Here is a 72089-nt window from a genome sequence, read left to right on the forward strand (position 1 = left end):
CATCCAGGATTGATCTCCTTTAGAATGGACTGGTTGGATCTCCTTGCAGTATAAGGGACTCTCAAGAGTCTTCTCCAACACCACAGTTCAAAAGCATCGATTCTTCGGCGATCAGCTTTCTTCACAGTCCAACTCTCACATCCATACATGACCACGGGAAAAACCATTGCCTTGACTAGACGGACCTTGGTTGGCAAAGTAATGTCTCTGCTTTTTAATATACTATCAAGGTTGGTCATAACTTTCCTTCCAAGGAGCAAGCGTCTTTTAATTTCATGGCTGCAATCAGCATCTGCAGTGATTTTGGAGCCCCAAAAAATAAAGTCTGACACTGTTTCCACTGTTTTTCCATCTATTTCCCATGAAGTGATGTAAGAGGTTTATAATACTTTATGCACAAATAATACATAAAAAACTAATAAACACACAAAAAATAAACACTTCAAATCTTACAGTACCCTGTAAAGTGTAGTGGTACTGCCAGTATACCTGGCATACAGGGGCACTTGGCATCTTTCAAAGTTTGTAACTCAAAAGCTCATAGTAGAGGGACGCACTGTAGTTGTGCAGTTTGACACCACTGCTTTGATTTCTGCTAAGGTGCTGGCTTTACACCATCAGTGCAATTCTCAACAAAGTGAAGAAAATCAAGTCTTCATATTGTGAAAATGCCGTTAACCTTAAGGCCCCTCAGGACCTTCCAGGTTCTGCGGATGGCATTTTGGGAATAGCTGCCCCCACTGTGTCTCGTTAGGTTGCAAAGTCTGTGTGGATCTTCTGTAAATGTCCTTAATGTGTTCTTGTCTGTCCAGTACATAACACTCAAATATTAACACCTGCGGAAGGAGCTAAAAAATTAAGTTACAGACGACAATCGCATAGCCTTCATCATACTGCCTCCTTCCTTAATTCCGTCTAAATTTACGTTTCGTAAAATTTTCTAAGTTTTTTTATGAATAGGACGCCGGTCAATTTGTTATTTATATAGGTGGGGAGGAGGAGCTGCGTGAATATAATACTGACACGTTATAGTTCAGCCAAGTATTTATCTGCGATGCTCGAGAGTCATTCCTTCTTAACAGCTTTGTACCAGCAGGCCTCTTGACTTCGCAATCTTAGCTACTGTAAAGACTGGAAAGAGGTGGGTCTCTTGTGTTTACAGGAGCGCAAGAATTTGATGGAGTCGTAACCGGGGAAACCCTCAAGCAAAATCTCGGTGGGGAGGAGTGCAGCAGGACCAACAGCCTTACACACCCGAGAGCCCCAGGCTGCAGACTCGCGAGATCCGCCGGGTTGCCAGGGTGACGCTTCCGGTTGGCGCGCGCAGCCCGGAGAGCAGGGGAGTTGTCAAACGGGCGGCTAGACCTGCCCGTCGCCGTGAATCCGCCAGCGGGGGCGCGCTCGCGGCCGCGCGGTCTCCCCTTTCCCGGCTCCGGCGCTGACGCGTTGTAGACGTTGGGGAGGGAGGCAGCGGCAGCGCGGGTCAGGATGAATAGCGCCGGCGGCTTCGGCTTGGGCTTAGGCTTCGGCCTCACCCCTACGGCGGTGATTCAGGTGACAAATCTGTCCTCTGCGGTGACGAGCGAGCAGATGCGGACGCTTTTTTCCTTCCTAGGAGAAATCGAGGAGCTGCGGCTCTACCCGCCCGAGTAAGTGCTGAAGCTCGGCTGGGGGAGGGGCGCGGGCTCGCGCGGGGCCTCGGGCGCCCAGGCGAGGGGGCGAGTGCGGGCGGCGGCGCGCTGCCCCGTCACGTGACCTCCGGCTTTCCCTCGGTGCCCATGTTTGATTGGGGCAGCGCGGCCCCAGCCCCCGGCTTCTGTTTTCCTTGTTAGTCGGCTTTCGGAGGCTGATCTTTGCACGGAATCCTTACAGAGGATTTCGAGGGGTTGCCTTTTCGTGCCTCCCTGCCAGTGGTCGTCGCCGAGTCCTCGAATTCAGTGCCCGGCTTCCTCCGTTTTTTTCCCCGCTTTTTTCCCTCACTTAAGATGGCCGCAGGTGGGCCCGGAATAGTCCTCATGGCAAGCGCCTGATGGGGCGTTTGCAGTGGAAAATCGCGGAGACTGCGCCTGAGAAACTGTCCGATTCTTAGGCCGATGTTGCTGACAGGGAAGCCTGCGGCTGATGACAAATAGAATTAGGGTTAAAGTTGTTCTTAGACCTGTGTTCACAAATTTAGCATCTTCAGAGGTTAATCTAACCGAGCCCATCCATGTTGTTAACGATTCATGTCTGTTCACCCTTTTGGCATCGGATTAAAAAAATTTCCTCCTAGAAGGTCACACTGCCCTAAACCTTTCACAAAAAACAGTAATCTGTGCAGGATTGTTCCTGCTGTATACTTCTAGAAGCCCAGATTTGGAATGGCAGTCGCTGTTCTCAGACACTTCCCAGGTAGTGTACTTTGAAGTAAGATTTCCCTTGTACGGTAGTATCAGCTCACAAAATTTGTAAGAGGTTTCAGGGTTGTTTATTTTCTTACGGGCATGAACTTTTAAAAACTAGTGTCCAGAATATGAAAATTTCTCAGTGTTTTATTCATTTTGTCAAAATCTTTTGAAGAAAGGGATAGTAATTGCCTAAGATTTCTCTTTTTAAAAAGATTGTGTTTGATTTTTTGGGCTATTTCATAGTGATGCATGTAGATCTATTTTCCTTTAGTTTTCTCTAACTATACCGCAATGTTACTGCATAGATAGTGATAAAAGTTGGTGTTTGGGTTTTTAAATTTTACTTAAGTTTTTCTTCTCATTTTTGTTTCGAAGTATTTCATGCATACAGAAATGCTGAAAGAATAACTCCCATGTTCCCTTCATCTGTATTTAGTTAGCCACAGATTTCTATCTCCCTCTCCCCACCTCTACATACACACACACCCCCACACACATCCCTTGACTATTCACTCCTCAACACTTAAATCTCTTATGTATATCTCCTACTTTACCACAGTACTGTTAATATATCCAAGAAATTTGACATTGACAATATATAACATCTAAAGTTTTTCAGGTAGTCTGACAACGCCTTTTCTCCATTTTCTTTTTCTGATACAGAAATAATCAGAGATCAGTCAGTACGTTTGATTATTTTCTTTTATCTAGGACTACTTCCCACTCTGCCCCCTCACACCCCTTTTTTTCCCCAATCATCTTCTTAAAAGCTTTTCATGACATTGATATTTTGTCTTGTAGTTTGTGTTGTAAAATGATTCATCTTGGCTATATAAATTGTTTCCACATGAATAGATTCGGTAATACAGTTTTGCCAAAAATAGTTCATAAGTGGGTGCACATACATCTTTATTGACTCCTCATCACATATATAGCTTTGGCTGTCTTAGAAAATTTTGAAAGTGCTTTAAGCTTTCTCTTCGTTTAGACGCTCAGAACATTTTGGAATAATTGAGAACTGTTTGGAGGGTTGCTGTATTCTGAACGAATTGGAATCAAATAGTAAAATATTTTGTACTAAACCTTTGTAAACTCACCTTGTTTTCAAGGTTGTGATAATGTATCTTATGGGCAGAAGAAATATATCACAGAATATTCTTCATTGGGAACATAACACCACTCACGTGGTTGGAAAATGCTTTTGGGTGGCAATATGCTGCCAGTTATCTGACATTTAGTAAAATGGGCTATTTTTTGAAATCAGATGTTAGTTGCTTGGAGTTTAAAAGTGTAAGAGAATAAAAAAGCTGGTTATTTAAACAGTGCATTGAAACAGAGTTACTGTGTCACCAACTGTAATGCATTTTGCAAAATTGTAACATAAATGTAGTACATCTAGGCCAGGAAAAATCTTTGACCAGTTATTCTATATTTGCAGTTCCTATTCCTGTTTTTCACAAGTATTAGCATGATTTTCTAGTGGTGTGTTTTCTGTTTGCTCTGAAGTTGTCATAAGCTGGTCCTTACATTCTGTTTGCAAATTTGGCCTGAAATATATAAATATGCAACAGTAGTAGGTGTTTTGAAGACAGAATTCTTTTTTCAGTGTTGTGGAAATGGTATTTTATGATTAATCTTTGGAAACTGAGTAGAAATTGATTTGTTTTAAATTTGGAACTATATTTCTTCAATAGAATGTGAGAATAGATTCTCATTTACATTTTAAGGATGCAGTTGCTAATACGAAAATTCAGATTTTAAATTAAATTTTAATTTTTTTGGCATGAGGCCATAATTTCTATTTAAACATTTAAGAATTGGAGTAGACATTCATTGTAAATATTAAAAATTCTTATTTGTGCTGCTAGATGACAAATATCCAGACTTTTTATTTTAGTACAATTTAGTACTGTTTAGTACAAATGAATCTCATACATCTTGAAAACCTATTTACAATGGTAAGAAATTTTTGTCTTTTTTTCAGTAAGCTTTTTATAGAGGTATAACGTGTAGAAATGGAGAAGGCAATGGCACCCCACTCCAGTACTCTTGCCTGGAAAATCCCATGGACGGAGGAGCCTGGTAGGCTGCAGTCCATGGGGTTGAGAAGAGTCGGACACGACTGGAGCGACTTAGCAGCAGCAATGTGTAGAAAAGTGCATGGATAAGGGTATACAGCTTGATGAGTTTTCACACAGTGAACACATCCAGCACGTGGCTAGGATTCTCTGCGCCCTAGAAGTTCTCCTAAAGGGTAACCTGGCCTCATTTCTACCATCAACCCCATGTTGATTTTTTTTTTTTTTTTTGGCTTGCGGGTTTTCTTTGCTTTTCTAGTCTTCAAAAGCACTCATAAGGTAAAAGCTGTCAACCAGGTAAAAGTATAGCCTGTATAGTCACATTATGAAAAATAGAGACAATGGAACATTGCCAGTGACCCTAGGTCTCTATCAAAGCCTTTCTTCATTTCCATCTGTTTCTCTTCAGTCCTTTTTATATGTATTTATCTTAACATGAATGAGATGAGTGAAAGTCACTCAGTCTTGTCTGACTCTTTGTGACCCCGTGGACTATACAGTCCCAGTCCATGGAATTCTCCAGGCCAGAATACTGGAGTGGGTAGCTTTTCTCTTTGCTAGGGGATCTTCACAACCCAGGGATCGAACCCAGGTTTCCCGCGTTGCAGGTGGATTCTTTACCAGCTGAGCCACCAGGGAAGCCCAGGAAGACTGGAGTGGGTAGCCTACCCCTTCTCCAGCGGATCTTCCTGACCCAGGAATTGAACTGGGGTCTCTGGCATTGCAGGTGGATTCTTTACCAACTGAGCTATCGGGGAATCCCTTATGTTAATCTAGTTTAGTCAAAAGAATATATATGCACTGTTACTGTCAACTTTTTTTACTCAGCCCATAGTAAGCATTTTTCAGTATTGCTGAGTTTTATTTATTGTAATAATATTTAAAGTCTCAAGTGTGTATGTGTGTGTTTGAAATTCTGTCATTGGGTTTAAGCTAGAAGTATTTGAAAATGTGCATTTTTGATTGTCCACAGTGATTGGAGGGCCTCTAGCATTTAGTGGGTGTCAATAAATCAGAAGGGAGTCTTATAGAAAGGAGAATTGTGTCATCCAAAGTATCACTGGAGACCTGTTGAGAAATTGTTATGTATCAGTTAATATTTTCATACATAAAACTACAAGCTTTGCGTTATATCTTTTTGATAGACTCTCAGAGAACATCTAGCGTTACATCTTTTTGATAGACTCTCAGAGAACATCTAGAAATACAATAAAGTGTTGGAAAGTCATAGTGTTACCGCATTGAGTTTTTTTTAAAGCTTGTACAGTGCCATCACCATGTTTAATGAAAAATTAGATAACCAGTTATGTGTGTGCATGCTTGGTCATGTCCGAATCTTTGCCATCCTATGGACTGTTACCCCACCTCTGTCCGTGAAATTTTCCAGGCAGGAATACTGGAGTGTGTTGCCATTTCCTGTTCCACGGGATATTCTTGACCCAGGGATTGAACCTGAGTCTCCTGCGGCTCCTGCATTGGCAAGCAGATTTTTTACCACTGTGCCACCTGGGAAACCCAGATAACCAGTTAGGGTCCAAGAAATTTAACTGATGCTCAGAAAGTTGGTTCTGTGATTTTTGCATTAAACTCTCAGTGAAAATTTCTGATTTTTTTTGAAAAGTAATTGTAGAAGGTTTTTATTTAAAAAAGCAAGACTTGATTTAACAAATAAGGTCAATATAAATTGCTATATTTGAGTACTGTTACTTTCTTAAGAGAATTATGTTTAGACCAGTAACATATATAACCCCTTTTAAAAATTAAAACTGTAGTTCAGGATTACATTTGAAATGATAATTGTATTTAATTTTTAAAAAAGTAAACCTTACTTAACAGCATAGATATACTAGAGAGAAAGATCTAAATATAAGATTTGGAAATATGCTGCTGCTGCTAAGTCGCTTCAGTCGTGTCCGACTCTATGCGACCCCATAGACGGCAGCCCACCAGGCTCCCCTGTCCCTAGGATTCTCCAGGCAAGAACACTGGAGTGGGTTGCCATTTCCTTCTCCATTGCATGAAAGTGAAAAGTGAAAGTGAAGTCGCTCAGTTGTGTCCGACTCTTTGGTTGACCCCATGGACTGCAGCCCACCAGGCTCCTCCGTCCATGGGATTTTCCAGGCAAGAGTACTGGAGTGGGTGGCCAATGCCTTCTCCGTTTGGAAATATGTTCATTTATAAATATAAATACAAAGTTGATTGCTGAGATATCTGTATTTGGGCTTGCCACTGTATCATTTTTTGGCTTCCCAGGTGGCTCAGTGGGTAAAGAATTTGCCTGCAATGCAGGTGACACAGAAGACTCAGGTTTGTTCCCTGGGTTCAGGAAGATCCGTGGAGGAGTGCATGGCAACCCACTCCAGTATTCTTGCTTGGAGAATCCCATGGACAGAGGAGGCTGGTGAGCTATGGTCCATAGGGTCACAGAGTCAGACATGACTCAAATGATTGAGCATGTACACACACTGTATCTTTTTAGCTTATAATATTCAAAATAAAGTAGTGTTACTACTTCTTCTGAAAAGCTTGTATGTATACATTTTTATTAAGTAGATACTGTGTTGATCTTACTCTCCATTTAAGGAAGGTAATTGAAGATGGTGAAGAAAATTGCTTTTAGCACTAGGATCCATTCTTTTACAGTGATGCTGTTCAGAACAGACTGGCGTATTTTAACCAGGTTTTGGGCTTCTGAAATCTCCATAGCATATGGTTTATTAACCAGTCCCACATTTCTTATTCCCGTGGGTGTTTTAAATTTGAAATGATGTGATTTTCAAGTAGGGGTATTGGGAAATGTTTGTAGTTTACAACAGTGATGATTTAGGTTTCCATTCTTTAAAGAAGCTTCTGTCAATTTAGGAAATACAGTTTCAGTGGTAGCTTGTTAGTTTCAAGTGCTAAAAGAGAGTATACTTGTTGTAATTGCTAGGGACTTCATAGCTCCTTGTAATAATAGATTTTTTTTGGGGGGGGGATGGCTGCCAAGGACAGAAGGTGTTACTAATCTAGCTCAGGAAGTGACATTGTTAAAAAGATGATTTCCCTAAGTAGTAAAATACAGATTAGGCCTCATGGAAACTGGGACTGGGAACCAGGAAGGTATCAGCATCCACAGCAACTATCTGCTTATTCCTGTCAGGATGTAGTGTCAGTTTGGTTGTATCTGCTCAGTTTCTCTGCAGACCTGTACTCACTCATCTGGCATCTGGCCCAAACCCTCACTCTAAATGACTTTCCAGCCCCAGAGAGAGAATCTGATTGTTCAAATTCATTTGGTCAGGCCTCCCAAATTACAGGTTTTGGGTTAACCAGTGAAATGGGCCCTTGTGTCACGTGACTAATCAGTTGTGTCTTAAAGCTTGCTAGGTCTGTTTGGGGTTTCACATAAGGGAACTGCTGAAAATATATAGGATGTCTTGGTAGCACATGTAAGAGGGTACTTAGTTACTTTGATATTTTAAAATGACTTTCTGAAGACTTTGAAATTTGAGCCTTGAAGAAAAGTGGAAGGGGGAGTAAGAGCACATCATAGCCAAATGAAACAACATGTACAAAGGTGGCTCTGTTGGTTCAGAATGTGTCCTGGGAACAGCAAGTATTTTTATGCCTGGATTTTTTAAATGATGAGGCGAGAAGGGTGTCTCTGAGGAAATTTAAGCATGACATGAAGAAATTTAGGGTTTTAGAAAGATTATTCTAACACCTTTTGTGGAAGATTATTAAAGAGTTGAGATTGGAGGCAGTGTGATTGGTTAGGAGCCATTACAGTAATCCCAGTGAGAAATGATAAGGACTTGAATGAAGGCATTGATAACGAGGGTAGTGAAAGAATTTGTTGTTTTGTCCCTCAGATGTGTCTGACTCTTTGCAACCCCATGGACTGCAGCACGACAGGCTTCCCTGTCCTTTACTATCTCCCGGAGTTTGCTCAGATTCATGTCTGTTAAGTCTGTGATGCCATCTAACCATCTCATCCTTTGTCGCCCCCCCTTTGTCTCCTGCCCTCAATCTTTCCCAGCATCAGGGTCTTTTCCAATGAGTCGGCTCTTCGCATCAGGTGGCCAGAGTATTGGAACTTCAGCATCAGTCCTTCCAAAGAATATTCAGAGTTAATTTCCTTTAGGATTGACTGGTTTGATCTCCTTGCTGTCCAGGGGACTCTCAAGCATCTTCTCCAGCACCACAGTTCGAAAGCATCAATTCTTCGGCGCTCAGCCTATTTTATGATCCAACTCTCACATCCGTACACGACTACTGGAAAAAACCATAGTTTTGACTAGACGAATGTTTGTCGGCAAAGTGATGTCTCTGCTTTTTGATATGCTGTCTAGGTTTGTCATAGCTTTTCTTCCAGGAAGCAAGTGTTTTTTAATTTCATGGCTGCAGTCACTGTCCACAGTGATTTTGTAGTCCAAGAAAATAGTCTGTCACTGTTTCCATTGTGTCCCCATGTATTTGCCAGAAAGTGATGGGACTGGAAGCCATGATCTTAGTTTTTGGAATGTTCAGTTTTAAGAATTAATGTGACAAATATTTGGGAGGCCATTTTCATAGGATATAAAGACCAATTGGATGAAAAAGAAGGAAGAAGGATCAAGGATGAAAACAACCCATAAATCTCAGTAGTTTAATAAAAACATAAGATTATTTCTTACACTAAATTGATGGGGTTGGTGATGAAGCTGATGTATCAGCCACCCATCTCTTTGATGTTGCTGGTCACTGTGGCAGAGGGACAGAACGGAGCAATGACCCTTAAAGCTCCTGAATAGGAATCAATTTCAGTTCTGCTCATATTTAATTGACCAAATTGCACAGCCATACCTAACTTCAAGGAAAAAAAGAAATAGAATTTTATTATGTAGCCAGAAGGAAATTTAGAAATATTTGGTGAACAGTACTAATGATGGTCACATTAGTAACGCCCAGATTTCTGACTTAGGTGATGTGGTAGTATCCTTAACTGAGATGTGAAATGAGGACAAAGTGCTGGATTGGTATAGAGGAAGATGATGAATTTAAGTTCAGTGGTGGGCCCTGTGACCATCACCATGCAGTATTCCAGCAGGCACTTAGATATAGGAATTTAGAGCTCTTAGAAAGGCCTAAATTGGTGATGTGGCAACACAAAGGTGAGTTAAATCTGGATGCAGATGTATTTGTTGTTGCTGTTTAGTCGCTAAGTCACGTCTGACTCTTCTGTGACCTCATGGGCTGTAGCCCAGCATGTTCCTCTGCCCATGGGATTTCCCAGGCAAAAATACTGGAGTAGGTTGTCGTTTCCTCCGGGTATCTTCCCAACCCAGGGATGCAACCCACATCTCCTGCTTTGGCAGGCAGGTTTTTTACCACTGCACCACCAGGGAAGCCTGCAGATGTGTTTATCTCATGACAGATGCATACAGTGCTTCACTTATGTGTTGAGTAGGGGGAGGTTGAAAAGGACTGGCTTGAAACTTGAATTGGATGGCCTGAGGTAGGAAAGAATTAAATTCAGTTGGGTGAGAAAGAGGTAGAGTTTTATTTTTATTTTAGCTGCTTTAATTAGCCTGATTAAGTTATGTTAATAATAATATATCAACATATAGTTTCAAATTCTAAATGCAGATATATTTTATCTTAGTGTTTGGTTAATATCATAATTTTAAGAAGCGGTGGATATTTATGGAATTACAAATTAGATAGTACATTAAAGTGGCTTTAAAGTTCTTGATTAACTGAATGGTTAAGGTTACATGAGATTTGGAATAGATAATTAGATGTTAAATCTCATCTTTGCCTTTTACTAGGTCTAGATTGTGGTCTACTTCCTTGACCTGTTTGGTCAACTAAAGTAAATTACTGTTATTGCCCAAGTCATATTTGGTATTTTTCAAATGATCTTACTTTTTTAGTGTGACGGATTGAATGTTTTCAAGGATTGTACATTTATGTTAAACATTAGCTATGTATCTAGGTTGTGCCTTTTATCACTTGCTAAAGACAATTACAGATTTTAATTGAACATAGTTATGGGTAGGTTGAGAAAATGATTCTTTATGAGCATATAGTGTATTTTGAACTCTAACATGATGGATGCATATTATGGAAAGATTGCTTTCAACTGTGCTGTGTCTGGCTTCTTTTTAATGTAGTCTTGCCTAGATTAAATCTAGTAGGACTTGTAAGAATCTATTCTCTTTTGCCTATAAAATATTTACATTTTGTTTGTAAAATTGTTTGTCTGGAAAACCACAATGCTGCCTGGTCTGCAGTAGTCTAGTATATGCAAAAGAATTTAATTTTAATTCCAGGTTAGCTGACTGTTTTTAGATGTTTGTCAAGTTTTTAATGATTTAAATGTCAGGAATCATGTTAGGAAGGATTGGAAGTAGTTACAAAATTTGAAGTCTTGAGAGTTGGGGCTTTTTTTATGAAAGAGATTTTGCCGATTGATGTGGATGCACCAATTAAACATCCTTGGGTTAAGTCAGCTATTTTCAAATTTCACTGAAATTAAGAATGTGTTAAGTTTCAGATTTTTAACAAACAGGGCTATAGGCCTGTCTAGATTTCTCTTTAGTCTTTACAGCAAATCACCATCAAAAGACTTAAATTCTGGTGTTTCATGTCTTAGCAACAAAAATTCCTGTCTTGATTATGTAAAGATCTAAAAGGCTACGTTCTGGTATTTCATGCCTTAGCAGCAGAAATTCCTGTCTTGATTATGTGAGATTATGTAAAGATCTAAAAAAGAAATGGTAAATGAAAATGACAAAACCAACCTAATGTTTATTAGTCCAATTGTTTTTCTTTTTATCTTGCAGCAACGCACCTCTTGCTTTTTCTTCCAAAGTATGTTATGTTAAGTTTCGTGATCCATCAAGTGTTGGTGTGGCCCAGCATCTAACTAACACGGTTTTTATTGACAGAGCTCTGATAGTTGTTCCTTGTGCGGAAGGTTGGTATCTTATATGATTTTTTAAGTTATTTTAATCTCTGTCCTGTCCATTACTACCACTGGCTTTCCTAGAAATTGGCAAGTAGATATGGTATGTGTGTGTAAGAATGAAATTTGGATATGGAAAGGATTTTACCTAATAATAAAATATATTAAAATGGTTACTTTATTATGTATATTTGAGATATTATAGCTAGACATTAAACATTTTTTAAATTGCTTGCCTTCTTTGGTTTACTTTGCTCTATTGTATTTGCAAGTTTAAAGCAAGCTTTCTGAAATTAAATTGGTAGAGGAAACTATTTAAAATGTTTAAATAAGTGATCCTTTGCCCTTGTGTATACAATATTAATGAAATTTTATAAATAAAAACAGTGTACACATTTTGCTAAGTGGGGGTTAGGTGGTAATTATGTTGAAGAAAAATATTCATATTTTAAGGTTTACAGTATCTTCTTAAGGTAATTTACCTTTTTAATGAAACCATTATTTCTTATTCACTGTAATTGTTTGCTGTGCAACTGAAATTTATTTTACTGACTTCTTTTGCGGGGGTGGAGGCCAGGGAGCTAGGGTTGGGGGTGGTGATGGCAATTAAAGAAAAACAATGGAAAACAATTTTCCAAAGTGTCCATCAAGGAAATAGTTGTTTGAAGGGGTAACAAGGCCAAAGGCCTTATAGTAATTCATTAGTTTATGACTTAACCTGCTTTAAGAGCTAATTATTATTAATGCAAATTTTTTTAGTAACTGATGTTTACAGAGCCACTAACTGAATTTGAAAGTTCTGGTGTGTAATTAACTTTTATTCAGAGCACTGATTGTGGCATATATACATGGATTTTATAATTGGTTATTATAATTTAAATGTCTTTAAAATATATTTTCACTGGTGGCTTGTGGTAACTGTTTTACAGCATAAAATTTTTACCTGAAGCAGTCTAATGAGTTTTCATATGTAATGTTTTAAAACCAGTTTTAGAAACCAGGCTAACATTAAAATAGTGTATAGTAAACAGTTTGCTGCACTTTTAAGTTTTTTTGCATATTTCAGAATGCCTGTTCTGGGATGTCAAAAACATTACAGTCAGATACACTGATGTTATTTCTGAAGTCCCAGAATAGGACCTTCTGGAGTTTTCAGATAAATTTGAAAGTGTTTTTCCCATGCCTGGGGATTAGAGTGGGGTAGGGAGAATAAAAATGAACTGAAGTTAATTATTTGCTTAAATCTATTCTTATCTACTAATCTGTAAGCGCACAACGACCCTAAAATTGGAGAACAAGGTGAGGAAAGAGCGAGCGGGTAATGGTTTAGTTTGCACACCAAGTGCACACCAAGTAAACTGCATGGGAAAAAAGTAGAAGGTTTATTAATGGGAATATTAAGTGTATCAAAAAATTATGCCACCGGCAGCACAGATCTTGTGTGATTATAGCTTGTTATTGAACTGGAAGGAAGAATTTTGTTAGCATGGCTCTGCTGGAACCTTGCTGTATTCCCATAGAATTTTTCAAATATTTGAAAAGTGACCATTGTTATCAATCTTCAAGATTATGGGCATATAGAGGTTCCTTTTTTTGTCTGTTTTACTTGATAGAATTAACTGCATATTTATTGTAATGACTTGAATATTTTTAGTATCAACATTTTGAGACAAAATTTCACTATTTTTGAACATGAAAATTCATATTTTTATTCCAGTTTAGTTGTATTTTAGAACATGAACCTATAAAATAATTGGTATTGGAAAAACATTCAGATACACATTTCTCATTGAACTAGTACAACAGAGATGAATTCATAGAACCTGAAGAATGTCACAGTGAACTATTAAAAGATCTGATTATGCACTGCAAGCAAAGTAATAATGTATTGTATTAAAAAAGATAGGGAAGTAAATTTGAAGTAAATCAAAGGAAAGAGTTCCAGTGGAGTAAGTTCTGTAAGAGGAGATGTACTGTGGTGCTGTAAGCAGTCTTCCATTTACTTCACTGATTGTATTCTTTCCTTGATGTTATAGAAACAGCATTATGAAAGAAATGAAAGAACCATAGAAAAAAGTTGTAACACTTTTTTATCAGTTTCTTTCATTTTGCTGTTTTTTTTTGTTTTGTTTTTTGTTTTTAATTCAGACGATAGTATTGTGAGAAGATCCTAAGCTGTTTAAGTAATGTTGGATGTGTAATAGTTTCATACATATTAAGTAGCATTAGCTATTGTTAATAAAACATGCCACTTCAAAATAAAATGTTATACTTTCATTATACTCGTCCAGATATGACCTCTTTTTGTTGTTGCGTGCATCTCAGATTTCTTTTTATAAATGTTAACACTTAGAAAAAGATAAGGTCAAAGATAGGGTGTCAACCTAATCATCAGTCATAAGTTTATGTCCACATTTTCTGGTAGATGGATTTTGACTATTAATTTGGTTTTGTATGTTTTCTCTATGTGATATTTGTGCATTATTAGATGACTAGACTGGCCAAGGCAGACCTGTTACACTTGCCTGAGTTAGGCATTGTTTGCCATGCCACTAAACCTGCCGTCAAGTGAAACCTTCATTGGGGAAATGAGATCGGAGTCTGAACCGCAGAAGATGGACGCCCTGTCTCTGTTTTTTATTGTTTTACTTTGATTTCATTTCTTTTTCTTTATTTTGTCCCTTTTTTTTTTTTTTGTTTTGTTTTGTTAAATCTCTCTCACTTTAACTTGTGAGCTGGTTTTCCAGTTCTTTGTAAATGGTATTCCATTAAGAGTTCATAACATTGCATTGCAAATTATATTGGGAGATGATTGGTAGAACTCATCCTTAACATAAGTTTTCACAGTAAATTAGTATACAGTTTCATGAAGCTCAGTGCTAGTTTCAATTGGTGTTTATAAACTGATCGGGTACATTTTATTCCCGAAACACTAAAACAGTGGTGAGATTCTTATTTAGGAGCAGGTTTTTTATCTCAATGTAACATTTTTGCAGTTTTCTCCCAAGTCTGCAACTCTCATAAAGACCAACTGATAACTTCTAATTTTCATCCTTCTCCCTTAGAATTTTAGGCATACACAATCATCGAGGAAAATAAGTAAATTTCTTATAACATTCTGGGGGTAGAGAACAAGAAGAGACTTTTCACCTTTATGATATTTGTTATAGAAAATAACATTGATTTAAAAACAAAACACTTTTAGTTGCCTCTGTGGGGAATGGATACTTGAGAAACTGTTGAATATTTACTTGCGTATGTATTTCTTTGCTTGAATTTTTGGTTGAAAAATGTTCAGAGACTACTTGTTTTTAAATAGATTCTGAGATTAGGATGCCTGAGAGACATTGTTTTCCTCTCAGTTGTCTTTGATGAGTACAGTTTGGGAAAAATGCTAAGTACTTAATTTGCTTTATGCTTTTATATATTCTGATAGTATTTGGAGGATAAATTTGGTAGAATTTTATCTTGGAAATTAAGCAATGGGACTTTTGGATTATCTTTAATAGTAATAAGAATAATACATATTGTGCTTTTAGTTAGACTTAATACTTAAAATAGTTCATTATGTTGTGAGAGGCAGTGAGAGTCAGATATCCTACTGACAACTATTTTTAAGCCAAAAGTGAATGACTTTAAGCAATCAACTTTTGGCCTAGGTTAAATACCCTTTTTTGTTGGTATAGCCTTTCTGGACTGTTTTGTGTGTATAGTTTTGCTTATTCAGTCAACAGGTAATCTTAAATTGGGACATTACTAAATTGAAATTCTTTAGTTTTTTAGGTGCATGAATTAGGGTAGTGAAGCATAGGATTTGTACCTTAGGACCTCAGTTGATTTATCGAGTTTTGTTCAGGTTTTACAAATATTCAAAAAAGAAAGAATACTTACTTTTCACAGATAAAACAGGTTTGATAGCAATGTAAATAGTATAATATATATGTGAGTATACAGATACATGTCTTAATGCTAGTAACTAATAAATACAAAATAAATTATTATTCGATGTCTTCAAGTAAGATCCTCCCACCTTTTAATCTTTATGCATGTTAAAATCTGTGCTTATGCAGAATTTACTGAAATAATAAAATGACTTTGTTTTTGAAATTAGTAAATTAAGGTTATATAGACTTAGAATAAATAGACATTTGCTAAAGCTAAGAAAGTGTAATTTTTCTATTCCTGTGAATAAGGTATAACCACTATTTAAAGCAAATTTTAAAATTCATCTTGAATTTCATCCACGTTTAGAAGTACATTCAAGTTTTTTTTAGAGATTTATCCCTGCACATCTGGTTGTATTAAGTAGAATTTTGCCACTGATACCCAGCGTTGTGCTTTCTTGAAAATTTATTCCATATGCTAGTTGCAATTTGGTGTGACTTTGTACAGTGTTTTAAATTACTTTGAAGAATTCATAATAGAAATGTTTGGTCAAATAACACATAATTATGTATGAGTAGTTCTTCTGAAATTGCTGTGTATAGTCAATTTTTCTTAGAAATTTTCTTTTCAAAGGGTTAAGAGAAAGCAGAAAAAAATGTGTGAAAGTCATAGTCTTTATCAAAACTGATTGATTAGAATTCAGTAATTAAATGTGGCAAATTGATGGACTTAATTCAGAGTAAATTTTCATTTTTTTACTTGTAGGGATTTCTTCTTAGTATCTAGGGTTATTTTAATGTTATTTTTATTATTATTAGGCACTTAAGCTGCTTATTATAAGGAAGACATTTAGGCATTAACCTCCCCTCTTCAGATAAGTATACATAAATTGGTTCTAAAAGTCAGTAATTTAAGAAATTTCCTGAGACTCAGGGAAGTTTTTTTAGTTATTTCCAAAAATGATAGTTTCCCAAGGCGTATATATTCTTTGGAACTGGATTTTTTTGGTCATCTCTGACATTGTTGGTGAGATGCCTTGTTAACTGAATGGGTGTAGGCTTCCTTTTCAATAGAAGCTGGTTACATGCAGTAGCTTTTGTTTTTTTCTGTCTGCTTGAAATTAAATGGAATCTATTGGAAGATTATCAAAATTGTTTGCATCACAAGTAGGTAGTTTAAATTAACAGGATAGGGACACTCGGGAATAAATTTCAATTCGCACATATTTGTTTTTTTCTTTTTCTTTTTTTTGACTAATTTGGTTATTTGCCATTTCTGGGGATTAAACTTTAAAAAATGTTCTTCTTTTCTGTATCTGATGTTCTGTGTGCTATTAGTGATGCAGCCAACACGAACGGTTGTCATGTGTAACACAACTTTCGATCACCGCGAAAACACCGTCCTGGAAAAGCGTCCATGCTTGATATCGTTTGGTTCATGAACATTAAGTTTCCAGTACAGGTGACCCATAGCTCAAAGTGTTAAATAATTGTCTACATTATTCAATTTTTAAAATAATGTTCCATTAATGAGATTGCTAGTCTTTGAAATTTTGCTCACTTTTATTTTTCCTAGTAGAGCAGGGTAAAAGGAAAGACTTAAGTTCTTATTTATTTCTTTATATGGATCTGATAGATTCATTTATTATTATTATTTTTTAAGTGCAAGGGTAATTGTAAAATCATAGTGTAAAGTTGTGTGGTGTTTCTGCTTTCTGTAATGTTTGGAACTTGCCTCTGCAGGTAAAATCCCAGAGGAAGCCAAAGCCCTCTCTTTATTGGCTCCTGCTCCAACCATGACAAGTCTGATGCCTGGTGCAGGCTTGCTTCCCATACCGACTCCAAATCCCTTAACTACAGTAAGTATGAGATGATACACCCTCTTCTAAAAGGGGTGAACATTTAACTGTGTAATCGGCTAAGTAAAGAGCTCAGAAAATTCTTTTTTTTTTTGTAAAGAGCTTAGACAACTATTTCTATTTTATTTTTATTAATTTATTTTTTGGTTGCGTCAGCCAGCATGTGGCGTCTTAGTTCCCCAACCAGGGGCTGAACCTGCACTCCCTGCATTGGGAGCGCAGAGTCTTAACCACTGGACCACCAGGCAAGTTGCTGTTTATATTTTAAATACAGTTTTTTTAATGGAGAGGATTTGATTGAAATGTCTGCCTGATTTTTTCCTCATGTTGTCACTGACCTGAAATGCCTTTTTGCATTGCTTATGAAGTAATTGGGGACTCATTTAAATTTGAGAACTGAAGTATATTATTCATTAGTAAATCAGTTACTGGAACCCAGCATTGTAGATAGCATGAGGAATTGGAGCGTCTAGGTACCTGTATTTCCTAGTTCAGGAGGACTAAATCCTTTTGAAAAATATGAAATAATTTACTACCTTGGTGATGGGAAAAAAACATCTCAGAGAAACTTTTGTCTGATACTGAGAAAATGTAACGTGGTAAAAATAGTTTCTCGTTAACTAAGCATAATTTAATGCCTCCTTTGTGATTTCCAAGTGGTGCTAAAAAAAAGACGTGCTGTTACTGAGTTCTTGGTTTATATAAAAGATTCTGGTCATTTATTTTATAAGAAGAGTCATTTTTTTCTGCAAAAATCCAAGACAAAATGCAAAACTCACTTTAATTGAAAGTTGTATTTAGCTTTGTGGTACTGGCTTATTAAGGAGTGAACCAGTAAACTTTATGATTACAGTTACTTAATTTACCCAGGTTTTATTTTTTTTTATTTTATTTAAAAAAATTTTTTTTAAATTTTTATTGGAGTGTAGTTGCTAAACAGTGTTGTGTTAGTGTCTGCTGTACAGCAAAGTGAATGAGATACACATATTACTTGCTAATCTTATTTCCAGGCCCTTATGCTACATGAGGCAAAAGCACAGTCATTTAATTTCAGGCTTATTTCTCTATCAAAGTTGATTTCCAACTACACTTAGAACAAAATTCAAACTCTTGTAAGGACCTATAAGATCAGGCCACCTGCTTACATCTGCGTGTCTAATCTTCTTTCCTGTCATTCATTCCGTTCAGTCGCTCAGTCGTATCTGACTCTTTGCGACCCCGTGGACTGTAGCCTACCAGGCTTCTCCGTCCATGGGATTCTCCAGGCAAGAATACTGGAGTGGGTTACCATTTCCTTCTCCAGGGGATCTTCCCGACCCAGGGATCGAACCCGGGTCTCCCGCATTGGAGGCAGACGCTTTAACCTCTGAGCCACCAGGGAAGCCCCTATCATTCATTAGCTACTCCAATCTCTCCTTCATCTGCTCCATTCCAGTCACATGAACTTTCTTTCTGCTTCTAGAGAAAGCTAAGTTCATTCCCATCGCCCAGATTTATAACTGCTGTCCTTTCTGCCCAAAATGCTCATCCCGTATGCTGGCTTCTTCTCCAAATATCACCTTTCAGAAGGACTTACTTTAACTTTCATAGGTAAACTAACTTTCCCTTGAACTTTTTTTTTAAAATTTTTATTTAATAAATGGTACAAAGCACAATGCCAAAAACATTAACAGTTAAAATTTCACCAGATGAAAAAATAAAGCTACATTAAGTAATTTTACAACTGCCTCAGGCTGCAAAAAGAAAAAAAAACCCAATGCCATACCTACTAAGTTATCCCTCTCTCAAAATAACGCCATTTATGTGATAAACCATGAGCACCCCGTTAAAAGATGGGAACTGCTTTTGTTAATTCATATATATATATATATGACTGTATCACTTTGCTATACACCGAAACAAACACAACACTGTAAATGAAATATAGTACTACACAGGTTTTAGAAGTGATTTTTGAAACTTGGAAGTGCAAGATTTTAGGATTTTTACATGACATTGTTCTACTGGAGACCTATGTTATGATCCATGGGGGGAAAGTGCTTTTTACTTTAACATCTGATCATTTGAATTGGGCTTTTTAGAAATTTGAGTTTGGTTATGTTTTGGCATTTTTAAGATTCCTGAATCACCATCTTTTTTTCCTCCTCCTCAGAAAATACTGTCTTGCTACTGTGAACATTTTTAGGTTTATTTATCAACAGTGTAAAGTTTTTATTATTTAATTTGTTGCTTTGATGGGAAATGATTCCTTTTAATTCAGCTATAGGTATCTATTATTATATAACTTATTTCATGAAGTTATAAAACGCGGGAAAGGTGGCCCTTTGTGAATTGGCTCCTGGCTACTTCTCTGACCTTTTTTCCCTGCTTGTTTCCCCTCTACTTCAGTCGTATTGGCCTTGTTTTTTGGAGATACCAAATATATTTCTGCCTTGGAATATTTATTTATTCTCTGCCTAGAACATTTCTTTTCTAGACATTAAAAAAGTTCACTCTTTGATAAGAATGAACGAAACTTTTCATAAGGTTTCTACTTAATAGGGAGATTAAGATTAAGTCTATATAATCTTCAGGGAGGCTGAGGTTTCTATGTCAGAAGGCAGAAGTTTTATATTGGGAGTCCAGATCATCTTTATCCCCTCAAAGACCGAAAGGGCACTCTTAAGTATTGGGTTGACCAAATAGTTTGTGTGGGTTTTTCATAACATCTTACGGAAAAACCTGAACGAACTTTTTGGCTAACCCAATATTTAGGTTGTTTGGACCAGGGCCAAAATAGAGACTAATCTAAAGAAGGGTAGTTGTATTGTTACAGAACAGCCATATCCAGTAGATCTTTCTGCTATGATGGAGATGTCTGAATCTATACTATGTAGTATAGAAACCATTAGCAGCATGTGGCTGTTGAACACTTCAAATTTGACTGGTGTGACTGAGGCACTGAATTTTAATTAAAATTCAGATAGCGCTATGTGATTGGTGGTTACCATGTCAAATGGCACAAGTGTTGAAGAATGGTATAGTGCAAAGAAGAGAGAGACAAAAGTTTTCTAAAGAAAAGACTGAATGATCTTTACATTTGAGAAACAAAGTGGTTGGATTAGATGATTTGGAAAAGCCCATTCCAGATCTATAATTCTATATCCCAGTGGAGAAATTTCTAAGACAAAGGGTGGACCGCTAGGAATACCTGGAAAAGTCTGTTTTAAATCCATGCAGAACTAATAAGACTCATATTTGTGATTTAGCTTAGTTGTGTATAATAATTCTCTTGCACAGTAGGAAAAAAATTGAAGGTGTGACTCTCAATCATCTGAATGTTAGACTATCAGAGATGAGATAGGAGAAAAAGGAGTGTCATTAGAGGCAACATGTGGAAAGAGGCTAGATCATTCATGCGTTTTGAACTAAAGATATTTTCTACAATGTTATAATAACTTGATGATAGCAACAAATCTAAGGTCTGTTAGCAGTAAGATACCACAGATTATGTTAATAAAAACTATGAAGGAAGAAATAGTGATACAGTAGACAGGAAATGTGGCTCTCCGTAAGGTCGGGGAAAACTTGGAAAGGATGACTGACCTGATGGTTGAAGAATTCAGCCAGCAGAAGCTCAGGGAAGAGCTTTTTAGGGCAGATGGAATGCCAGGTAAAAAGCCCTAAGTGAGAAAAAATTGTGTGTTCAAGGTACAGAATGGTTTGGTGACGGGGTAGGGGTTTAGGGAGGTTAGGGTAATAGTTGTTTTGAGATTAGAGGGGCAGGTAAGGCACTGATTAAGTAAGGCTCTTTAGGCCACAGAACGAAGTTTGAATTTTATTCTAAAGGATTTTAAGCAGAGATTAAATTTGATTTGATGTTTTAAAAAGATCACACATGGGTTGCTCTGACAAGCCTAAGTGATACTGATTTCATAAAGTAGTAGTTTTGCCTTTAGAAAATATTGTTAAAATTTTAGTAGTTTTGCAACAGTATAACAATATAGTTGGTTATCTTAATTGACTTAAATTGCACAGGTGAAAATGAAAGTAGTAATGTTTTTGTTTCTTAAGAAGTCTTCTCATGATTCTGCAGAATGTTTCATTTTCAGATTCTCAGATCTATCTTTTCAAGTTTAAATTCACACTAAAGCATGTTTCTTAATGTTTGAACTAAAAACTACTGCAAATAGTTAAGAATTGACAGGGTTTCCAGTTCAAGATGGCAGAGTAAAAGAACGTGCATGCATCTGCGAAAGTACCAAAATCGCAACTAGCTATTGGACAACCATCCACTGGAGGACCCTGGAACCCACCAAAAAAAGATACTCCATGTCCAAAGACAGGAAGTCACAATGAAACGGTAGGAGGGGCACAATGACGATAAAATCAAATCCCATACCCACCAGGTGGGCAGCCCACAAACCGGAGAACAGTAATAGCAAAGAAATTCTCCCATTGTTGTGAAGGTTCTGAGTCCCACATAGGGCTTCCCAGCTAGGGGAGCCAACAAAGGGACTAGGAGTCCCCAGGGAATCTGACTTTGAAGGCCAGCGGGATTTGATTATGGGACTTCACAGGACTGGGGGAAACAGAGACTCCACTCTTATCAGAAACAAAATCTTGTGTATGCCAAGACCCAGTGGGACAGAGCAGTGACTCCCACAGGAGACTGAACCAGATCTACCTGCTAGTGTTGGAGGGTCTGCTGTGTGGTGTGGGTTGGCAGTGGCTTGCCGTGGGGATGGGGACACAGGCAGCAGCAGTGCTGGAATGGAAAGGGCCCTTTGGTGTAAGTCCTCTTAGATGGCACAATTAACCCAACCATAGAGCCCGTGTTTGACTGGGTCATCTCAGGCCAAACAACAAACAGAGAAGGAGTGCAAACACCCCCATCAGCAGATAACTGGATTAAAATTTCACTGAGCATGACCCTGCCCACCAGAGCAAGTCCCCGTTTTTCCCGCCACCAGTCCTTCCCATCAGGAAGCTTATACAAGCCTCTTAGCCTCATCCATCAGAGGGCAGACAGAAGAAGCAAGAACACGATACCTCAGTGGCTAGAACCAAAACCACACCATAGAAAGTTAACCAGGATGAAAAAGCAGAGGGTTTTGTCTCACATTAATAGACAGTGTAAAACTCCAGAAAAACAAGCAAATGAAGTGGAGATAGGCAGCCTTCCAGAAAAAGAATTCAGAATGATGATAGTGAAGATGATCCAGGATCTTGGATAAAGAGTGGAAGAAAAGATTGAGAAGATGTAGAAATGTTTCTCAAGGAACTAGAAGGACTAAAGTACACACAGAGAGGAGCAATACACTAGAGGGAATTAATAGGATAACTGATGCAGAAGAATGGATAAGTGACCTGAAAGACAGAATGGTGGAAAGCACTGCCACAGAACAGAATATAGAGAAACAAATGAAAACAAATGAAGACAACCTAGGAGACCTCTGGGACAACATTAAATACACCAACATTCTCATTATAGGGGTCCCAGAAGAAGAAGGAGAGAAAGGACCTGAGAAAATATTTGAAGAAATAATAGCTGAAAAGTTCCCTAAGATGGGAAAGGAAGTGGTCAACCAAGTCCAGGAAGACAGAGAGTCTCAGGCAGGATAAACCCAAGGAGGAACACACCGAAACACATAGTAATCAAAATGATGAAAATTAAAAATGAAGATAAAATAGTAAAGGAAAAATGATAAGATAAAACGGAACTTCCATAGGTTATCAGCTAATTTCTCAACAGAAACCTCTACAAGCTGGAAGGGAATGGTGTGATACATTTAAAGTGATGAAAGAGAAGAACCTGTAACCAAGAGTAGTTTACTTAGCAAGACTCTTGTTCAGATTTGATGGAGAAATGAAAAGCTTTCCAGACAAGCAAAAGTTAAAAGAGAATTCAGCACCACCAAATCAGCTTTACAACAGATAAGGAAATTCTCTAGGCAGGAAACACAAGAGAAAGAAAAGACCTACTAGAATAAATTCAAAACAGTTAAGAAAATGCTAAAAAAAAAAGAAAAATGGTAATAGGATCATTGTTGTTGTTCACTCGCCCAGTCCTGTCCGACTCTTTGTGACCCCGTGGGCTTCAGCACGCCTGGCCTCCCTGTCCCTCACCGTCTCCCAGAGTTTGCCCGAGTTCATGTTCATTGCCTCGGTGATGCTCTCCCGCCATCTCGTCCTCTGACGCCCTCTGCTTCTGCCCTCGATCTTTCCCAGCATCAGGGACTTCTCCAGTGAGTCGTCTGTGTGTGTCATATGAGCAAAATACTGTAGCTTCAGCTTCAGCATGGAGGAGGGAATGACCAGCCATCCAGTATACTTGCCATGAGAACATCTTGAACTGTGTAAAAGGCCAAATAGGATCATACATAGTGATAATTGCCTTACATGTAAATGGATTAAATGCACCAACCAAAAGACAGACTGGCTGGACAGATGAGAACATGTGTGTGTACGCACTTCCAAAGTTGTATGTAATTATTTTATATTGTTAGGTTAATCATGCTTCCGTTATGGCTTGCAGTTGTAATTATCTTTTATTTTTTGTCTGGCTGTTGATTGTGAAAACTGATCTTTTACTATTGTGACTATGTAACTGTTACTCAGTTAATACCATTGTATCATTGGTCAACAAAGAATAGAATTCTCTATCACTAAAACTACCATTTAATAGGAAAAAAATAGTAAGAAGTCACTGTTTGTTATTTTTAATGTTAAGTTTAGAATTAAAATACTCAGATAGTTAAGAAATACATTGTACTTCTTGTTACATTGAAAACCACTGTGACCTTACTCTGAATAATTCAGATGTATACCTGGCTTAAATTTGGAGTCCCTAGTCTCTTCCCAGTCTCACTGAATTGATCAGTATTCTTCAAGATGAGAGACTCGTAATGTATGTTTGTTTGTTTTGTTTTTAAATTAACTTTTATTGGAGTGTAGTTTCTTTATAATGTGTTTCTACTGAACAGTAAAATGAACCAGCTATCTGCATACATATATATCCCCTCTCTGGATTTCTTGACAGTGGTAATTTTTGACACTGACAGAAAATACGTGTTGTGTTTATTTTTTTATAGCTGGGCGTTTCCCTTGGCAGTTTGGGAGCTATACCAGCAGCAGCACTAGACCCCAACATTGCAACCCTTGGAGAGATACCGCAGCCACCACTTATGGGGAATGTGGATCCTTCTAAAATTGATGAAATTAGGAGAACAGTCTATGTTGGCAATTTGAATTCCCAGGTAACTAATATAAGAAGAAATTGAGTGTTGGGACCTTTTATCTTTTTCCCTTTCTTAAAAATCGTATCAGTTGGTAAAGTAATATTTACCAGATTTTCTTTTAAGAAGAATATACTTTATTAAAACTGTTACTTTGTTTTTTCAGACAACCACAGCTGATCAGCTACTTGAATTTTTTAAACAAGTTGGAGAAGTGAAGTTTGTTCGGATGGCAGGTGATGAGACTCAGCCAACTCGGTTTGCTTTTGTGGAATTTGCAGACCAAAATTCTGTACCAAGGGCCCTTGCTTTTAATGGAGTTATGTTTGGAGACAGGCCACTGAAGTAAGAAACACTAAACAAAGAAATTTTAATGATTCTGAAAATTTTTTAAGTGTTTTTTATGTAATTAAGTTTTTTTTTTCTTTTTAATAGTAATTGGCAATTTGTGGAAAGGAAGACTGTGTTAAGTATAAATGAAACACATGAGATATTTACCATTTTAGCTTTTAAATTGAAGTCGCATTTGAAGACATGTTACTTTCTAATTTATAAGGTCTAGTTTAATATTAGCATATTTATACCGTACGTATTGATTGTAGCTCTTTTTCCATAGGCTTTAACAAGTCAGGTTAATTTTGCATTATTATGCTAGACTAATGGGCAGTCTAATATATGGATTGAATTTACAGTAATTTAGAAATAGAATTTTGGTTAATCCAAAATCTCAGAAATGTTTAAAAATTATACATTTTAAGGCTTGCTTGCATTCTTGTTTGCAAAGTGAAAAATTGATAGAGCCTTTTAGATACTCAAGATTATTTCATGTAGATTATTGAGACGACAGTTTTATTTGAATTCTGTAGATAATGATCTTAACTATTCAGTTTGGTCAGGAGTCTGCTATTAGAGGATAAGAAATGATATTCTTAGTGAATGCTTGTCTTCTCACCATGCTAAAGTGAGACACACCAAATTCATTTATGTGCCTCAGAGAAACCACTCTTAGCCATGAAGGGAGAGTTTTTTATAATCTGTAAGAATAGAAATGACTTAATACTGGTGTTACCATTTTAATTTATTTTAATTCTAAGCTGCGTGGTAAACCTGTTGTCCTGGTCTGTTCAGGTTGTCAAAGAAGTTAGCTAGGGTTCAGTTTTTCTTTTTCTTTTTCCCCTTGCTTTTGCCTTTGTTAGCAAGAGATGATGGCAGATGGAAATGAGATGAATCATGGTTTTGAGGTTAGTTTTGGTTATTCTATATTTAGCTATATTATTCTTCATGTGCTTTTGAGATGTCCTCAGATTTGTAAATATGTGTACCTTAAAGCAGTTAATTGTTTCAGGTTTTGTAAAATATGGTGTGTATTTGTGATATGCTAATATTTTTAATTTAGAATAAATCACTCCAACAATGCAATAGTAAAACCCCCTGAGATGACACCTCAGGCTGCAGCTAAGGAGTTAGAAGAAGTAATGAAGCGAGTACGAGAGGCTCAGTCCTTTATCTCAGCAGCTATCGAACCAGGTAAGGCCACAGCGTTGTTACATAGGTCATAGTTGATGATCATAGACTCTTAGAACTGAAAGGAATTTTAGAAATTATCTGTTCAGTCCCTTCATTTTACAATATGAAGAATGAAACTCAAGAAAGTGTAAGTGACTTAACTAACATCAAAGGTTGAAGAACTGTTTAGCACAAATGTCTTTTTCCATGATACTGAATTGAGGTACATTAGCTTGAGTTAAATCAGTTCTGTATATTTTAATAGCAAAATCAGTGCATAGAACTGATTTGCTTAAAGCAAAGTATAAATATTATTTATAGACAAGAATAACTTTATTTTAAATGTTATGATTAAGCAGATTTCATTTTTCCTTCAAAGTTTTAATTTTAAAAATAGACAACAGAGACCACAATTTAGGAAAAATAGAGACTATTTTAGCAAGGTAAAGGAACATCTCTTCAATCTTTTGTGTTGCTAACTATAAAAATCCAACCTAAAAATGTCTAGATGGTTTACATTTGAGCAAATTTTCTAAATTAGCACTCAGAACTTAAACAATTCTAGGAAAATAAATGGGAAAAGGATTTAAAATCACTGTCATAGGAATTACAGACATGTTATAATCGTACATTATGGCAGCAACAAAATACTACGAACAGCTGTTTATAATCATCTGGTTTATATGTACTGCTGCAGGGTGGCTGCACTCAACGAGTTTATGCAATGACTTTCTTGGATGTTTCTGAAGGATAATTGCACAGGAGGAGGATGTGCAGAGAGTAGGCCCCTTGCACTATATGTGGTACATTCCACTTGTGCCTGATTATTAACTGGGATCTTTAATTGTTCTGAGCTTACACTGCAAAGTGGTTTTTTCCTCCCAGAGTCTGGAAAGAGCAATGAAAGAAAAGGCGGTCGATCTCGTTCCCACACTCGTTCAAAATCCAGGTCTAGCTCAAAATCCCGTTCTCGAAGGAAAAGGTCGCAGTCAAAACACAGGTGAGAATTTCTGCTGTCATATTTTGAATGTGTTTTGTTTTTGTATTTACCGTGTTTAAGATTTTCTTGAGTTTTTGTCCAAGTTTCAGAGTTTAGAAATTTCACTGGTGTTCACCAGAAAGTATTGTTACTATTAGATATTGCTTTAATTATAGCACTATACTTAAGAATGAAGTTTTATCTAGTAAGTACATATTTTCAACTAATTTTTACTTTTAGAAGGTGGTTCTTTATCTTAAGGTGTTCTGTTCTTGATTTTTCTAAGAATTAACTAGTATAAAGAATTGGCAGAAATTTTTCTTTCTTCACGTTGGGAAAAGAGAGCATATAGTGCTGAAAGTACTGGTAAAGTTGCATTTTTGTTTTGTTCCCATCAAGGTCTGGGAAGTACTACCCCAGATCTAGATTTCAAATAGTTGCCTTTCTCCAGTACCCTGCATCAAATGAAGTACTTTAAGTCTTTGTACTCGTGGTGATAAGAGCTGCCTCCACCCACTTTGGGACCTGAAACATAGGAGTAACTTGCAGTTTTAATGGCAACTATTTTTAAAATTTATTTTTTACTGAAGTGTAGTTGAATTACAATGTTGTGTTAATAACCTCTGTACAGCTGAAGTGACTCAGTTAAACATATATATACATTCTTTTTCATATGGTTTGTCACAGGATGTTGAATATAGTTTCCTATGCTATACAGTAGGACCTTGTTGTTTATCCATTCTAGACATACCAGTTTGCATCTACTAATCCCAAATTACCACTCTTGCCCTCTCCCACCCGCTTCCCCTTGGCAATCACCCTACTGTTCTCTGTGTCCCTGATTTTATTTCCGTTTTTCATAGATAGGTTCATTTTTATCATATTTTAGATTCCACGTGTGTTATCATATGGTATTTGTTTTTCTCTTTCTGACTTATTTCACTTAGTATGGTAAACTCTAATTGCAGATATTCTTAATTAGACTAGTACTGGTGTATACTTCCCTATTACTATTAGATTGCAAGACTCCTTTTGGGTTATGGTTTTACTCTCCATCCAAGACTGTACAGTAAGGCAAATTCATGTCTAAGAGAAGGAAATTGTTTCATGTACGAGGAAGAAGGCAGTGTAGCAGAAACTGGAATTAGAGGAAGAAGTGTATAGACTCACTGGTACTAGGTTATGGATATTTCTACAGGTCAATAGAGTGGTAAAAGTAAAGGAGGTCAAGAAAGTATAGAAGTGAGTGAAAGAGTAATAACTTTCTGAGGAAGAAAAAGACCAATGACTTGACTCTTAATTTGTGTTAATAGAGCCATACTCCAAATCTGTTAGTGGTATTCTGTAGCTGGAAAAAAGCAGAACTTAATGATTAATATCATTATTTTCTTGATAATTTCTGTGAAGCTTTCTCTGTTGGGACACATAAGAGTTTTTACTCTTATCATTTTAAGTGTATTTGGATATTTCCCCCTTCCAAGGGTTAGTGGAAGGTTAGAAATTTGTTAATTATTTTTATTCATGGGAGTGGTTTCATGGAGGTCTGTCTAATAATATAGAGTGAGAAATTAATTGTTCTTGGCTGGCTCACATGCAGGCATACCTCATTTTGTTGTACTCGGCTTTGTTGTGCTTTCACAGATACTGTTGTTTTTAACAAATTGAAAGTTTGTGGCAGTCCTACATTGTCAGATGATGATCAGCATTTTTTAGCAATTAAATGTTGTTGGCCAAAAGGTACATTCAGGTTTTTCTGTAAGATGTTAGGGAAAGACCTGAAGGAACTTTCTGGCCAACCCATTTTAAATTAAGGTATGTACTTTTTTTGGTAACACAGTGCTGCTGCACACTTAATACACTACACTGTAGAGTTAATATAACTTGTACATGCACTGGGAAGCCAAAAAGTTCCTGGGACTTGCTTTGTTGTGATGTTCCTTTTGTTGCTGTGGTCTGGAACCTGACCCACAATATCTCTCGAGGTATGCCTGTATATCTTTTTTATCAGCACATACTGTTCTTATACAAGAAGCCTTTACTAAAATCTTAAATGCAAAAGAGGATGAATTTTGTTGAAAAAAAGTTCCTCAACCAAAATCATTTGACTTAAGGAACTCCCTCCCCCCTCCACTGTAGGAAATGCCAGACATTTCGCGGTTCCCTCCCCTTCTAGTGGGATTGGGCACCTTCAGCTCTTTCTCTGACCCACTAGGCCTAGCCAAGAGTGGAGGTTGCAGGATCCCCTTTCTCGAAGGCCCATCTTCTACCTTGTTAATGTTCTGATACTTCTAGAACCTTCCCCTGATTTTTTCCCTGTTCCCTCCCTTCTATCTGTAGGAGGGAGTAAGGAGTTATTTGTTATTATCTTGGCTAGAACTGGGAAGATGTGTTTCCACTCTGTCCAAATTTTTATTGTGTTTTTTTCATAGGGACAGGGTTAGAAAAGGTGGGTAGTACCCTATTGTAAAGTTCAGTAACTTTTACAGACCAGCATAGGAACTGTAAGACATTTTATAATATTTTAATGGGAAGCAACTGACTTACAAATGAACTTTGATGCAACATAATGGTAAGTTGCCCTTTATTTACAATTTAACCTGTAAGTGCAATTTTGTACATTTATGCTAAAATGAGAACTACTAATGATGGCTCACATCTTTATCTTTGATTGGAGTAGTTTTGCTCTTGACTTAAAGCTTTTAGCTTTCCTAATCAGAATACTTAAAGGCAACTAGTGGGTGACATAGACATGAAATATTTATTGTCAAAATTAAAATACAATAATTACTCTTGAGCAGTGAGTTTCAAACTCTGAGTAACCACAGTGTAAAGTGGGAAGCCAAGTGGTCGTTGCTTTTTTGTGATTTTTGTTTCTTTGTTTTTTTTGGTGAGTGCTTTTTTATTATTAACTTTTATTTGTTAGGGCTATGTTGGAAAAGACTTTGATGCTGGGAGGGATTGGGGGCGGGAGGAGACGGGGACGACAGAGAATGAGATGGATGGATGGCATCACCGACTCGATGGACCTGAGTTTGAGTGAACTCTAGGAGTTGGTGATGGACAGGGAGGCTTGGCGTGCTGAGATTCATGGGGTTGCAAAGAGTCAGTCATGACTGAGCGACTGAACTGAACTGATGGTTAATTTTTATTAAAAGAGTTTCTTAATTAAGACTGGAAAGCACTATTTGAGGAAAACAAAATTATTGTTTTTTTTTTTAAGCAAGGTTATTAACAGGACTATTAAGTACATAGACACAAAGGCCCTTTAAAACATTATCCTTATGTGGAGGTCTGTAAATGGACTTAAAAATGTAAGTTTTGCAGTTTTTCCCTAGTAGCTACTACTTGACCCTAGTGTCTCATAGGTTATTAGTGATAAAGATTTCAACAAACTAATGATTATTTTCTTAGATTAAAATGTGGTATGAAGATAAATGAGATGGTTAGATAGCATCACTGACTCAACTGACATGAATTTGAGCAAACTTCAGAGACAGTAAAGGACAGGGAAGCCTGGTGTGCTTCCCTGTGTCACGAGGAGTTGGATACGACTTAGGGACTGAATAGCATAACGATAAAAGTTTAATTTTTAAGGCCATGTAATAGATGAATGATCCAGTTGAAAATTAACTGTTGGAAGACAAATTTTAACTAACTGAAAAATGTGTTTAATGAACAAAATTTCATTATTAATTAAGGATTATTTGGAAATTTTTTTGGTTTCATAGCATATGACAAGCATTTAACTATATGTATTTCTTTTATAAACTTTTTTTTTTAATTGTAACAAATTCAATAAAGACTTTATTTTTTTTTTTTATTTTACAATATAAATTCATGAAAATATTACTATCAAGATGAGTTTTAATTATTTAAGGCATACTTATAGAAGTTCATTTTACCTTCTTGGAATAATTTTTCATTTATGTTGATTGTTAATGATGATGATGTAGATATTGAGAGTAGGAGTTCATTCTGCACCAGAAACTGTTAGTCAGTTTTCCATACACCATCTTTTTTAATCCTCATGACGGTCATAAGAGGTGTAGGTATGATTTTTATTCCAGTTTTTAGATGAAGAAACTCAGGCTTAGAGAGGTTAAGTGATTAACCAGAGTTTTCTCAGCTATTGAGTATCAGAGCCAGGCCAGTGAATCTCATCATTTGTTGTATGCATTCAATTTTGTCATATTTTAATGAATAGTTCCTAGGATACCTCAGTATGAAAAATGTCACATTATATATGCTTTTTAGTTGGGAGAAGAGCCTAGAGAATTTTAGAATTAGAACAGTTATTTTTCCTCCAAGAATTCTAATAGTGATGGTTTCTTTTAATAGTTCTGTATATGTAATTATAAAATCAAGGCCTTTGCAGATTCAGTATTTGATTATATTTAGCTTTCACTCATGAGTAAGATGTTTGGCCTCCTGTCACACTAGCACCATCATTAGTACTGTGCTTTCTTACACATTCTTCTTAATATGTGTTATGACAAACAACACATGGCTGTTTATAGAAACCGTTGAACCATATAACCACCACTCCCTGTCAAAATAAGTTATAACCACAAGTAGTCATATTACATGCAAGTCAAGAGTTAAAGACAATTTATGATATGAAAATATGGACCAAGAGAAATGGTCTGTACTAATTGAAGCATGTAGTACTTAGCAAAGGAAAGTCACACCTGAAGCTATCAACTTAAGTGTGACGTAGGAAATAGCTTAAATTCTTTCTCTATTCCTGTCTCTGTATTCTGGGCAATAAACTGGTGAAGTTTCCAATGAATTATGTCAGATAAACTATCTGAAGTGTTATGTAAAGAGAGTTTTAAAATACTGATAAATGCTGTCAAGTTTGGTTTTAAAATTCTCCCATTTGAAAGATCTTAGATATTTATAAATTGAAATTCTGAGACTTAAGTTTTGATATTCTAACAATTTGTCTTTAGGAGTAGATCCCACAATAGATCACGTTCAAGACAAAAAGATAGACGTAGATCTAAGAGCCCTCATAAAAAACGCTCTAAATCAAGGGAGAGGCGAAAGTCAAGGAGTCGTTCACGTTCACGGTGAGTTTTTTGAATTTAAAGGTAGTTTTCTCGTGACCTCATTTGTTAAAAATCTGTTGTGATTTAAAATTTTAATGAAAGAAATTGAACTTTTTTCTGATCGTTTTAAGTAATAATTTAATGTCGATTGTCATAGGTTTAAATCTGATGGTTAGTATGACTCATGAGATTTCCAGACTACTTAATTCAGTCTGGTGATTGTTTCATTTAGCTTCATGTACATAGAAATTATGTAGACATTTGTATGTAATGTCTTATAGCTATTATCAGTTGTTTTGTATTGATAATTGTTGAGGAAACAATGAGGTCCTTTTTGGGAAGTAGCATTATATTAGTTGTGAATTTATTTATTTATTTTTATTTTTAAAGGGACAAAAGAAAAGATACCCGAGAAAAAATCAAGGAAAAGGAAAGAGGGAAAGAAAAAGATAGAGAAAAGGAAAGGGAAAAAGAAAGAGACAGGGAAAAGGAACGTGAAAAAGAAAAGGAACGGGGTAAAAACAAAGATAAAGACCGAGATAAAGAACGGGAAAAGGACCGAGATAAAGACAAGGACAAAGAGAGAGAGCGGGACAAAGACCATGAAAAGGAGCGAGACAAAGAAAAGGAGAAGGAGCAAGACAAAGAAAAGGAACGAGAAAAGGACAGGGCCAAAGAGACAGAGGAGAAGAGAAAGAAGGATAAGAAGTCCAGAACACCACCCAGAAGTTACAACGCATCAAGAAGATCTCGTAGTTCCAGCAGGTTTGATAACGCTTCAGCTTTCTGCCAAGAGGCTCACTGATGACAGTGTTAAGTGAGAGGGAAAATACTGTTATACATGGAATCAGTGCAGTGATGGTAGAACATTTCTCTAGCAGAGGGATTGCTGCAGTATTGAATCAGTGAGGAGGAAGAGATAATATTGGGCACAGTTATTTGAAAAGTTAACCGTCCTTTGTAATCCACTACTTAAACCTGGCAGTGGTGCCAGTGACTGTTGTTGCTGTTGCTTATTATTTTCTTGGAGGGTGGGATGGCAGGGGCAAGCTTTTTATTTTTGATTTGGTTTTATGTGGAAAAGTTGACTGCTTATTAGGCTTCTATATTTCTTTGGAATGAGTAGTAAATTTAATATGTAAAATTATTTTTAAGGTTGCAGTATTAGTCCTTTTTGTCATCTAAATTCATTTTTACTGCTCTATTTTGTTGAATGCGTGATGTTTAAATTTTGGTTTTCATTTATTTGTTAAGGATTTGCTTTTTTCTTAGAACTCTTTATTAATAGGTGCACTGCCAGCAGTGCTTCCCCAGGTGGCACTAATGGTAAAGAACCCACCTGCCAATGCAGACGACATAAGAGACACGGGTTTGATCCCTGGGTTGGGAACATCCCCTGGAGAGAGCATGGCAGCCTACTCCAGTATGCTTGCCTGGATATCCCATGGACAGAGGAGCTTGGTGGGCTACAGTCCAGAGGGTTGCAGGGTCAGATGTGACTGAAGCAACCTAACACACTCATACTGCCACCAGGTGGCAGCAGGTTGCCATAGTAACAGCAGCAAACAAGGACCTTCCTTAATTCAAGATTCTCTCAATTTGTATCCTTTGCTGCAGGGGATATTGTGACTATAAATAAATGGAAGTTCCTAAGTTGTGTTAAAAACTGTATCTTAAAAATACTTAAAACATATTTTAGCAAGTTTTAAAGATATTTTTTAAAGGTTTTGCATAGAGAATAATTTGAGACTGGCACGTGCATTTCCTGATGTTTTTGCTTTCTGTTTTAATAGCTTATTCTTAATGCTAGTCTTTGGTTACTTAATTGAAGATAATTTCTAGCATTTATTGAGTGCTTTACCGTATGCCAGATTTTGTGTCTCAGCGGAGTTTTTCATGACTAATCTTATTTAATCCTCATAGTAAGCCTGTGAGAAGACTGTTATCATGGTTTTAAAACATGAAGAAACCAAAGCTCAGGAAATTTTCCATCTGCTCTGCACTTTAGTTAGAAGCTTAGTAGTAGAGTAGCTCTTTCTCTTCTTTTTAGTGATTGTTTAAATGAAGACTCTAACTAGTACTTGGTACTGGCTTTTTAAAAAAATGCCTCAGAAGTATAAAGTTGAAAGCAGCAGTATATGTTAAAATGGAACTTCAAATCAGTAGATTTTTGCTGTATTTCAGCACATTGAAACAAAACCTGAATAATTTCACTCATTTCCTGTGGGTATCAGTTAAGCCTTACGGTGTCTTTACTGCATTTATTTTATTGGTTCTTTGATGTTTATGTTTAGACATTGCCTTTCACATCACCAAGTAGTATCCTGATTCTTTTCAAATTCATTTGAATTTACTTTTTCTGATGACTTCAAAATGTTTTAATTTTTTCATGGCCGAAGTTGCTTGATATTTAAGAAAGTGTATAGTCACATTCAGTTCTTAGATAACCTCTGGGGCCTGGAGAATAAATGCTGACTAATGTTGGTTCAGTCGTTTGAAATAATTCATGCTTTCAGAAGAACTCAGTGAAGAGTTAAAATTTCTTTCAGCATTTTTCTTCCTTTCAAGTGCTCTGATTTGTTTAGTGAATAGGAAACCTGTTAACTGCTCAGAAAAATAGTCTACTTGATGTTTTTATTTCCAACATTGTCTTCTGAGCTATGTTTTTAAAGAAAAAATTTTGATATTTAAGAACTTTTAATGCTTGAAATTACAGTCAATAAGGATGAGACCAACAAAGGGAAAGAGAAAAAATTTATTGAGCACTTACTGTGCACCAGACATTAGGCTTGGTACTTTACAGATATTATCCTAATCCTCACAGCAGCACAATGAGACTTGAGTTATTATCTCCGTTTATCCATTGGAAAAACTGAGATTCAGATTAAGTAATATGACCCCAGTCGTGCAGCTGGTTAAGTGTGAAACTAAAATTTAAACGTCAGCCTGCTGCTGCTCCTGCTAAGTCACTTTAGTCGTGTCCGACTGTGTGACCCCACAGACGGCAGCCCACCAGGCTCCCACGTCTCTGGGATTCTCCATGCAAGAACACTGGAGTGGGTTGCCATTTCCTTCTCCAAAGCATGAAAGTGAAGTCGCTCAGTCGTGTCCAACTTAGCAGCCCCATGGACTGCAGCCTACCAGGCTTCTCTGTCCATGGGGTTTTCCAGGCAAGAGTGCTGAAGTGGGTTGCCATTGCCTTCTCCAAACGTCAGCCTATTTAACTCCAATTCTGCATACTAGCGCTGACAGCTTCTTTCTCAACTAACTGATATTCTGGATTGCTGTCTATCAAGCCTGGCTTTCATTGCCACTAACTGGTAGTTATTAGATGTCCACCCATACATAGTGTTCCTGAAATACAAGTGAAGAGTTACACTGATGGAGATGGAGCCATATTGTATAAAATGGGATACACTGACATTCTTATGCTATGAAAAAAGTTACTTCTAGTGTGTGAGATGGGGGGAGGGATGCTGCTACAGCATGGTATTGATTGAATGGAATAATGTCATCTAATTTCCACAGTAGGAAGTAGAATTTTGAGGTGACTTGGAGATAAAATTAGGTAATGGAGGCAAGAACCTTAGGTAGAGCAGAAATTTGTGCTCTCCAAGTTCTTGAACTCTTTCAGTCTTCACATCTACCGTGTATACCACATATAAGCATTGTCTAGTTTTTTATTTTATAGATGAAAAATGTACACAAAATATTTCACTAGCCTAGAATCAACTTACTGACATATAAGGAGAGCTTGAAGTCTAGAGGATTTGGTTGTTTCAGTTCTGTGGCCACTTATTATCAAAGCTTCTTGTGAGATAGATCATTGGCTGCATTAGTCATTTAAGAAATAAATCCTCATACCTCCTCACCTGAATAATAGACATCTTGCAGTTCATCGTTTCTAAGTTGACCACTCTAATAAATTAGATAGTATCACTGCCTCAGTGGACATGAATTTGAGCAAACTCCAGGAGATACTGAAGGACAGGGAAGTCTGGTGTGCTACAGTCCATGGGGTTGCAAAGTGTTAGACATGACTTAGTGACTGAATACACACATAAAATTATTATTAAAAGTATGTGTCATTCAGTAATATGTTAAGCAAAATAGTTTTTAATAAAGCTTTTAATAATCTTGTTTATATAATAATTATTTTTTACTTCATCATATTTAAGTCCCAGTTTTTAAGTAATTTCCTTATATCTAAGTAACTTGTGTGCTTAATTTTAAATGACCAGAACAACAATAATGAAGTGATAGGTGGTTAAGGGAGTAAAAGCAGTTTCTCTGAGAAGTGAACTAATGTAAATACTCCTTAAAGAGGTATTTTGCATACTTGGTTTAGAAAGTCTGTATGTTGCAAGCCTGTTTATCTTTCACTTCTTGAAAAGGGCCTGTTGTTAAAAAAAAATAATCCACAGTGGGGCAGCAAGGAGCTAGATGCATGGCAGAGGATCTGGAAAGCAACATGCTTTAGGTGTTAAGGAAGAAAATATGTTTAACATAAGAGAGAATATGAAACATCCATTAATATTTTTTCTGCTCTAGAAATTGCTGTCCAAATAAATCACATGTAAAGGAGATCCTCTTTCTAATATGAAATCTTAGAGATGTTTTCACTGGTCTGTTGAATTTATGGTTCATCATTTGACCTGTACTAAAATTAGATAATAGAATATTTTCATGAAAGATATTAGTTTAAACTGACCTTTAAAGAATACTCTTCACTTGAGAGCATTGCAGACCCTTTTGCTTTTGTGTATTTGAATTAATCTTACTGGAATTGCTGGTTTTTAAAATGACATATTTTTGAATTTCAGGGAAAGGCGTAGGAGGAGGAGCAGGAGTTCTTCCAGATCACCAAGAACATCAAAAACCGTAAAGAGGAAATCTTCTCGGTCTCCATCCCCCAGGAGGTAGGTTGAAGCATGTTCTAGAACCGAGGAGGAAGCAGGGGGGGATATTTTCTCTCTTCAGTCTATTATTTTTATAACTTTATATTTTGAATGAGTAACATGTAATATATTAGTTTGGTTTAGAAATCTGGAGAATACAAAAAGTTATAAATAGATCTTAACTTCCATGATGTGTCCATCTATCCTGTCTCCACAAGTAATGACTTTATTAGTTTTTTTGGTATATCCTTCCAGTTTTGTATATAGGAGCAGATGAGAATATATAATGTTTTTTTTTTCATCTTCTACAAAAGGTAGTGCAAAATGTACACTGTTGTACAGTTGCTTTTGTCACTTAACTACCGGAAGAACTTTCTGTATTCATCAGAGTGCTGCTCATCCCTTTTTACAACTGCATGGTCTTCCGTTGTCTGTTGTGAAACCAGCCTACAGTAACTGAATAGGTTCTCTTAATTTTTTTTAATAAATTATGCAAGTCTGTAATGAATAGCTTTGTATTTACATAATTTTGTAGTGTGCCAGTGTCAACTTAAAAAAATGGACAATGTGAGAGTTGTGAGTTGTTTTGTTTGTGGCCACATGAGGACTGCAGCCTGGGAGACAGCACCTCGGATAGTGCTGAGAGCCTGCTCCAGATACGCGGGGAGGAGGACAGAAGATATGTGATTTTGGTAAAGGGAGAGTGCATGCAATCAAGCACGTTTATTTTTACGTTTTTAGAAAGTTTCTCCTGGTCTTGTGAGACTTCTGCTAGTCACAGGAAACAGTCGTCACCATGAAGGGCTTCATGCTTTTCTAGATATGAGTAGATAGAAGAATTGGGCTCATAAAAGCGGCTCCTGAAAATATCTTACTCTCTGAAGATCTGTCGTGTCAGTTTTCCCGGAGCACAGGGTGCCTCATTTCCACTGTCCACCCTGGTCTTCCTCAGAGGGTGTTTGCGGTCAGTAGCTGCAGCAGCATATGATTTAGTCCTTGTAGAGGTGGATGGCAAGCGCCGATCTGTGGGTGACACCGGCATGCAGAGACAGTTTCTGTAAATGGTATTGGCGAGCCAGAGGGTGAGGGTTTTTGTGTACCAGTATAAAGTAGTTTTCAGTGCATTTTTCTTAAGAGTGAAGGTGACCATCTCTTCATATATTTCTATGAATTGTATACATTGCCCATTTTTTATGGGATCTGTTTTTGTTTTTTCTATTTTCAGGAATTCTTTCTGTATTGCAGAGATGATTCTTCAGTGACTTGGTTTCAAGTATTATTCCTAGTTTGTCATTTCTTAGAAACTGTGTATGAGAATTTTATAGAGATTTTTTATTTATATAGTTTAATTCCTCAAGTTTTTTTCTTGTGTGACTTTTCCATTTTGAGTCTTACAGGTAGAAAAATCTTTCCTATTCCAAGATTATAGTAAAATTCCTTCATTGCTTCTTTTTTGTACTTTTATACTTTTAATTTTTGCATTTACATCTTTGATCCATTAGTTTATCCTTGTTTGCAATATGGCACATGGATACGATTTTATTTTTCTAAATGCTTGTTTTCCAATATCATTAAAAACCGAATTTTCTTAACACTTATTCCACGTTTCCTTTGTCATATACTAAATCTTCCTGTTTGTGTTGGAGTCTGTTTCTGGGCTTTATGTGGTATTGGATTGGCTTGATTGATGATTGTGTACCAGTAGTGCCCCATGCTTTTAATTATACGGATTGTATAGTATTTTTAAATAGTTAGTAAGGTCTTTATTTCCCCAGGTGGTACAGTTGGTAAAGAATCTGCCTGCCAATGCAGGAGACATAAGAGATGCGGGTTCCATCCCTGGGTTGGGAAAATCCCTTTGAGTAGGAAATGGCAACCCACTCCAATATTCTTGCCTGGAGAATCCCATGGACAGAGGATCCTGGAGGGCTACAGTCTATGGGGTCACAGAGAGTTGGACACGACTGAGCGTGCACACACACACACACACACAGACACAAACACACACACACTTTTCCATACCTCTCATATCTCTTTTTTTGAGCTTTCTTGATCATTCTTGTGTGTTTATTTTTCTGTTTGAACTTAAGAGTTAGTTTGACTGTGTTCTAGAAGTAAACCTACTGATACTTTGTGTTATAGTATGATTTATTAATGGAAAAGTTGATGAATAGATTTATTAATAAAACTTTATGAAGGTGAGTCTTTCTATCCAGGAACATGGCCTACTTATTCAGGCCATCCTTAACGTTTTTCATTAATGGTTCAGTGTTTATTTCAAACAGATTTTATGCATTTTCAAGGTCTAATTTACATGTTGCTTTTTTCTTCTTGTAAATGAAGTCTTTCATTATGTCATATAATTGGAGATTAGGTTTATACATAGGAAGGTTAGTGATGTCTGCATATATATTTTTTCATCCCACTATCTTCCTAATGGGTCATAGTTTTTCAGTTGGTTTTCCAGGTAGAGAAAAAAGAAATTTATAAAAAGTTTTGCCCAGGGTAGAAGGAACATGTTTCCCAGCAGAGATCTTTTGTTTATTTCTTTGTGGGTTGTTATTTTTAGATGAGAATGAAAGGAAGGTGGAGGATATTGAGGAGGTGGGGCAAATTTTTAAAAAATACTTTGCTCACGAAAGTAGAAACTTTGATCAACTGTAAACTCAAATTAGCAAAAAGATATATTTAGAACATTTCACTTCCTTCCGGATTCCTTCTACTTTAACATCCACTTCTTATGAGTGATAAATTGTTTTATCCTTTCTTGTGTTTTTCTTTTTTTTGGTAAGATTAAGCAGATACATGTATTTGAATTTTTCCTTTTCTTCCAAAAGACAGCATTCATTATATATATAGTCTGTGTGTGTGTGTGTGTATGTGGTCAGTGACCTACCCAACCCCAGTTCCATTTTGACTTAAAATTTATTAAATTGAGAAGTAATTTACATAACATAAAATTCACCCTTTTAAATGTGCATTTCAGTGATGTTTAGTAATTTTTGTTGCATTTTTCTCAAAGAGTTCACAATTTTGTGCAGCCATCACTGCTAGTTCCAGAACATTTTTTTCACTTTAGAAGAAAGCCTGTACCCATTAGCAGTTACTCTCCATGGCTCCAGACTAATCTACTTCTTGTCTCTGGATTGCCTATAATGGCCGTTTCATATAGACTCAAAGTATGTGTGGTTTTGTATCTGACTTCTTTGACTGAATGTGATGTTCAAGCTGGTTTTAGAAAAGGCAGAGGAACCGGAGATCAAATTGCCAGCATCTGCTGGATCATGGAAAAAGCAAGAGAGTTCCAGAAAAACATCTATTTCTGCTTCATTGAGTATGCCAAAGCCTTGACTGTGTGGATCACAACAAACTGGAAAATTCTGAAAGAGATGGGAATACCAGACCACCTGACCTGCCTCTTGAGAAACCTGTATGCAGGTCAGGAAGCAGCAGTTAGAACTGGACATGGAACAACAGACTGGTTCCAAATAGGAAAAGGAGTACGTCAAGGTTGTATATTGTCACCCTGCTTATTTAACTTACATGCAGAGTACATCATGAGGAAGATGGGCTGGAAGAAGCACAGGCTGGAATCAAGATTGCCGGGAGAAATATCAGTAACCTCAGATACGCAGATGACACTACCCTTATGGCAGAAAGTGAAGAGGAACTCAAAGGCCTCTTGATGAAAGTGAAAGAGGAGAGTGCAAAGGTTGGCTTGAAGCTCAACATTCAGAAAATGAAGATCATGGCATCTGGTCCCATCACTTCATGGGAAATAGATGGGGAAACAGTGGAAACAGTGTCAGACTTTAAGTTTTTGGGCTCCAAAATCACTGCAGATGCTGATTGCAGCCACGAAATTAAAAGACGCTTACTCCTTGGAGGGAAAGTTACGACCGACCTAGATAGCATATTAAAAAGCAGAGACATTGCTTTGCCAACAAAGGTCCTTCTAGTCAAGGCTATGGTTTTTCCAGTGGTCTTCTATGGATATGAGAGCTGGACTGTGAAGAAAGCTGATCGCCGAAGAATCGATGCTTTTGAACTGTGGTGTTGGAGAAGACTCTTGAGAGTCCCTTGGACTGCAAGGAGATCCAACCAGTCCATTCTAAAGGAGATCAATCCTGGGTGTTCATTGGAAGGACTGATGCTAAAGCTGAAACTCCAGTACTTTGGCCACCTCATGCAACAAGTTGACTCACTGGAAAAGACTCTCATGCTGGGAGGGATTGGGGGCAGGAGGAGAAAGGGACAACAGAGAATGAGATGGCTGGATGGCATCACCGACTCGATGGAGGTGGGTTTGAGTGAACTCCGGGAGTTGGTGATGGACAGGGAGGCCTGGCGTGCTGAGATTCATGGGGTTGCAAAGAGTCAGTCATGACTGAGCGACTGAACTGAACTGAATGTTTTCAAGGTTCATACATGTAGCATGAATCAGCACTTCATTCCTTTTTAATGGGTCAGTAATATTCCAGTGAATGGATAAAACCAGGTTTTGTTATTTAACCATTCATTAGTTGATGGACATTTAGTATTATTTCTGGGTTTTTTGCTATTGTAAATAATGCTGCTATGAGCATTTGTGTACAGGCATTTATTTATTTATGGCTGCACTGGGTCTTCTTTGCTTTACTTGGGCTTCCTCTAGTTGGAGAGGGTGAGAGTTGCTGTCTAGTTGCAGTGCATGGGCTTCTCATTATGGTGGCATCTCTTGTTGTGGGGCACAGGCTCTAGGTATGCAGTCTTCAGTGATTGCAGCATGCAGTCTCAGCAGTTGTGGCACATGGGCTTTGTTGCTTCACAGCATGTAGAATCGTCTTGGATGAGGGATCAAATTCATTGGCAGGCAAATTCTTACCCACTGTACCACCGAGAAAAGTTCTGCTTACTGTAGTTTTGTAATAAGCTTTAACATCAGGAACTGTCTTCCGATTTTGTTGTTAAAGATAGTTTTGGCTATTTGATGTCCCTGGAGATTCTATATGATTTTTAGGATGGGCTTTTTCTATTTCTGCTAACAATGCTGATGCAGTTTAGGTGGGGATTGCATTGAATTTGTAGATCATGTTGAATACTATTGTTACCTTAACTCTGTTTAAGTCTATTTAAAGTCTTCTGATTCAAGAACATGGGGTGTGTTTCCACTTTATTTATGCACTTATTTCTTTTGGCAAATTTTTTGCCCTTTTGGTTAAATATATTGCTAAGGAATCTCATTCTTTTTGCAGTTGTTTCCTTGACTTTTAAGAGTTCTATGTAAAGATAGATCTTCTAAAGGAGATCAATCCTGGATGTTCATTGGAGGGACTGATGCTAAAGCTGAAACTCCAATACTTTGGCCACCTCATGCGACGAGTTGACTCACTGGAAAAGACTCTGATGCTGGGAAAGGTTGGGGGCGGGAGGAGAAGGGGACGACGGAGAATGAGATGGCTGGATGGCATCACCGACTCTGTGGACATGAGTTTGAGTGTACTCCGGGAGTTGGTGATGGACAGGGAGGCCTGGCGTGCTGTGATTCATGGGGTCGCGGAGAGTCGGACACGACTGAGCGACTGAACTGAACTGAACTGAACTGATGTAAAGATAAACATATATACATAAGTATGTTGTAAATATAGTTTTCTTGGTTTGTCATTTTTCTTTTGAATATGCTAGCAGTGTTTTTTTGCTTTGCTTTGCAAAAGTTTATGTAGGCATATGTATTAATCTTTTATTGTACTTGGAATTTTAGTTATGGTTAAAAAATCTTCCCTTTCATTCAAGTTAGAGAGAAATTCACTTATGTTTTCTTGTAGTACTTGTATTATTTAATTTAAAAAATTTAGGTCTCTAATCCATTTGGATTTATTTACGTGAATGAGATACGGACCCACTTTTTTCATTTTCTGAATAATCATCCAGTTGTACCCAGATCTTTTATTTATAAAAGACCGTCTTTTCCCCTATGATTTGAGATGCGTTATTGAACTTTCATATGTACTTGGATCTGTTTCTTAAGTGTTTTTGTTTGTCTGCCTGGTCTTTGTGTTTATTTTTAAGCTACTCATAATTAAGACAAAATTCTATATTAGGGTTAATTATTTTGAGTTGAAGATGTCTTGTTATGCTTCTGATATGAAGTGCATCATTTTTTCCCCTCTAATTTTAAGGCTCTGTTGTTTTTGCAAATGGAATGCATTCAGTCCATCTTTTGCTTAACATTTGCTCTTGAATTGGTGGGTGGGACTTTGTGAATGAGAGGAGGGCACATGGTGTCATTGGTTATTTGAAGTTCCAGGTTTTTGTAAGTCATACAGTCTTTCCTGAGAAGTCATTCAGCCTTATCTGATTCTTTTATCTTTTTCATTATTTTCTGGTTATTCATTTTTTGCTTTGAAAAAAATGGGTAAAAGTATTATGTATTTGGTTTTGTTTTATCCTAATTACAGTAGATAAATAAACCTTGAATGTTTTAAAACTAAGAAATTGGTAATACAAAATTGTGCCTCTGCAGAAATGACTGTTTGTCTTTAAAAAGTTAACTGGGTGTGGGATTGATTTGGTGGGTTACAGGACTCATTTACGTTACTTGGTCTACCAGGTTACTGATATGCTTGTTTACAATGCGTTAGTATTAGGTAAGAATATTTAGTTAACAGTATACTGGGTGTTTACTTTTTAAGATGTTCACTGACATTATTGATACTCTTACAGCAGAAATAAGAAGGATAAAAAGAGAGAAAAAGAAAAGGACCACATCAGTGAACGAAGAGAGAGAGAACGTTCAGCTTCTACAAGAAAGAGCTCTAATGATAGAGAAGGGAAGGACAAGGTGGAAAAGAACAATACTTCACTTAAAGTAAGCACGTCTTTCCGTGTTTAGGGTTTAAATAATAAATATGAGATTGTTCTTTATTTCATAGAGGTAGTAACTTTAGACAAAGCTCCTTGAGGGCAGCAGTGTGTTTGGTACTACTTATTTAATATTTGTTATATCAGTAGTTTTTTCACCTAGTTTTAGAAGATAAGAACTAATTAATGTTAACTGGTGTAAACAATTGCATTCCTTATTCACAGAATGGCATACAATAAAAATTTTAACGATGTACAGGAATATTTCTACTTGTTGCCATTTTCCTCACTGCGTTTGTTTTAGCAAATTTGACAGATGATGTTATCATTGGTTTTGTGATAATATACCAATTGTTAGGTTTGTTGAATTAGAGTAATGAATGGAAACCACATTCCATCAAGTAAGGATTTTTTTTGAGGGGGGATAAATATTGTAAGTACTTGTGAATTAGGTTATTTTCCTTATACTGATAAGTAATATTTGTGTTTTATGAGGTCTGGAGCTTTCATCTTACAGTTTTATTTATTCCCATACTGCTAGAAGTTTATCATCATTGTCAGTAACATTGATAATATCTTCTGAGCACTTAATACATTCCAGACACTGTTCCACATGTTCTCTTTAATTCTTGGTTGAGAACGGAATTTGGACTGTTCTTGAACAGTCTTTGGTAGGAAGAACAGTGACTTCCTTTTCTACATTCCCTTGTTTTTGCTTATTTGGTATCCAGATTACAAGTCTATCCTGACTTCTATGGGAACTATTTTACTTTCAGCAGATCTCTTCCACTTTTTCAAGTCAGGCAGCAACGTTTGTTGAATTCTTCCGTAGAATTTCTATGTACCTATTTTATTCTAACCGAGTCTCCAAAGGACATATCGATGCATGTTTGCATATACTGTTTATTTGAAAAGGGAAATGGGAGAAAATACCCAGTTTGACTAATTCACAAAAGGTAAAGTTACATATTTTAGCCAGAACTGGATGTAATAGCTGGCAGCTCTTGAGAAAAATATTAAATATATACCTGAATACTCATTGTAGGAGAAGGAGCACAATAAAGAACCAGATTCAAGCATGGGCAAAGAAGCAGATGACAAGGATGCACCAAGGACCGAGGAAAACAAAGTACAGCAAAATGGGAACTGTCAGCCCAACGAAGAAAACCTCTCTGCCAAAACAGAAGCAGTATAGGACCGACAGATGCACCTCTGAACACACGCTGGGACAGAATCCAAAGCTTTCAGTTCTTTCAACAAGATGTTAAACAGTGAAGAAATCCAGTAGAGCATAAAGATATGAGCTAACGGCTTTTCTAGTTGTTAGGTGACTTTGTGGCCATCTTGTTACTGAGTAAGAAAACAAAGCATGGACATCATGAAAATAACAAGCGTGACCCAAACTCCTCATCTTCTAAAATCTGTGCATTTCCATGGTGGCTGACACAGTTGTCATGTGGTTTGTTAGTGTTTGCCAAGAACCATTACAAATAAATGGAACATTAAAGATCTAAATTTGTTATATTATCCATAAAGACTGGAGATAAGTTTTGGAGGCTCTTTTAAGAAATGCTCGAAACTGATTTTGTATTATTTTACTTTTTTTTAATTTCAATATATTCAGATGAATAATGTGCTTGAAATCAGTGCAAATATGTACACACCCTTGTAAGTGCAGAGTTTGTAAGAAGTTTTAACATTTACTTCACAGGATTTATAGTGATTGTGTTAAATTCTCACTGTTGTGTTTTCTTTTGCTCACAGTTTAGGACAGTGGTTTTTCTTTGAAATAGTTTGACAGATTAAAGTTGCTTAAATAAGTGGATTACAAACCAACTGACAATGCATGCTACTGTTCTCTTTCAAAAGGAAGAACAACTGTGTTGAATACTAATGACATATTAGTATTCAGTGTTTAGAATCATTGGGTCTCCCCACATAGTAAGCATTTCTTTTTGGACTTTCTTGACATTTCCGAGCTTATTATGAACAATATTGCAGTGTGTGTTGTCAGCTGTAGGTGGTAAAGGTGCCATTTATAAAAAGAAAGCTGGGTTTTCAAAATGGGCTATGGGAGCACAAGCTGAAGCTTCAGTGCCTTCTACAATGTGGTATACTGTTTTCTAGAATTTTATATGAGCTAGTCATTCTCAATTCATACGGAATTTAGATGGGTATTCCATTCCCTCCCATAGAAAAGTGTGAAAGTGTATGTCAGAAGAGCTTCTTTCTTACCTAATGTGAGAGGAAGTGTATTTTTAAGAATGACTTCAGTGCTTAAAACAACAGTGCAGTTGTGGGACCATCAGTTTTATACTGTGATAATTGAAAATGAAGCAGCATGTTCTTATTTTACTTAAAGCAAGACCCTTTAGTTGTCGACATTGGATGGCCTTAATTATTACCTCTCAATCATCTTCTCATAAATGATGTACTGAATTTGTGCTTAAAGGAGAGTACATGAGGTTATTTGTTTTCTGTGTAAAGTATGTTTACTTGAGCTTAAAATATAGGTCATCCTACATTGTTAGGCACACTTTTTGCAGAAAGTATGTGAGTAGTAAAATGACAACATTGTTAATACTTTCCCCTAAACCACAGCTTATCGTTTCAGAACTCTTTTCATTGTTATATTTCCAAAAGTTATACCTTTTAATCAGCATGTTATTTAAAAAAATCAAGTATAATTATTTTAATGCAATCTAATACAATCAAATTACTCAGTTGCCTTACCTCATGGGAAGAGTTACTTATGGATTTAAAGAGCTGAGTAACACATCAGTTACTTGGTTTTAACTTGAGCTTTCTTTTAATGTTAATCCTATTGGAACTTAAGTATTTGGTGGAGAATGGAAGGAATTGCTCTTATTGCAGGTAATGAAGCCTGGTTTGATTATGAAGCTGCTTAACTACTCTTCATGTGTTCACAATTACTGTGTTGTTTTTTTTTTTCTCTTTGTCACTATGTACATTAAAATTTTTGAAGATGCTTTACTATGTAAAGTATAGATGGTCATTTTAATCATTCAACCACATACGGTTGGCTGGTAAACAGCTTATTTTGATACAGGATTGCTTGGGTGCATATGGAAAGATTGTGAAGGAGTGTGTGTCTTGCATCAAAGCTTCTTATTTATGATATGTAAGTAGAATAGAACAAATGTTGTTTGAATCTTTGTTATTTTTAGTACCATTTCTCTAATAAAGCTAAGTATTTTAGAGGAAAATACTTGTTTATGCATTTCACAACAGCATCTTAGGTTTATCCTGTTCTTGTTTTGGTTGGCATAGCTATGGAGATTGTTTTGGTATGGGGAGTGCATGTTTGTGTGGGGTCTATAAAGCAGTCATTTAAAGTTTGAGTATTTTCTTGTACTCTGTACTCTATTAAATGTTTGGTAAGTTGGTAATTAACATATGTAATTTGGTTTCTGATGCCAATTCTTTTTCTTGCTGATGATATTTATTCAGCTTTAAGATAACCATATCAATCTTAAAAGACAGTGATTTATAAAAATTGGGCATGAGTAGGAATACCAGGGAGAAGGAAATGGCAACCCACTCCAGTATTCTTGCCTGGAGAATCCCAGAGACGGGGGAGCCTGGTGGGCTGCCGTCTATGGGGTCGCACAGAGTTGGCCACGACTGAAGCGACTTAGCAGCAGCAGCAGGAATACCAGAGGCTCAGAGAACGTGAAGTCATTTTCTTAAACAGGCTTAGGGAAGCAAAACTTTCTAGGGTCTAGAGGTAAGGGAGGGCGTGGGGGTGGACTGAGAGAGAGTGTGTGTGTGCGCGCGTGTGTGTGTGAAAAAGATTTTCTGTTCACTTATAAGGGCTGGTATGTTTTCATTTGTTTATTATTTTCTTTTAAGGTATTTCATTACTTTTTTAAAACTGTCTTTTTCATCCCAGGTAGATGTTGTCAGGAAAACTTGAGGTAAGGCCAAGAAGACAGCCATTTTATACTTGATACCATCTGTAAATTATCTTTTTCAGCTTGATTATATAGCGAGTATATTCTGTTCCTTAAATTGTAGTTGCTGTTCATCATTCTAGACAAATTCTGTTGGTCCTTCTCTGTTTTTGCTCTTCAGCAGTGTACACTTAACTGGTAATAAAAGATGTTCCTTTATAAGCTAGCCAGTTTCATGTGAGGAAACAAGTATACACCCTTAACTTTTGCAGCTGTCTCATTAGTCTAATTAACACATAGTTACAAATACACTAGTCAGCTTGTGCTTTTCTGTTTAGAATTATTTTCCAAGGTATTCAGTATTTGCTACGTTGATCTTGAGAAGTATGAGAGACTTAAATTTTGATGTGTGTGATTTAGAATCAATTTTTTTTTTGGTCAGGAAAATAATTTCTTTTGTGATATTAGTCATCCTCAGTATCCTCATTCATTCTTATACATTATATAGGTTGCTATGTTTAAAACCTGAACCTAGAGGCAAATTTGGTCCCAACTGAAGATATCATTCAAATTTAAGGAGTATAATATGTAATAATAGGCTTTTAAAAGTTTAAAAATTTGGAATAATTGTTGTTCAGTCACTAAGTTGAGTCTGACTGTGCAGCCCCATGGACTGCAGCACGCCAGGCTCCTCTGTCCTTCAGGGTCTCCCAAAGTTTGCTCAGATTCATGTGCATTAGGTCAGTTATGCTGTCTAACCATCTCATTCTCTGCCACCTCCTTCTCCTTTTGCCTTTAGTCATTCTCAGCATCAGGGTCTTTTAGTATGATTTGACTTAAATCTTTCTTTAGTAGTTGAATTAGCAGTTAAAATGAATTCTTTTTGAGCGTTGTATTGAATAACATTTCAATGAGATATTTCTTATATAGATATTTCTTATATTTTTATTGAAGGGAGTATCTGGTTTTAATTGGGTCGTCACTTATGAAGTAGAGCCATTTCCACAAAGTAATTACGTTCCTTAGGTGTTTTAAAGATTTTAAAAGAATTTTTACTACATATATACTTAGTATTTTCTCATGTTTATTCAGTAATAGTCATTTAAAATTGTTGATTTTTAAGTTTCAGAGGTTAGTGCTCTCAGAAGGGCTAAGTGATATTTCTGGAAGCAGGAGTCAAGTATAAATGTAATAAAATAAACTTCTAAAAATAAAATTCATTTCCCTACTTAATTTTGGGTTTGTGGATAAATTTATTTTTCTTAAATATACTTTTATTGGTGATTCTGCCAAAGATTGGTACATAATTTTTAAAAGCTAAAGCTGTTAGTACTAGGTGGGATTTAGAAACTAATAACTAGATTTCTTTCTATTTCATTTTAAGGTACTTTTATAGTTTCTAGCAATCAATTTATTACAATTGTTCAGTTCAGTTCAGTCGCTCAGTCGTGTCCGACTCTCTGCGACCCCATGAATCACAGCACGCCAGGCCTCCCTGTCCATCACAATTGTTAGTTTATATGTAATGCAACATTTCTTAACATACTGTTCTTAGATTTTTAGTCTGTTGTCTGATTTTTAAATTTACTTTGTAACATTTTAATTTTGAGACTTGCCAACTTTTATAAAACTTCACAAATTTTACCAGTAAGATTTCCTTTCTGAGGATTGGAATAGAATAATAGTTGCCTTCATTCTTGATTAACTTCTATTTGCTAGGTAGATAATTTCTTAACTATATCTGTAAGTTCAAATTCATGAAATTCATGCTGAAAGAATTAGAGTTGAAGAGATTGTTCTACCATTTAAGGTTATTGGTAGGCAAAAAACTGTTGGGAAACAGTACAGAATTCTCTTAATTTCCACAGGAGGTTATATTTGGGTGTACTGTGTAGTTTTATAGGTAGTTCAATTTAATAGTTAAATATTACTTTTCTCCATCTTAACTAGGTTTAATACAGTAGTGCTATTCTTTACATAATGCTATATGGATTATCAAGGGAAGGGTCTGAAATGTAAAATAAAGGTACTGCATAGGTGGTGTATATTTATGTGAGTAGGACTACTTCCAAATGGTTCTAGTGAAGATTTATCAGATGCTGCTGCTGTTGTGTTGCTCTATTTTTAATAAAATGAAAACCTTAAAGTCTCCACTGTTGAGTAGTGATTTCATCTAAGACATTTAATTACGTATTTACAGCGTACTTTTATAACTGAAAGGTTGTTAATAGCCTTTTTGATCATTGGGTATTCTTCATGTTATATGGCGATCTCAAGTCGAAGCTTTGCATCTCTAACGTTTTGCAGTATTCCAGTAAGTGACAGCAGCTCTCAACTTTCTTTTTTTTAGTGGAGGATAATTGCTTCCAGTGTTGTGATGGTTTGTGCTGTGTCACAATGGTAATCAGTCATATATATATATATATATATATATCCTCTCCCTCATAAGCCTCCCTGCCCTCTCCCATCCCACCCCTGAGGTCGTCAGTGAGTGCGAGGGTGGGCTTCCTGCTGTATAAAGCGACTTCCCACAGTTACCTGTTTTACCCATAATGGTATATGTATGTCAGTGCTACTTTCCCAGTTCATCCTGCCCCCTCCTTCCCCTGCTGCGTCCACAAGTATGCTTTCTACGTCTTCATCTCCATTTCTTCCCTGTAAATAGGCTAATTAGTACTGTTTTTCTGGATTCCATATATGTGCCTTAATATACGATTTTTTTTTTTTTTTGATTTGTTGTTGTTTAGTTGCCAGGTCGTGTCTGACTATTTGTGACCCCATGGACTGCAGCACGCCGGACTTCTCTGTCCCTCACCATCTCCAGGAGTTTGCTCAAGTTCCTGTCCCTTGCATCAGTGATGCCATCCAACCGTCTCATCCTCTGTCGCCCTCTTCTTCTGCCTTCACTCTTTCCCAGCATCAGGGTCTTTTTCAGTGAGTCGGCTCTTTCTATCAGGTGGCCAGAGTATTGGAGCTTCAGCTTCAGCATCAGTCCCTCCAATGAATATTCAAGATTGATTTCCTTTCAGATTGACTGGTTTGATCTCCTTGCTGTCCAAAGGAGTCTCAAGAGTCTTCTCCAACACCACAGTTCAAAAGCGTCAGTTAATTATTTAGTGCTCTTTATGGTCCAGGTGTCACAACCATATGTGACTACTGGAAAGACCATAGCCTTGACTATACGGATCTTTGTCAGCAAAGTGATGTCTTTGCTTTTTAACACACTGTCTAGGATTGTCATAACTTTCCTGCCAAGAAGCAGTCATCTTCTAGTTGCATGGCTGCAGTCACCATCTGCAGTAATTTTAGAGCCCAGGAAGAGGAAATCTGTCACTGCTTTCACATTTTCCCCTTCTGTTTCCCATGAAGTGATGGGACCAGAGGCCATGATCTTAGTTTTTTTAATATTTAGTTTTTAGCCGGCTCTTTCACTTTCCTTCTTCACCCTCATCAAGAGGATCTTTAGTTCCTCTTTGCTTTCTGCCATTAAAGTGGTATCAGCCGCATATCTGAGGTGGTTGATATTTCTCCCAGGAATCTTGATTCCAGGTTGTAACTCATCCAACCCAGCATTTCACATGATGTGCTCTGCATCTAAGTTAAATAGACAGAGTGAAATAAACAGCCTTGTCAAACTCCTTTCTCAATCCTGAACCAGTCAGTTGTTTTCTATTCTAACTGTTGCTTCTTGACCAGCAAACAGGTTTTTCAGGAGCTAGGTAAAATGGTCTGGTATTCCCATCTCTCTAAGAGTCTTTCACAGTTTGTTATGATCCACACAGTGAAGGCTTTTAGCAGTCACTGAAACAGAGGTGGATGTTTTTCTGGAATTCCTTTGCTTTCTGTATGATCCAGTGAATGTTTGCAATTTGATCTCAGGTTTCTCTGCCTTTTCTAAACCCAGCTTGGACATCTGGAAGTTCTCAGTTCACATAATCCTGAAGCCTAGCATGTAGAATTTTGAATATAACCTTACTGGCATGGGAAATGAGTGCAATTGTCTGGTGGTTTGAACGTTCTTTAGTATTGGCCTTCTTGGGAATTGGGATGAGAATAGACCTTTTCCAGTTCTGTGGCCACTGCGGGTTTTCCAGATTTGCTGACATACTGAGTACAGCACTTTGATGGCATCATCTTTTGAGAATTTTAAATAGTTCTGCTGGAATTTCATTGCCTCCACTAGCTTTATTGACAGCAGTGCTTCCTAAGGCCCACTTGACTTTGCTCTCAGAATGTCTGTCTCTGGGTGAGTGACCACACCATTGTGGTTATCTGGGTCGTTAAGATTTTTTTTTTGTACTGTTCTGTGTATTCTTTCTATCTCTTGATCTCTTCTGCTTCTATTAGATCTTTACTGTTTTTGCCCTTTATTGTGCCCATCTTTGAATGAAATGTTCCTTTGATACTTCCAATTTTCTTGAGATCGCTAGTCTTTCCCTTTCTGTTGGTTTCCTCTATTTGCATTTCTTTCTGATTTACTTCACTCTGTATAACAGGCTCTGAGAGGTTCATCCACCTCACTACAGCTGACTCAAATTCATTGCTTTTTTGTGGCTAATATTCCGTTGCATATATGTACCACATTCTCTTTATCCATTCATCTGTTGATGAACTAGTATTTGCACAATGAAAACTGCCACTAGTTGTCTTGTAATAGCAAGTGGAATGCCTTTTCCCGTATGTCAGAAGTTTAACTCTCCATTTGGTGAATGAGCTGTGTACTTGCGATGGTCATTTAAGTGAGACAGGCTATTAGGGGTTTCTTTTAAAAATAAATTGGCTATCAGATACGTAAATTTACAACCCTATATGACCTGGTGGTTTAACTGGAACAGAGGTGGTGAGGCTGTACACACAAATTTCTCTGTGTAAGCCTCTGTCCTGTGGTTAAAGGTCATGAGCTGCTTCGGTTTCCAAATGTCGAACTACATGTGTGAGGACAGGTTGGGGAATGAGAGGAGACCTTGCCAGTAGTGAGTCTGAACTTTTCCAAGTGTGACCTTCACATGACTTGCTAGAGGAAGGACTCATTTGACCCTTAACTTTCTGACTTCCAGACAAAATGTCTCTTGTATTATTTTTATTATGAACGATTTCTAAGTAGTAATTACTTAAGGAGTATGATGAGAGTATATTTAGTTTTTATAATGCTGATTTTCTTACCTGGGGAAAAGTACCCTAAGATTCGCTGACAAAAGAGTAAAATCTCTTAGAAAGTATGCTCCTCTATGCCACAGCACGATATCAGAGGTGGAGCATGCTAAGTCGCTTCAGTCTTGTCCGACTCTGTAGCCCTGTAGAGGGTAGCCCACCACTCCTCTGTCCATGGCAAGAATACTGAGATGGGTTGCCATGCCCTTCTCTAGGGGATCTTCTTAACCCAGGGATTGAACTTGCGGCTCCTGCATTGTAGGGAGATTCTTTACCACTGAGCCACCGGGGAAGCCCCATCAGAGGTGGTAAATGGGATCAATTATGTAGACATGACCTCTAGTACTGTATTTCTATTGAGCACCAGTCCAACCACCTTCTGATTAGCACATGACACAAAAGAACTTACTGATTCTTAGCTCCTAAATACTGGATGTCTTACCAGCACCATAAATGTATTCTGTTCCAAACAAAACATTCCATTTCCAATATCAAGTCTATGGCTCTGTTGTCCATTGGTTTCAGCCGAACTGATACCGTTTTAGTTCCGCATTGCCACTGTTCACTTCTGTCTTGACTTCAGTGTCGATCGTATTTGCTAAATCCTCTCAATCCTGCTTTTCCTCTGAAATACTTTAAATGTGCCCTTGTCTCAGTTTTGATTCCTAGTTATACAAAAGAGAATCCAGAAAGGTAATTATGGTGTTAGAATTAAGTCCCTTCTCATTTGAGCCTGTTTCTGTAGATTGCTAATTGGTTTTCTTTTTTTTTAATTTTTATTGGAGGCTAATTATTTTACAATATTATATTGGTTGGTTTTGCCATACATTGACATGAATCCGCCCCGGGTGTACATGAGTTCCTCCTCCTGAACCCCCCTCCCACCTCCTTCCTCCCCTTATCCTCCTTCTGGGTCATCCCCGCATACCAGCCCCGAGCGTCCTGTAACATGCATCAACCCTGAACTGGCGATTCGTTTCACATAGGATAATATACATGTTTCAATGCCATTCTCCCAAACCATCCCACCCTCACCCTCTCCCACAGAGTCCCAAAGACTGTTCTATACATCTGTGTCTCTTGCTATCTCGTATACAGGGTTATCATTTGCGTCTTTCTAAATTCCATATATATGCGTTAGTATATTGTATTGGTGTTTTTCTTTCTGGCTTACTTGACTCTGTATAATAGGCTCTAGTTTCATCCACCTCATTAGAACTGGTTCAAATGCATTCTTTTTAATGGTTGAGTAATACTCCATTGTGTATATGTACCACTGCTTTCTCATCCATTCATCTGCAGATAGACATCTAGGTAGCCAATTGGTTTTCAAACCTCAGGCCTTTTTCCAAATTCTTTTAAGTATAACTTGGCTACTGGATTTATTCTTCCTTTAAATTGGTCTGTAATTTTATAAAAACTTTCTGATTTTAGTGTCTATGTGTAATTCTGATTTTGAGTCATGCTGACTTGATGCAATGAGTTGAATGTTGTTCCCTTTGGAGTTTTCTGAAGAAATTTGTGTCATGTTCACTGTTTCTTCCATAAATATTAGAATTCCCCAATAAAACCAACTTGAGCCTGGAATTTTCATGCTACAAATCCAACATTAAAAACAAAATTAGGGCTATTCCTGTTATTTAATCTTGAGTGAGCATTAGTGCTGTGTGTCTTCTAAGGAATTTGTCCATTTAATCTAAGTTGTTGAATTTGTCAACATAAAGGTGTTCTTGATGTTACCTTCTTATCTTAGTATATGTAAGATCTATAGTGAAAGCCTCTCTCATTCCTAGTATTGTTAGCTATTGTCTTTTTCACCTGATGAGTTTGCTAGTGATTTATCAGTTTTATTTTCTCCAGTAGTCAGATTTTTTTCATCATATTTTCTCTTTTTCTCTGCCTTTTATTTCACTGATTTCTACTCATTATTTCTTCTGCTTATTCTGCTTATTTTGAGCGTAGTTTGCTTTTTTTTTTTTCCCCTAAAGTGTGAGCTGGTATCACTGACCTGAGACCTTTGTTTTGTTTTTTAAGCCATTAAAAAAATTGGAAGTATAGTTAATTTACAGTGTTGTGTTTCAGGTGTACAGCAAAATGATTATATATATTTACACACACATATGTACTCCTTTTTAGATTCTTTTCCATTACAAGTTATTACAAGATATTGAGAGTCCCTCTCTTCTATTAGAAGTAGCTTGATAGACTGTAGCTTGCCAGGCTCCTCTGTCCATGCAATTCTCCAGGCAAGAATACTGGAGTGGGTAACATTTCTCTTTTCCAGGGGATCTTCCCGACTCAGGGATCAAACCTGGGTCTCCTGCATTGCAGGCAGATTCTTTACCGTCTGAACCACCAGAGAAGCCCCAGAAGTATTTTAGTACTATAAGCATTGCTTTAGCTGCATTCCAACAAATTTTGATATGTCTTCATTTTCATTCAAGATACTTCATAAATGGGGTTATCAATGAAGGAAACAATAAGATTAAAAGACAGTCTTCAGAATGAGAGAAAATAAATACAAACAAAGCAACTGACAAAGGGTTAATCTCCAGAATATATAAGCAGCTCATACAACTCAACATCAGGAAAGCAAACAGCCCAATCAAAAAATGGGCAAAAGACCTAAGCACACATATCTCCAAAGAAGACATACCTCTGGCTAATAAACACATAGAAGGATGCTCAACATTGCTCATTAGAGAAATACAAATAAAAACTACGATGAGATCACCTCACACCACTTAGAATGGCCATCATAAAAAAATCTACAGACAGTAAATAATGGAGAGGGTGTGGAGAAAAGGAAACCCTCTTGCACTATTAGTGGTAAATTGATATGGACACTATGGAGAACAGTATGGAGATTCCAAAAAAAACTAGGACTAGAACTACATGTTTTTTTTTTTATTATTATTTTGATAGGGATCCTAGCAAAGCTGAGATGTTCTCAAGGACCTGAGAATTAGTGCAAAGTTAAGTGGGCCTTAGGAATCATCACTACAAACAAGACTGGTGGAGGTGATGGAATTCCAGCTGAGTTATTTCAGATCCTAAAAGATGCTGTGAAAGTGCTGCACTTTGCATAGGCCAGCAAATTTGGAACTCTCAGCAGTGGACACAGGACTGAAAAGGTCTGTTTTCATTCCAATCTCAAAGAAGGGCAATGCCAAAGAACATTCAGACTACCACACACTTGTACTCATCTCACATGCTTGCAAAGTAATGCTCAAAATTCTCTAAGCAAGGCTTCAACAGTACATGAGCCAAGAACTTCCAGATGTTCAAGTTGGATTTAGAAAAGGCAGAAGAACCAGAAATCAAATTGCCAACATCTGTTGGATCATAGAAAAAGTAATTCCAGAAAAACATCTGCTTCATTGACTACACTAAAGCCTTTGACTGTGTGGATCACAACAAACTGGAAAATTCTTAGATGGGAATACCAGATCACCTAACCTGCCTCCTGTGAAACTTGTATGCAGGTCAAAAAGCAACAGTCAGAACTTGACATGGAACAATGGACTAGTTCACAATTGGGAAAGGGAGTACATCAAGGCTTTTTCATTGTCATTCTGTGTATTAAACTTACATACAGAGTACATCATGTGAAATGCTGGGCTGGATGAAGCACAAGCTGGAATCAAGATTTCCAGAAGAAATATCAATAACCTCAGCTATGCAGATAATATCATGCTAATGGCAGAATGTGAAGAGGAACTAAACAGCCTCTTGATGAGAGTGAAAGAGGAGAGTGAAAAACCTGGCTTAAAACTCAGCATTCAAAAAACTAAGCTCATGGCATCTGGTCCCAGCACTTCATGACAAATAGATGAGGAAGCAATGGAAACAGTGACATTTTATTTTCCTGGACTCCAAAATCCCTGCAGATGGTGACTGCAGCCATGAGATTAAGACGCCTGCTCCTTGGAAGAAAAACTATGACAAACCTAGACAGTGTATTAAGAAGCAGAGACATCACTTTGCTGACAAAGGTCCATCTAGTCAAAGCTAGGGTTTTTTCTGGTAGTCATGTATGGATGTGAGAATTGGATTGCAAAGAAGGCTGAGTGCCAAAGAACTGATGCTTTTGAACTGTGGTGTTGGAGGAGATGCTTGAGAGTCCCTTGGACTGCAAGGGGATCAAACAGTCAATGGAAATCAGTCCTGAATATTCATTGGAGGAACTGATGCTGAGGCTGAAGCTCCAGTACTTTGGCCACCTGATGTGAAGCGCCTCACTGGAAGAGACCCTGATGCTGGGAAAGATTGAAAGCAGGGGCAGAAGGGGATGTCAGAGGACAAGATGGTTGGATGACATCATTGACTCAATGGACATGAGTTTGAGCAAGCTCTGGGAGATGGTGAAGGACAGGGAAGCCTGACGTGCTGCAGTCCATGGGCTCACAAAGAGTTGGACACTATGAGCGACTGGGCAAAAACGACCCAACAATCCCACTATTGAGCATATACCCTGAGAAAACTGTAATTGAAAGAGACACATGTGCCCCAGTGTTTATTGCAGCAGTATTTACACTAGCTAGGACATGGAAGCAACCTTGATGTCCATCATGACAGATGATGGATAAGGAGGTTGTGGTATGTGTATAAACAATGGAGTATTACTCAACCATAAAAAAACACATTTGAATCAGTCCTAATGAGGTGGGTGAAATTAGAGCCTGTTATACAGAACTGATATGCAGAGTGCATCATGAGGAACGCTGGGCTGGAAGAAGCACAAGCTGGAATCAAGATTGCTGGGAGAAATATCAATAACCTCAGATATGCAGATGACACTACCCTTATTGCAGAAAGTGAAGAGGAACTCAAAAGCCTCTTGATGAAAGTGAAAGAGGAGAGTGAAAAGGTTGGCTTGAAGCTCAACATTCAGAAAACAAAGATCATAGCAGCTGGTCCCATCACTTCATGGGAAATAGATGGAAAAACAGTGGAAACAGTGTCAGACTTTATTTTTTTGGGCTCCAAAATCACTGCAGATGCTGATTGCAGCCACGAAATTAAAAGACGCTTACTCCTTGGAAGGAAAGTTATGACCAACCTTGATAGTATATTAAAAAGCAGAGACATTACTTTGCCAACCAAGGTCCATCTAGTCAAGGCTATGGTTTTTCCCGTGGTCATGTATGGATGTGAGAGTTGGACTGTGAAGAAAGCTGATCGCCGAAGAATTGATGCTTTTGAACTGTGGTGTTGGAGAAGACTCTTGAGAGTCCCTTGGACTGCAAGGAGATCCAACCAGTCCATTCTAGAGGAGATCAATCCTGGATTTTCATTGGAGGGACTGATGCTGAAGCTGCAATACTTTGGCCACCTCATGCGACAAGTTGACTCACTGGAAAAGACTCTGATGCTGGGAAAGGTTGGGGGCGGGAGGAGAAGGGGATGACAGAGAATGAGATGGCTGGATGGCATCACCGACTCTGTGGACATGAGTTTGAGTGAACTCCGGGGGTTGGTGATGGACAGGGAGGCCTGGCGTGCTGTGATTCATGGGGTCGCGGAGAGTCGGACACGACTGAGCGACTGAACTGAACTGAATACAGAATGAAGTAAGTCAGAAAGAGAAAAATATCATATATTTATATATATATGCATATATGTGTGTGTGTGTGTATATATACACACACACTGGCTTCCCTGGTGGCTTGGACAGTCAAGAATCTACCTGCAATGTGAGAGACCTGGGTTCAGTCCCTGGAGTGAGACGATCCTCTGGAGAAGGGAATGGCTACCCACTCCAGCATTCTTGCCTGGAGAATTCCATGAACAGAGGAGCCTGATGGGCTATATCGTTCATGGGGGTCGCAAAAAGTCATTCACGACTGAATGACTAGCATGATGGTAATTAGAAAGATGGTACTGATGAGCCTATTTGCAGGGGAGCAGTGGATATACAGACACAGAGAACAGACTTGTGGACGCAGTGCGAGGAGTGGGCCAAATTGAGAGTAGCATGGAAACATACATTACCATATGTAAAATAGGTAGCTAGTGGAAGTTTGTTGTATGTCGCAGGGAGCCTAAATCAGGTGTTCTGTGACAGCCTAGAGGGGTGGGATGGGATGGGAGGTGGGAGGAAAGTTCAAGAGGGAGGGGACATACATATACCTGTGGCTGATTCATGTTGATGTATGGCAGAGACCAACACAATATTGTAAGTCAATTATCCTCCAATTAAAACCTTAAACAATAGGGTTAATTTGCATATTGACCTTTCTATCATTATTAAATTACTCTTTATTCCTGGTAGTACTCTTTGCTTTGAAATATTTTTCTCTTGTTTATGTTAGTAATCTGGGTACAATTAGCATGGTGTTATCTTTCCACATTCTTGCACTATTGTTACATCTAAAGAGCACTTCTTGTGGGCCTCGTGTGGTTTGGTCTTGCTTTTTTCAAACCCAGTGGCAACTTCTGCTTTAGTTGGAGTGTTTACACTAGTTGCGTTGCATGTGGTTATTGACGTCATTGGGTTTAAATCTGTCATCTTGCTGTTTATCCTCTGTCTCCTTCGTTTTTGTCCATGTTTTCCTCTTGATCTGCCTTCTTTTGAACTGGGTACTTATTCCATTCCATCATCTTTGTTGGCTTGTTAGCTATGATTCCTTAATTTTTAAATGATTTTAGGGTTTACTGTACCTGCATATTTTCATTCATCACAGTATATGTGTAAGTTTCACTTCACATACATCACTTCATGTTTAGTGTAGAAGGGCTTCCCTGGTGGCTCAGTGGTAAAGAATCCATCTGCCAAGCAGGAAATGTGGGTTTGGTCCCTGGGTTGGGACGATCCCCTGGAGAAGGAAATGGCACCCCACTCCAGTGTTCTTGCTGGGAAATCCCATGGACATAGGTGCCTGGCAGGCTATGGTCCATGGGGTTGCAAAAGAGTTGGACACAACTTAGTGACTAAACACTACAAAAACGATAGTATAGAAACCTTGCAGTGATTTTCTTGTTTTCCCACTCAGGTTTGTGTTACTTTTGTCATACGTTTTACTTAATACATGTAAAATCCCCACAATATGGTGTAATTTTTTCCCTTTAAACAATCAATTTAAAAGAGATTTTAAAGAAGAAGAAAAGCCTCTTCAGTTTCCCCACAGATTTACAATTCGTGGTGCTCTTCATTCCTTTTTGTATATTCATATTTCTGCTTGGTAGTCTGTTCATTATGATGGAAGACATTCTTTAACATTTCTCATAGTTCGGGTCTGTTGGTGATGGATTCTTTCACCTTTTGCATGGTGAATTTTATTTCAGCTTAATATTTTAAAGGTATTTTTGCTGGATATAGAGTTCTACGTTGGCTTTTTTTTACCCCAGTGCTTTAAAAATGTGACTTCTCTGTCCTTTGGTTACTTTGTTTCCATAAAGATGTCTGCAGTCATTTTGATCATTGTTCCTCTACACAGAATGTAGAGACCTCTCTTGTGGCCAATTTTAAGGTTTCATCTTCATTCACCAGTGTTAATCAATTTGATTATGATGTGCTTTGGTGCTGATTTATTTTTGTTCTATCTGCTGTGTTTCCTTGAGCCTGTATGTTTCAAGTTTCTATTAAATTTGGAAAATTGCAACCATTGTTTCTTCAAATATGTTTTCTTTTTCTTTGACACTTCTCTAGTCTTGAATTACATTTATATTGCCACCTGAAATCCCACAGCTCACAGACTGATGCTCTGTTCATTTTTTTTCAACTTGTTTCTTTGTTTCACTTTGGATGATTCTGTTGCTATATCTGAATTTGTTAATATTTTCCTCTGTAAAATCTGATCTGTTCATTTTATCCAGTATATCTTTTATTTATTTATTTTTTTAATTTATTTTATTGGAGGCAAATTACCTTACATTAATATATTGGTTGGTTTTGCCATACATTGACATGAATCTGCCCCGGTTGTACATGTCTTCCCCTTCTTGAACCCCCCTCCCACCTCCCTCTTCCCCATATCCTCCCTCCAGGTCATCCCTGTGCACCAGTCCCAAGCATCCTGTATCATGCGTCGAACCTGGACTGGTGATTCATTTCACATTATGATAATATACATGCTACAATGCCGTTCTCCCCAATCATCCCACCTTCACTCTCTCCCACAGAGTCCCAAAGACTGTTCTATATACCTATGTCTCTTTTGCAGTCTCGTATACAGGGTTAAGGTTACCATCTTTCTAAATTCCATATATATGCGTTAGTATACTGTATTGATGTTTTTCTTTCTGGCTTACTTCACTCTGTATAATAGGCTCCAATTTCATCCACCTCATTAGAACTGATTCAAATGCATTCTTTTTGATGGCTGAAAAATACTGCATTGTGTATATGTACCAAAGCTTTCTTATCCATTCGTCTGCAGATGGACATCTAGGTTGCTTCCATGTCCTGGCTATTATAAACAGTGCTGCAATGAACACTGGAGTACATGTGTCTCATTCAATTCTGGTTTCCTCTGTGTGAATGCCCAGGAGTGCGATTTCCGAATCATATGGCAGTTTTATTTCCAGTTTTTTGAGGAATCTCCACACTGTTCTCCATAGTGGCTGTACTAGTTTGCATTCCCACCAACAGTGTAAGAGGGTTCCCTTTTCTCCACACCCTCTCCAGCATTTATTGCATGTAGACTTTTGGATAGCAGCCATTCTGACTCCCGTATATCTTTTAAAAAGATCTAAGATATTATTTTTTGCAACTCCAAGTTCAATTTTAGTCATTTTTGTATCTTCCATGTCTCTACTTTACATATTAAAATATAATTTTTACATATAATATATATTAACTTGTGAATTTTACTTTTTTTGGTTCTGAATATGTTTGCATCCTATTGATTGATATTCTTTAGTTTTGTTCTGAGATGCACTTAAGTTACTTGGGAACTGTTAGAAGGACCAGATTAGCCATTTAGGGCTTCCCAGGTGGTGCTAGTGGTAAAGAACCTGCCTGCTAATGCAAAAGACATGAGAGATGTGGGTTCGACCCCCCGAGTCAGGAAGATCCCCTGGAGGAGGGGCAACCACTCCAGTAATCTTGCCTGGAGAAATCCCATGTACAGAGGAGTCTAGTGGGCTACAGTCCATAGTGTCACAAAGAGTTGGACGTGACTGAAGTGACTTAGCACATACACACGATGTTACCCTCCTACAGAAATGATACTCTTCTGAGTACCTGATGCTCTGTGAATTATGCTCCCCTCCAATCCCCACCCAGGCTCATGGGAATTCCAACAGTTTCTAGTCTGCTTAAGCTTTGGGGATTTTCCCCTTTGATCCTTTCTGATGTCTTTTGTCCTGAGCCTTGGATAGTTTCTTCACATGTGTGTGCTGACCGTTACTCAACTGAAAACACAAACATCCCAGCTTGCAGATCTTCAGAGCTTTTCCTCTGTGTGGCTCTTTAATCGATCCCTGCTCCGTGATCTGTGGCTACTTTGTCTGAGTGTACCCCCAACGTCTCAACTCAGACCGCTGGGTTCTCCCTGCTTACCCCTTCTTTTGCTTCAGCTTGTAAACTGGGGGCAGTCATAGGGCTCACCTCATTCACTGATCAGAGATCACTGTCCTTCACTGTCTGATGTCCAATATCTGAAATTCACTGTTATGTATATTTTTTCCAGTGTTTCAGCTGAGATGGTAAACATGTTTCTGTGGCTCCATCTTGGCCCAAAGTGGACATCTTTAGTTTTCAACCAACATTTTTTGACCACATAGTTTTTTCTGTATTATATATTATGTTATTCTATACACATAATAACTAGATTTCTTAAAAAGGACTGGGGTAAGTGATGGGTATTGAAGCTTAAGCATTATTATCTTCCTTGGGTCTTAGGTAAAGAAGGACGAGCTTTGGAAGGATGGAGGCTTCAGTCCAGCCTGATCTGACTCTTCCTAAGTGCAGTATGGCCAATGACAACCCATGAAGGAGGTAGTATTTACAAGGGCTGATTTCTTGATAGGTTATAAAAACTCATTTTCTTGAAGATTCTGGGAAACCACTCAGCCAGTAACTTGTAGCCAGTGGATCCACCTCTGCCTTTAGGGAGCCATCCATCCAAGAGGTTGTCCACCTTCATGAGAGAAATATCACTTTACAGTATTATGTGAGCTAAATCTGTATTACATACCCTTATCTTTGTTGTCCTAACTTCAAGCTTCTACAAATTACACAATGTGAGAGCAAGCTAATATCATATATTTGAATAGAGGTTAAACTAATATCCATCCTAGTCAGGAAAATGTGATTCTAGGACAAATCACAAAGCTAACAATTTAAACATTTTTTCCCAAACTTATTTATTTTTAATTGAAGGAAAATTGCTTCACAATATTATGTTGGCCTGTGCCATACATCAGCATGAGTCAGCTATAGCTATACACGTGTCAGTTCAGTCGCTCAGTCGTGTCCGACTCTTTGCAACCCCATGGACCACAGCACACCAGGCCTCCCTGTCCACCACCTCTCTCTTTAACCTTCCTCCCACTTCCCACCCCTCTAGCTTGTTACATAACAACTTAAACATTTAAGTTTTGTTGTGATTTTAACTGAATCACAACTAGAAACTTAGATTGTTGTCATGTGTGGAGTATTATAAGGGTAACTAGAATTTGGAAAATATTTAGCTGGTCTGTGGCTCCTTGGGTCTACAGGAATGTAGGCTGTTCATCAGTTCTTAAGGACAGTGATAATAAACAGTAATAAAAAGTGAGTATACTCTTCAGCTGCTTTCTCTGAAATAAGGAAGGAATCTGCAGCCTTTCAAAGAAAGTATGAAATCCAGGGAGGTGGGAGCCCGGCAGCCTTGAGCCTTCGTTGGCGTTGAGGAGAGTTGCTGTCTCCAGGGAATGCCAGCTTACGGCTGCCGTGCACCAGGGTGTCCTTGTGCCATAAACAGACTGCACAGCTGTCTGTGTGGCGCCAGTGGCAGGAGGTGGCTTCAGCAATTTCCTGACTGTAGCCCTGGCTTCTGGCTGGCCTGTCTGGCTGGTAGAGGGACTGAGATGAGTGAGACATCTATTGGCTTAAAAGAGCATGGAAGGCTCACCGTGAAATCCTGAGCCCATATAAACATGTTGCAGGGGAGTAAGAGTAAAATGTCCGTGGACAAGGCTATTTGAGAGCTTGGATGGATTTTGGAAACGATCTCGTTCTTATCTTCCTACCCTTTAACAGATGAGGACTCACAGGGTTCAAAGGTGAAGTGAGTAGCCCTAGATCTCACCACTACTAAGGAGCAGAGTCAGAAGAAGGCTTGGATGCCGTGATTCCAGGCTGTGTTCCTTTCACGACCCACTGCCTGGCCAGGAGCAATTTTCTTTCAATATTTAACTGCCATTTTTATAAATTAAAATTTGAATAGTTTTTTTTCCCCTTAAAGTGCTGCTTACAACCCATCTTGAAAATACAGATAAAAAGATGACTTCTATTATTCAATAATTACAAGACTTCCAAGCATCATCATTTATAGCACTTGAAAAATACAATTTTAATTTCCATGGAATCATGGCTTCTGGCAGTAATAATTTCATTAATCTTGATGAACCAACCGAGACATCCGCAGTAATGTAATTTGTGTTCAAAGATATCCTAAAAGGATGATGTAACTTTATTATCAGTACATGACTTTAAAAAGTATTTTATCTAGGAAAACAAACAATGAGCACATCTTCCAACATTAATATGATTTTCTTTTCTTCCAGGTCAGATGGCAAAAGTTTAATGGGCAATTTAATTGCTTGATGAATCAAATCTGTCTCATTTTTGGGACATGTTTGTCTCATGTTACCTCCAAGGGCTGGGGTAACACTCATTCAGATGAACTATTAGAGTGTTCGTTAGGGTATTTTACCTGCAAGGAATAAAACCTACCCGAGAACTCATCTCTGGGTCCTCCAAATCATATATTGTACCTAACTTCACTGTCATTAATTACTTATCATAAAATCCACCAACTTTAGAGCTAAATTTCATTTTAGAAATTATTTATTATCAGGTTCTCATGTTACTCAAGTGGCAGATAACAGGAATACTATATGTATCAAAATACCACAAACTGGGTGACTTAAAACAATAGACTCATATTCTCATGAGAACATCAGTTACATTGGATCAAGGCCCCTTCTTACTCCAGTATGACCTCAGCTTAACTAATTACATCTGCAAAGACCCTAATTCTAACTGAGGTCGTGTTCACAGGTACCAGGGGTTAAGACTCAGATATATCTTTTTGGGGACACAGTTCTCATGCTACTATTCTGAATACCAAAACACTTGAGTCATTCATTACCCCACCATTTGGGAGGGCTCTTTGAGTCAGGTGAAAGTGGGGTTTAGCAGACCATTCTTGTCCTCTCAAAGCTTATAGTCTCATGGAAAAACTGGTGGTAAACAAATCAACTGGTAAGTATTCATTAGAAAAAATGACTGTAGAACATGGTTTACGAAGTGTGGTCAGAGGAGGCCTTTCTGAGGATGTGATATTTATAGAGATTTGAAGGATGACAGTGAGCCAGCTGTGGGAAAGATAAGGAGAAGAATGTTCCAGGTGGAGGGAACAGCAAATATCCCGAGGTGGGAAAGATCTCAACACTTAAGGGAAAAAGAGGGGAAGGTGATGGAAGATGAGATCAAAGAGGTGGCGGGGGCCCTGACCTGATGGGGAATAAGTGGCTTGCAAACATGTTTGACAGCAGCCCCACAGCTAAGGAAAACAGGTTCAGAGGTGCATATATACACACCTGCATGGTGAAAACAGAGTGGACAGTGGTCAGGTTTCAGTTACAGTTTGGAGGCACCCTCTTAGGATGCTTGCCTGGCGTTTTGGCTCAAGCAGTCGGGTGGAAGGTAGTGCCAGAAAGTGCAATGGTGAAGACTGAGGTGGGAAATGGATTCTGCTGGAGAAGGAGGGGCTGACAATAAATAGGTCAGTGTTTGACCTTTTCAGTTTCAGACACCTGCAAGTAAGTCATAAGTGGATGTGTCTCCTGGTGGATGTGTCTCTAAAGCTCAGAGACAACCTCTGGGCCGACAGTATGAATTTGGAAGTTGATGACTATAGATAGGTGGAATGTAAAACCATGGAAATAGATGAGATTTGAAGAAAAGGACTGGAGGGGCTCTTAAGTAAATGAAAACAAACCATGCCATCATTTGTGTGTGTTAGTTACTATTTTTCTGTGCATAGCACAGTGCATAGCATAGTGCATAGCACAGATGTGCTGGGTGAAATGATTTGTCCTACATGTGTCACTTGAGCAAGACATTGACTCTTTTTGAGCTTCTATTTCCACATCAGCAAAATGGGCACAATAGGGGTTTAGCAAGGAGATCCAACCAGTCCATTCTAAAGGAGATCAGTCCTGGGTGTTCATTGGAAGGACTGATGCTAAAGCTGAAACTCCAATACTTTGGCCACCTCATGCGACGAGTTGACTCACTGGAAAAGGCTGTGATGCTGGGAGGGATTGGGGGCAGGAGGAGAAGGGGATGACAGAGAATGAGATGGCTGGATGGCATCACCGACTTGATGGACATGAGTGTGAGTGCACTCCAGGAGTTGGTAATGGACAGGGAGGCCTGGCGTGCTGTGATTCATGGGGTCTCAAAGAGTTGGACACGACTGAGTGACTGAACTGAAGTGTCAATTTCCTATTCTTTTTTTTTCAGGGCATGTGCTTCAGGGCTGGGACCTTGGGGAAGAGGAGAGAGAACAAAAGAAAAAAGATGTTTTAGGACTACCTGAACTTATTTAGTGCTCTGCTTAAAGCCATAAAAAATTGTATAGGTATTTAATTTCATACCTGTTTAACTCCCCTGTTGAGGGAATGTGTGTTTGCTTCAAGTACCTGATGGAGCCATACGATTTTTGCATGTTTATGTAAAAGCCACCAGTAATAAAATAGATCACAGTCATTGTTCTGTTTGGCAGGTCTCCACTGAGTTCATATCAGAGAGGGAAGTGCATATAGTAACTGAGTCCTTGCTCGGAGGTAAAACAAAACTCTGGTGCGCTGAGCCAGAAGCGGAACTGTAGTTGAAATGGAAGGAGGTGGGAACCTGATATTTTAACACCCTTCCCTGGTGGTTCTTACGTACACTGGACTTTGAGAAGCATTTCTGTGTGCTGGAAAGAGAGTTGTTCATATTAGATCACTAACACAGAAACGTTTTCAATCCCCAGTCAGGTGCATGGAGCATGTTCTACGTGAAGAAAATATTAGGAGGAGATGGGCTGCTTCTGCTCTTTCAACTCTGAGTTCTCTATCAACCATGGGTTTCTAAAATGTTTTGGATCATGAGAAATTGGTACAAATATATCTCAGGGTATGATAAAATATAGAAATAAAACATAGGAATAACAAATCACATGTTCGACCTAAAAACAGAGCTTCTTTAAGAGAATTCTTTTCACAAAGTGATTTTTTGAAATGTGTGAATCACCCACGAAGGTTTTTGTTTTGTAAAGGCAGAAGTGTGTATGTGTATGCTTTTCTAAGGTTTTCTAGAAGACAGGAAGTCCTGCCTCCGTGTGAGTTACTGACATGACCCGTAGGCTCCCCACCACCTCTTCAGAGCGGTCCCCTGCAGAGGCAGTGGTGGAACGTGTTGGGGACTGCGTGACCCTAGGGCGTGCCCCTCATAGGCCAGTCTGTGTAGATGTGACAGTTTTCTGGCAGAGGTCAGGAAAGGGCTTGAGGGACGAGTGCCACTGTCTGGAACTCACGAAGGGTCTGTATGGGCTGGCAGCGTGCTGCCTCACGGGCCTCTGCCCCCATAGTCACAGAGCCACTTCCCCTCAGGATAACCTTGGTCTTAGTGAAGCAGGAACTCATAGAAACTTCTGTATTGGGGTTTGGCAAGGTCTCTGGGGGGACTTGGCTCAAATCCCCAGCCTGTTTGTACCACCTGCTTTCCTATGGCCTCCATGAACCTCTGACCTTCCTCCTCAAGGCTGCCTGTAATCAGCTTCTCTGCCTAAGTGTACTGCCTCAGTATTGGCACCGTACTAGCCGGTTCACTGCTGCTGCTGCTGCTTGTCGTGTCCGACTCTGTGCAACCCCATAGATGGCAGGCTCCCCCGTCCCTGGGATTCTCCGGGCAAGAACACTGGAGTGGGTTGCCATTTCCTTCTCCAATGCATGCAAGTGAAAAGTGAAAGTGAAGTCGCTCAGTCATGTCCAACTCTTAGAGACCCCACGGACTGCAGCCTACCAGGCTCCTCCGTCCATGAGATTTTCCAGGCAAGAATACTGGAGTGGGTCGCCATTGCCTTCTATGAGGGTCTAAGGAGTGGGGGATTCTCTGGTGGTCCAGTGGTTAGGACTTTAGTGCTTTCACTGCCAGGGCCCGGGTTCAATCCCTGGTTGGGAAACTAAGATTCTGCAAACCACATGGCATGGCCAAAACAAAAAAAGTGTCTAAGGTGTTACAGTACCACACTGGTGTGTGCATGCTAAGTTGCTTCAGTCATGTCCGACTCTTTGCAACCCCATGGACTGTAGCCTGCCAGGCTTCTCTGTCCATGGAGATTCTCCAGGCAAGAATACTGGAGTGGGCTGCCATGCCCCCGCCAGGGAATCTTCCCCACCCAGGGATCGAACCCATGCCCCCTGAGTTTCCCACATTGGCAGGCAGGTTCTCTGCCACTAGTGCCATCCGGGAAACCCAGTATCATACTAGTACCATAAGCATTTAGTCCCACACTGGTTTTCCCTCCTCTCCGGCTCCACCGGCGCCCAGAACGCCACCCTCATGACCTCGTTCGCTTCTTTCACTGCAGTGTGTAGACCACCACTCTACCCCACAAGTGGGCTTCCCTGGTGGCTCGGACGGTAAAGAATCTGCCTGCAATGTGGGAGACCCAGGTTTGATCCCTCGGTCTGGAAGATCCCCTGGGGAAGGAAATGGCAACCCACTCCAGTATTCTTGCCTGGAAATTCCCATGAACGGAGGAACCTGGCGGGCTACAGTCCCTGGGGCTGCAAAGAGTCAGACACGACTGAGCGACTTCACTTTCTTTTCTTTTCTACCCGACAAGTACACTTCTGTTAGGCCTGCCTTAGTCAACCTTGAAGCTCTGGTGAATAAAAATATTTAAAAAACAAATAAACGTGTATTTTAAATTGTGATTTCATTACTTTTGAATATGTGTTTCAGAATTCAAAGGTGACAAAAGCATACAGTTTTCCTCAGAAGCAAGCTGTGTAATGAGTTTCTTATGTATCCTTCCAGAGATATTTTATTTACATGCAAGTAAATTAATTTACATTCATTTTCTCTTCTTTGAATACCGTTAGTAGCTTACCATACACAGAGCGCTGAACTTTGTATTTTTCACTTAACATTGGAGCCAAACATTTCCCCACCCCATTTCTGTCATGGACTGAAGGTGAAGGAATGGTTCCTCATCTAGAGAAACATTGTGCAAGCTGCAGGATGGACGATGGGAGTGGCTGGGAGAGTGGGGCTGGGCCCTCAGTCAGGGGAGGTGCAAGGATTCTAAAATCCAAGAAGACTGACTTGGTTTTCAGCAAGTTCCAAGGAGAAGGTACGGCTTGGCTGGGTGGGGTCTTAAAGGAACTGGGGAGAGATCAAGCCTTTTATTGTCTTCCTCCTGGCCCCGAGGTAATGGAGTCCAGGTGGAAGGGAAGATCTTTGATTTTCCCCAGGAGAAGACCAGCCACTTTTCAGAGATTCAGATTCAGGCATTCTCTGGTGAGCTGTGGGATGGGGGACTTAACATATTTTAGAACTTCAGATTGGTTTCTGAGGTTGAAAAATAAAGGTGGGTGGAGAGATGGGATATTTCAGGGATAAGTGGCTAGTGTAAAGTGTGCCAGCATGAGCTGCTTTCTGAGATTTCCTGCTTCTGAGGTTCTCTAGCCAAAAGTAGCTCCTAAAAATCCAACTTGCAGGCCTGGGATGACTGGGCAGCTGGTCCCACCTAAGACCTCTTCACAAGACATGGAGCTGGTGAGGTCAAAACCACAGGGATTGTTGCTAAAGTAAAAAGATCCTTTCATGTTATATAGCTCTGAAACGCAGCCTGCCTTCTGTCTATGTGAGTGTGTATGTGTGTGTCTCTGTGTGTGTGTGTGTCCGTGTGCTGAAGGGCTTTTCTAAGGTAAAGCGCAGTTCATGAGCTGAGACTGTGCTGAGCCGTGCAAATTGGTTTCAGCTGACAGCCCATGTTAGTGGAGGCTGCACTCCTGCTATCAGTCTTGTTATTTTTAAAAAAATTTTCTCTCTGAATTCCTTTCTTGAGCTTGGGGCCTCAAAAATAACCAGCTCTTAAAATGACTCAGTGTGATCTCAGGCTCCGTTGATCCAGCCTCCCCCAGTTCGTGTTCTAAGCAGAGTTTTGAGATCCAGAGGCACAGAGCAGGCAGAGGGAGCCTCAGCTCAGGAAGGAGGGTGAGCGGGGGGAGGGGAGAGGTGATCAGAGGCCTGGGGAGTGCTCACGCATCCTGCATGGGCCTGTGAGCTCAGTAGCTCATTGAGTCTGACTCCTTGCAACCCATGGACTTCAGCCAGCCGGGCTCCTCTGTCCATGAAATTTTCCAGGCAAGAATTCTGGAGTGGGTTGAATTTCCTTCTCCAGGAGATCTTTCCGACTCAGGGATGGACCCTGTGTTTCTTGCCTCTCCTGTGTTGCAGGTAGATTCTTTACCACCAAGCCACCTGGGAAGACCTGTGCATCACGGCTGTGTGCTAAAGTGCTCTTGAGTAACCTTCAGCTTGTCCTTGAGTCTGAAATTGCTGAGCAAAGGCCTGTTGGTGATGGACGCCTCTCTTGTTCTGGACAGTGGCCCTGGTGCCTGCAGGAACCCACCAGGCTCTTGGGGGCCCTGGCCTTGCTGGAGGATTTGTCTTCCCCAAGATCTTTGCCTCCAGAGCAGAAGCAGAGTCAGAGCATATGCTGACCGAGTCCCAAGAAGGCACAGGTGAACGCGGGACGTGGGGGCCGCGTGGGGCTCAATGGTGAGGGTTTGGGGCTGGGAGCAAGTAGGGATGGGAAGCAGGGAATTTGTTGATATGGGAGTCATCCTGACAGAGATGTCCACGTAGGTCTTGACAGGCGACTGACTTGCTCCCTGAGACAGGAGGAGGGTGGTGGCCAAACGCCTCCTGGCAGATCGCTGGGCTGGGAGCTCAGGGACCGGGGATGTTAGCATGGGTTTACTCAGTGAGGCGGGAGGACCCAACCCCTGGCTGTGCACCGGCGAGAACCGGGCTCCTCGCTTCACCCAGGCCCAGGGGAGCATTGGCCAGCAGGGGGCGGGCGTTTTTGAGCAGCTGTAGTTGATGGGATGACGTGCTGCCACCGTGGGGGTGATAGAATCACTGGATGGATGGCAGCCACAGAGCGGAGGCAACTAACTTAACAGAAGGGGGAGGAGGCAGTGCTGGTTTATAATGACAGACTTTAGACTTGACCTTAGAAAGCTGTCCTTCCCCTGCAGCCCACCATCCAGGGGCAGCTCAGACCAGTAGCCCCGACCCACTACCGCCAGCGCCCGCACTCTGCTTGGGACGGTTCCTCACCAATGTGAGAAGCTTCTCGGTCCTGAGGGCAGTGGTTCAGGCCTCCAGCAGCTCTTGTTCAGGTCATTCCAGGAGCCTCCCATCAGTCCCCTCCCACTAACCTTTGCCTATGGTGAACTTCTAAACTCAGAGTTGCTCTTGCCACTTCCTGGCATCAGATCTTTCAGTTGCCTCCTGTTGCCCTCTGGGCAAACCTGGGGCATGGCATACAAGCAGGAGTGGGCTGGGGTGGCGGTGGGGAGGTAAGGGCACATTGAGCATCCATTGCACTGGGCCATCAGACAGCCCCTTCCCCGCCTCCAGCCGCTACTGCTCCTGGCCTCATAGTTCCATCTTACGTCTCTTTCTTCTCTGCCTTATTGGTCTGACCAACACTCTGACCAAAACTATTCTTTCAAGTCTCAGCTTGAACAACATCTTAATGATATGTTTTTGAGGCCCCAGGGAGAACTAGCTACTTCCCTGTTCTGCAATCCCCTCCAGCTTATCTTCCTACCCTACTGAATTTGCTGTGCCCTAAGCCACCAGATCAAGGAACAAAAGTTACAATTCCTTCCCTTTCTCATATATATTTCTGCAATGCATATGCAGTGTATATTTTCATTATGAAGGAAGGTAAAACTGTTCTATACAATATCAAAGTGTTCAAGATTCAAAGTGAAAGACCCTCTCTCCTCTTGTAAACCACTGTTGACTTTTGGATGCATGCTTCTGGATCTTATTTCACACACATGCAAAGGTCATGTAATTATCCTCCAGAGCCCCCATCTGTTGGATTGGGAAAAGCTCATTCCACGTCCCACCCTTTCCCTAATGTTAAGTCTTGTGAGTCTGA

At 38.6% G+C, this 72089-nt stretch overlaps 1 protein-coding gene across 6 annotated transcripts; it reads left to right on the forward strand.

Moving 5' to 3' along the window:
• Window positions 1-1328: 1328 nt before the first annotated feature.
• On the forward strand, window positions 1329-49693 carry SREK1 (splicing regulatory glutamic acid and lysine rich protein 1). 6 transcript variants are annotated; one of them, XM_055421955.2, is made up of 12 exons: window positions 1329-1649; window positions 11275-11408; window positions 17024-17139; window positions 24213-24377; window positions 24523-24701; window positions 25753-25883; window positions 26748-26862; window positions 31794-31913; window positions 32283-32657; window positions 36716-36811; window positions 43496-43637; window positions 44676-49693. In XM_055421955.2, exons 1-12 carry the CDS (start codon window positions 1489-1491, stop codon window positions 44823-44825), a joined length of 1884 nt encoding a protein of 627 aa, XP_055277930.1. In that variant the 5' UTR covers window positions 1329-1488; the 3' UTR covers window positions 44826-49693. The 6 variants fall into 6 exon arrangements, with proteins under 6 accessions (XP_055277930.1, XP_055277932.1, XP_055277929.1 ...); XM_055421954.2 differs by having other exon boundaries at window positions 1330-1649; window positions 43493-43637; XM_055421956.2 differs by lacking the exon at window positions 1329-1649 and adding an exon at window positions 13885-16742 and having other exon boundaries at window positions 11269-11408; window positions 43493-43637.
• Window positions 49694-72089: the final 22396 nt, after the last annotated feature.

Source organism: Moschus berezovskii, chromosome 18 (assembly GCF_049115385.1).
Source record: "Moschus berezovskii isolate FMDL1 chromosome 18, NW_MosBer_1.0, whole genome shotgun sequence".
NCBI lineage: Eukaryota > Metazoa > Chordata > Mammalia > Artiodactyla > Moschidae > Moschus > Moschus berezovskii.

Coding starts and splice junctions, on each gene's coding strand:
- SREK1 (XM_055421954.2), top strand. CDS start 1,489: ATGAATAGCGCCGGCGGCTTCGGCTTGGGCTTAGGCTTCGGCCTCACC. Junction 26,863..31,793: donor AGGTCGCAGTCAAAACACAG/GTGAGAATTTCT, acceptor ATTTGTCTTTAG/GAGTAGATCCCACAATAGAT. Junction 43,638..44,675: donor AGAACAATACTTCACTTAAA/GTAAGCACGTCT, acceptor TACTCATTGTAG/GAGAAGGAGCACAATAAAGA.